The sequence below is a fragment of the Eulemur rufifrons genome, chromosome 9 (assembly GCF_041146395.1).
Source record: "Eulemur rufifrons isolate Redbay chromosome 9, OSU_ERuf_1, whole genome shotgun sequence".
Taxonomy (NCBI): domain Eukaryota; kingdom Metazoa; phylum Chordata; class Mammalia; order Primates; family Lemuridae; genus Eulemur; species Eulemur rufifrons.
In genome coordinates this window covers 18,036,890-18,094,332 of record NC_090991.1, presented here as the reverse complement: position 1 = coordinate 18,094,332, position 57,443 = coordinate 18,036,890, and the positions used below count along the sequence as shown (strand labels likewise).

Genomic DNA, 57,443 nt, shown 5'->3' with positions numbered 1-57,443 from the left:
AGCACTCCCCCTTCAGATCCATAGTTCTGATTAATTTGTCCAGGTGGTGGGAAGTCAGGAGAGGGGCCCTGAACCAAGAAAGGGTGGGTCTCCAGCAGCCTAGAATAGGAGCAGCGCTCTCCTCTCCCAGCTCACTTAGCAGTTAGCCAATGGCCTGAAGGGCCCTCAAGAGGCTGCCCCTTCCAAGGGAGGAGGTTGTCAGCTAACATGAGAAGAACTGGGGACCAGGCCTGGCAGGAGAGGTGGAAAACATGGCCTCCTACCTCATCCTTCTGAAGGTACCTCCTGCTGAGATGATGGGTGTGTGCCCAGGAGGGGCCAGGGTGTGGGGCAGCAGGAGCCAGGCCCCAGTCTCTGCATAGGGCCTGCACCTGGGCTGGCCTGGAGGGCAGTGGAAGGGTAGGGTCCCTGAGCTAAACTCCCTTCCCGAGGGAGAACTCCCTGCGTAAGAGGAGAGGGCAGGGGATCCCCTTCTGATGTGTTCAGTCCTAGGAGGGGAAGGATGGGCTACAGGAGCCAGAGGGGGGGGTCTTGTAAGTTCTGGACCTAGATTAGGAGTGGTCTACATTGGTGACAATGGCCGAGGCATAGATGAGGTCAGACAGGCTGCCCAATGAGGTCTGGGGAGTAGCTTGCTCCAAGAAAGGGTGGACCCCTAAAGCCTCAGCTGGTCCCCATGGGGCTGTAACTTTAGCCACCACCCAGCCTTGCCCTGGATCCAAGCTAGGAGCGGGACAAGAAGCATGTTGACACACTGAGGCAGGCTGAGATGTGCCAGGGGAGGGTGGCAGCTGCCCCAGCACTCGGGGCTCCCAGGGCTGCTGGAGGGTGTCTGGAAGAGAACAGGAGGCCTGAGGGGGTTCGGGTCTGGGGCTTAGACCTCCTGGCTTCCTGTTCTTGATTCTCTTGGCACGGCGGTTCTGGAACCACACCTGCTAGGGAAGAAGGGGTCCGTTCTGGTTCCAGCACCCCCTCCACCCTGGGGCAGGGAAAATAGAACCTAAAAACAGGTTACCCAGAGAGAAGGAGCTGTCACACCCAGAAGCCGGCTGTCTGAGGGTACCCCTACCCAGAGAGGGGTGTTACAGCTCACCTGTATCTTGGCCTCAGGAAGGCAGGTGACCTGGGCCAGGCGCTCACGGGTGCTGATGTCGGGGTAGGGCCGTGCTGCAAACGCCCGCTCCAGCTCCAGCAGCTGCCCTCTGCTGAAAGTGGTCCGCTTTCTCCGGTGGGGACCCAACCCACTGGCTCGGCCTGCAGGCCAGGGTGGGGGTCAAGCCAGGACTCCCTGCAACAGCTTCCCCCCAGCCTCAAAGCCCTCCACCAACCATGAAGCCCCTACTCCCAGACCTCTTCCACCTTCCCCACCCACCTGCCCCACATCCTCACCCCGCCCACCCTTTGCCCATCAGGTCACCTGCTGGGGACGCATCCACAGGGCTGGCCATGGAGCTGGCAGAGGGTGAGGAGCCAGAGGGCCATGCCAAGGCTGTGCCCACACCAGACCTCTCCATGTGGGGTTTATCCTGCTCAGGGTGTCTGGCCCTGCCTCAGAAGGGGAGAGGTTTAGAGTCCAGCTCAAGAAGGGTAGAGAAGTCCCGAGGGAAGGAGGGGAGGCCAGGGGGAGGCTTGGGGCTTGTGGAGGTATGGGCAGGGCGAGTTTTGTGGCCCCTGCCCCTCCAGGGCTTCACGAAAGAAGCTGATCCCAGCCTCCCTCCTCAAACCTCAAACTCTGGCAGTCTGTACCTGAAATCCTGCGCGTCATGAAAATCTCCCCAGGGCTCCTTCCAGGAAGCCAAAGAGAACCATGTCCCCAATGCTCCCAGGGTGTCAGCTGCCCCTCCTGGAGCCCTTAGTGCCCTGGTCCTGGCTGTCTTCAGGAGAAAGTGGGTGGCGTCCTATCCCACAGCTGAGGACTGGGCTAGTGAAGCTGGGCAGGACGAGGAGGATAGGGTGACAGTGGGAGGAGCGGGAGCCACCTGCTCTCAGCAGGGCTGGGAACATATGTCACCACCAGATCACCCTGGGGTCTGCTTTAGAGCTGTGTCTGTGTCTAACCCCCTCTCTCTCTGGACCCTTGAGAGCCCAGCTGGGCTTCCTGGAGTCCAGAAGCCAGGAACCAGAGAAGGTATCACAGGTGCAATTGAAGGATTTTAAGAAAAATGTTTATTTTTACAATATTTTCTTTCTTGGACATCTTCCAGGCCACTTTTCTAAGAAAAGGGGATATATTTGAATTTCCTTTCAGTTCCTGCCCTTCCCTATGTCTTCTGATCTCACTGTCCCCCACCCCAGACCCTAGGCAGAGGCCTCAAAGAAAGGCCCACCCTAGAGGTGGGTTGCGGGGGCACGGTCACCAGTTCCCTGGGTGCTCAGGAGCCTGAGCTAACTGGATTTCAGACTCAGGATGGGCAAAAAGCTGGGATAGGACCCACCACCTCTTTCTCTACCCTTCAGGACCCTAGTCAACTCCAAGGGGCAAAGCAAGCTGCACTCAGGGAGGTAACTTCTGTCATCGTCGGAGGGGCTCAAATGCTTGCTTAGCTGCTGGTGGGTTGTTGGGGGCTACTTGGATCAGGAGGAAGGGCAGCTCTCATGAGGTCCTCCTGGCCCATGGGACCCTGACCCGACACGGGCTGAGTACAGTGAGGCTCTCCTGTGCCACACTGACCTATCCGGGCAGCCCAGCTCCCCCTGCTCCACCCACGCAGGAATCTGTCCACCCCAATCAGGACAGTAGTCTTTTTTTTTTTTTTTTTCTTTTTCTTTTTCACATCAGATGGGTAATGAGCCAATGTCCTAACAAGGCTAGAGGGAGGCACATCTCACACATGAGCGTGAAAACCCAATCATCACCCTTACGAACTACAAAAAGATCAGGACAGTAGTCTTCAACTATGGGCCAAGGGACCTTTATTGTGCTGGGAGAAAGAAGTTGAAGGGGAAGCTATGGAGGGCCCAACTGGGTGGGCTCGACTCCTACACGTGGCCAGGAGCTGGGCAGCCCAGCCAGTAGTGGGCGATGGAGCGTGGGTAGGGAGGCTTCACAGTGTCCACTCGCCGGGTGCGAAGGTTGACTCGGTAGTACTTGTCTGGAAGAGAGGACAGGAGAAGGTGTGTAAGACCCAGCCTGGCCATGCCCACTCTTGCCTGAAGGAAAAACACCTGGGTCTCGCCCAGAAGGAAAAGTGAACATCCACGACACAGCTATGGGCTCCTGGCCTGGCCTTCTGGAGTCACCAGACGCAGGCTGTGTTTAGCCTGTGGGGACCAGGGACAGCAGAGAAGTCCCAGGCTAGACCAACTTCAGGCTGGCAGGGGCTCCCACCTCCGGAGAAGAAAAAGACGCTCTGGATGGGCTCACAGGTGGCGGGCACGAGCCAGTCCATCTCGTAGTCGTCATAGTAGGAGGTGCCCAGCCCGGTCTCCTCACTGGAGAACCAGGACATCAGGGCTGAACGGGACGCCCGACGGGAGTTCTGGCCGCGGCCACGACTGCGGCTACGGCTGCGGTGTGAACCGTAGCGTTTGCGGCTGCGACGCCGAGCCTTTTGTTTCTTGGCCCAGGAGGAGCGGGGTGCTGAGCCTGAGATATAGATGTGGCCAGCCATGGCTGCGTCCACTCGCCCAGGCACGCCGTGCCAGTCTCGGCTGATGAACTGGGGTTGTCGGGTACCACCTGTGACAGGGAAGGGGTTAACAGAGGGCCTTGAGGGCCCACACCCTGGCCCCTCCAGCGGGGCCTTTAGAGTTCATCGATTGCACCCAGCACCCAGGCCTCTGACTCCCTGTCCAGTGCTCTTTCCCCTGCGCTCCCTCCACCATATCCCTGGTGTCCCCACCCCACCCCCCAGGCCTCCCCTGACCCTTCAGCCACTGTCCCTCCCTCTGCTGGCTGTACCCTTGGCTGTGCTAGACAAAGTCCAGGGTGTGGGCTCCAGGTGGAGCCCAGCCTCCCCCAAAGGTCAACAGAAGCAAAGTCTGGCCTGAGCAAACAGCACTTGATCGATATCGCCACAATCACAGCCCCCTCCAGCCAGCCCAGGCCTACCCCTACCGGGGGCATTCCAGCCCGCTTGCCCTCCCTCCATACCCAAGGGTCTGCCCCAGAAGAGAAGCTCAAAGATGTCCTCCCAGCTGTCCCTCTGCAGCAGGGCAAAGTGCTGAAACACGGCCGACAGGGAGCTGCCTTCACACTCCTCCTGGCTGGGCTGGTGCTGGAACTGGTACTCCCAGTACTGGTTCCCTGGGGAGCAGGGCGGTAGGCATCAGGAGGAGCAAGGCTGGAGAGCCCAGAGGCTGTCAGGGTGAGGAGCTCCCTGGCATGGGGGTGGACACACACTGGGCCCTGTCCCCAGCGAGGTGTGGAAGGAAACCAAGACTGCCCATCCTCCCGCCTACCCCCCGAGTACCCTTGAAGAAGTAGACCCGCTCCCGGCCACTGTAGCTATGCGCAGGGAGGGCCAGGGCTGCATCTACGTTGTCCGGGATGCCACTGAAGCCTTCAGAAATGTTTCGGGGAAAATCAGGGTCCAGGACACCATCCTCGAAGCGCCAGTACTGACTACCCTAAGAGGCAGGGAAGGTGAAAAGGGGCATGGAGACAGCTGGCTGGGCACAGAGGCAGAGTCCCCAGCCAGGTACTGCAAGGCCCCGGCTGCAGCTTTCATGTCCACCCTGGCCCTGGGAACAACAGCCTCAAACCTTCCCTCGATGCCCCCCTGCCCTGCCCCACAGCCCCTGGGCCTGGCACCTTGAAGAGGTAGGTCTTCCCCTGGCAGTTGATGCGGGTGAAGGCGGCATCGATAGGGCCCTCGATGCCCCAGACGTCTCGGATGAGCTTGGGATACCCAGGTCTCACCGCCGTTTCATTGAGCTCATAGCAGTACTGCCCTAGAGTGGGGGAGGCTGTGTGAGAGAGGGGACGCACCTAGGGCAGACCTCCACCCTCAAGACCTGCCCCTGCAGTCACCTCGGAAGGCAAACAGGGAACCATTCTTGAGGTCAGTGAAGGCGTCAAAGGGCTTCCCACTGCACACCTCCTCCTCTCCTGGGGACTCAGAGGTCCCTGGATCAAGAGTCTCAGGCCTTGAGGTCTCCTCCTCAGGCCTGGGGGCCTCTTCTTCAGGGTTCAGAACAGGTGTCTGCTCAGGGGTCCCCTCAGGCTGTGCCTGGCTGCTGGAGTTGTCTTTGGTCTCAGCGTACTCATAGTCCCGGTACTCATCTTCCGGCAGAGTGAACACATCCCCGCGAGTCACTGCAGACAGACGGGTGGTGGTGAGTCTCCAGCTGCAAAGGGACCCCAGGGCCACCCACCTGGGCTCTGAACATACCTTGGGGCTTGCACTCGGCCACATAGTCGGGGCAGCAGCTCTGGTAGTAAGAGCAGAGCTCGTCACACTGACACTTCTTGTCGGAGTTGAAGCCCTCAGTGCAGCGGCCCTTGCATGACTCTATGAGAAAGGGGTGTCAGTTGGCACAGCCAAGCCCGGGCCACCCTCACTCACTCTACAGTGTCCCCGATGGCCACCAACACCCTCCCGCACCTTGGTCAGCCAGAACAACCCATCCCAGCAGGGCCACCATGAGAAGGGGCCCGGGAGGTGCCATGGTGGGTCCTCTAGCTGAGTGCCTGGCAAGCTGGGCTCTGCGCTCCCTGAGGTCTCTCCTCTGCTGCCTGAGGCATCAAGGGAGGGAGGGGCAGAGGCAGGGAGGGAACTAGAGAAGAGGAGGTGCCTTTTCTGCTGCTGTATTTGCTCAATCCCCAGCCCATCCCCCAGTTCCAGCACTCCACAGGCTGCTGCTGCAAAGGGTTACATTCCTGGAACACGGGGCCTTCTGAGAGCTGGCAGATAGGACCCTTGCCAAGCTCAGGTCATCAGGTCATCAGAAGGGTGAACACCGTGGTGGGTCTGGAGGGCAGAAAGAAGGCCCACTCTGTCACTCACTCACAGCAGCTCTGCCTCTCTGAGCCTTAGTTTTCTTTTCAGTAAAATGGAACTAAGAAAACTTTGCCTCATGGCGTGTTAGGCGATTACATGAGCTGGAACAGACAAAATGCCCAGTAGCTGGAGCAGCCCCAAATTCATTCTCCCAAAATGGTTATCGATCCATGATTTGTTTGATCACACACATCCCTGGCCAGGTACCCATCCACCCGTTGTTTTTCTAGGGCAGCAAAAGGCAGCGGGAGGAGAGACGGTGATCACTCTGGGAAATTTTCTTTTTTATCCTAAAATAACAAAGTTTCATTTCTGGGTTCTCTGGTGCATCCATTTCCCGAAGCTGGTCTTGGCAGACAGGAAACTGTGACTAACCCACCAGACTGGATTTGATTTGTGAGTTTTTCACTAATTCACAGATCCTGGGCAGACCACTCTGTCCCCATCCTCAGTCTCCCCATCTATAGAGTGGGCTTGTTGGGCACACTTTTAGACTCTCAGGAGAAATATCATCCCTCTACCCAGAAAATGCCCACGGGCACAGACGCCTGATTTTGTGCCCAATTTCAGGCATCCACAGACTTTCTGAAATAACCAGCCCCTCCCCCCGCCCCCGCCACCTGAAGGAAGGGATCCTGAGTTTTCAGCTGACTTTTTCTGTCCTGTAATCAGAGGGGAGTGTGACTGTGGCTTCAGTCAGCTATAGAAGGAGCCTGGCCCATAGGCATGTTGGGAGGCTTAGCTGAGATACAGGCATAAAAGGGCCTTAAGAGCTGTACAGAAGCGTTATGATAGCTTTAGTCACTGGTAGGGTGGTAGGGGAGGGGGCACACAGCGGTGTAGCGTCCGCGCACCAGTGTCACGGGGGGGGCGGGGCGGGAACGGAGGCCGTCCTCTGGCTCTCCATCCCCTCCCCCAACATCCAGCGAGGGGGGTGGGGACCGACAAGGGGAGGAGTCGGGGCCAGGGTGTGGGCGTGGCTGGGAAAGGCTTGGGGGTGGGGCTGTGCGGGCGGCCGGGGCGGGGCCCCGCGGGGCCCACAGGCGGGGCGGCGGCTGGCGGAGCGGTGCCGCTCAGGGGCGTGGCTGCCACCGAGCATCCTGTGGTGAGCAGAGCCGGAGCTGCAACCGGGCTTTGTTCCGGCCGCTGCCTCCTCTGCCCTCAGGCGTCCGGATCCCTCTCTCGCCTCCCTGTCCCCTCCTCCTGCCCACTTCCTGAATCTGGGCCCGCAACCCCTTCCCCAATCTCTGAGCCCACATCCTTCCCTCACTCCTCCCCCAAACTTCTGGCCGGTGCCCTTGCCTGGTCTCCTTCTCTGCATTCCTCCTCCTGCATCTTCTTCCCTCTGGTCCCCTCGCGGGTCTCCCTTTTCCCAAGGTCCAGGTCTCTCCGCCCAGCTCCGCTCCTCCAGGCCGGGGATGTCCCCCGCAGGTCCGCGCCCATGGTCCTGACGCTGCTCCTCTCCGCCCACCAGCTGTGTCGCTTCTTCGCCATGTCCGGGCCACGGCCGGGCGCCGAGCGGCTAGCGGTGCCAGGGTCGGATGGGGGCGGTGGCGCGGGCCCGTGGTGGGCTGCAGGCGGCCGCGGGCCCCGCGAAGTGTCGCCTGGGGTGGGCAGCGAGGTGCAGGGCGCGCTGGAGCGCGCGCTGCCGGAATTGCAGCAGGCGCTGTCGGCGCTGAAGCAGGCGGGCGGCGCGCGGGCCGTGGGCGCCAGCCTGGCCGAGGTCTTCCAGCTGGTGGAGGAAGCCTGGCTGCTGCCGGCCGTGGGCCGCGAGGTGGCCCAGGGTCTGTGCGACGCCATCCGTCTGGACGGTGGCCTCGACCTGCTGTTGCGGCTGCTGCAGGCGCCGGAGCTGGAGACTCGCGTGCAGGCCGCGCGTCTGCTGGAGCAGATCCTGGTGGCTGAGAACCGGTGAGGGCGCCCGGCCGGGTTGGGAAGGGCGCCGGATGATGGGGGCGGCAAGGGCGGTTGAGTACTTGGGTCTCCCGTGTGACTTGCACTGTGCCCGCCTCACCTCGCTGCCTCCCTGCACTACGCTTCTGTTAGGGATCACTGTGTCCGTTTTACAAATGAGGAAGGTGAGGCTCGGAGAAGTTTAATGGCATGCCCAGCGCTACACAGTGAACTAATGGTGCAGCCAGGATTCACTCTCAGGACAAGTGGGGTGAGGAATGGAGACAGGGAGGGGAGAAATGGAGTAGCAGAACAAGATCCTGTCCCTGGTTCTATAGATGGAGATGGCATCCTCTTGCCAATGCCCGCCTAAACCCACAGCCCTCCTCACCATAGGCCTGGGTGCCCTTCTGTGACACCTTCTCTCCCCGTCATCCCCTCCCGCCCCCCACCCCCCACGGGGGGAGGAAGGGAACAAGAGGGAGGGAGACCTCTCTTTCCCTCCTCCGCAGGCTGAAATGAGTGCTGGCCTGAAACTGCTCACTCCCTCCATGCTGCCCCAGCCCACCTCCTGCTTCATCCTCCCTTCTGGTCCGAGTAACGGACCAGACATGATCTCATTCTGCAGCTGCTGACAGGGAACAGAAAGTTTTCTGCTGGGCTGAATGGGTGGGGCAAGAGGACACTGAGGTGCAGAGCTAAGCCAGGCCAGACACAATGTGTTCTCTCCCCACTCCCCATGGTACCAAGACACAGTGAGTGGTGTCAAACCGAGGCCTGGCTGCCACTCTTTTGCTGCCTCTTGGGATCTCCTCTGGAGTAAGAAGACCCCTGAGGACTCACTTTACCTCCCCTTGATGTCAGAGCAGACCAAGCTGTCACACTCCAGTCTCATGCTGGGGTCTCAGGCTCCTCAAACTTGGAAGAGTTTTGTAAGAGTCACTTTCAGCTCATGCAGCTCTCACAAGTGTGATACCATTTTCAAAAAGAAAAAAAACCACCTTGTGATTGGCAGAAATGATACAGTTGTCAAAAACATGTGAATGAATGAAACGATTTAGATTGGAAGACCCCCATAGGGTTGTGCTTATTCAGCAAGTCTTTACCCTCCCATCTGACATCAGGTGCCCCGATGAGGGCAGTCCATGAGTCTGGAGAGCTAGCAAATGGAGTGCGTGGTCACTGGGTGTGGTGGGGCTGAGATTGGCAGGTGTACCCTGTAGGCTTGATAAGTGGGGGTGAGGCAGCTCCAACTAGAGCCCCTGGAGAGTGGATGCAGCACCCTAGAAAGAGGAAGGCTGCAAGATGCAAACAGTACTGATATTTCTTAAGGTTAAAAATGACGATCCTCAGCCAGGTTTGGTGGCTCATGCCTGTAATCCTAGCACGGCGGGAGGATCACTTGAGGCCAGGAGTTCGTTGAAGACCAACCTGAGCAAGAACAAGACCCCATCTCTACAAAAATAGAAAAAACTAGCCGGCTGTGGTAGCGCATGCCTGTGTTCCCAGCTACTTGGGAAGCTAAGGCAGGAGGATCACTTGAGCCCAGGACTTTGAGATTGCAGTGAGCTATGATGATGGCACTGCACTCTGGCCAGGTGACAGAGCAAGTACCTGTCTCATTAAAAAAAAAAAAAAAATGAGGATCCTCACCTGGTTCAGAGTTACTGAGAGAGAGTCACTAACTGGTATCCCTGGTCCCAAGAAACATCATGCTGATGCCAATATCGCTTCAGGACCAAGAACAGAGCACAGTGTTCCTGGTGGATCAAAATACTTCCAAAGAAAGGCAGGGTCTCTCCACCCCTATAGACTGGGAGACAAGGGGGCTGGAAGGGAAAAAGAGAGACACACTGAGAATTTTTGTTTGTGAAACCTTTTCCTCCTTCACCAGTCAAGGCCCCACTGCCCCTGATTAAAGAAGGCTCTTCCATCAGTGTGCCCACCCCTTTTTGCCATTTCCCATCTTGCTCTCTGTTTTCCAGGGTGCTACTGCTCCCACTGCCCAGGAGCCTACGTCACAGTTTCCCTCACCCCCAGCTACCAAGACAAGTCAGGGTAGGGTTCGTCGAACCTGGGCCCACAAAACCCAGTGAAGGCCCCATCTGACTGCTAGCCCTCTAAATTCACAGCCCAGGCCCCTCAGGAAACCCTAATAAATGTATCCTCAGAGAGTGTAAGTGGCTTTCCCAAGAATATGCAATGGATGAATGGAGGAGACAGGTTTTTAAAAAACAAAAAGCTATCGCACATACATTCAAAAAATGCAAAGGTACAAGAAAAGGCATACAGTTAAAAGTTCTTCCCAAACAGAACCTTCCCTGGAGGCAAATCACTGTAACGAGTTTCTTGTATGTCTTTCCTGAGTCTATGCGTATATAAGCATTTGCATATATTCACATGTAGTATATATACATGCTCATTATATATATATGTATATATATATGTGTATATATACATATACACGTATATATGTAGTTTTCCCCTCCTTTGGAGCTGGGATTTGAGCCCAGACCTGTGTGACTCCAAAGTATGTGCCCATTTCACCAGACCCACAGCCTCTCAGACCACAGAAGAATTGGGAGCTGAGGTAATAGTTCTTACAACAGCACGGAGTTCAACTCTGTGAAGGTGCCAGGAGCATAGAGAAAGGCAAGGGCTGGGGAAGCAAGAGACTCGGAATAAAGTCTTAGCTCTGAATTGATACTTCTAACAAGCCCTTCCCTGCACTAGGCCTTAGATTAGTCCTCTGAAAATGAAGGATTAGATGATTTCTTAAGCACATCTTGGCTCTGATATTCTAGAAGTTTATGTAGTCAGATGTCTGGAAGCACAAAGTGAAGATGAAGGACCTTAAACTCTGGAGACAAATAGACCTGGGTTCAAATCCTGGCTGTGCCTGTCAGAAGCTGTATGATCCTTGGCATTTCATGTAATCTCTCTGAGCTTTGGTTTTCTCATTGGTAAAAGGAACAACTGCAGTTCCAACTGCCCTAGTGGATGATCGGGACCTATCTGTTCCTTTAAAGATGGGCTGCAGAGAAGCTGAGCGGTCAGCTCAGCAAAGCAGTGCTTCCAGACATCTAACTACATAAACTTCTAGAATATCAGAGCCAAGATGTCCTTAAGAAATCATCTAATGTTCTGGACTCAGCTGGACCCTGCAGGGGACACAAAGTCGCATGCACTCTGGTCACTGTGGTGTCCACAGGGCAAGGACTCCATGGCTGGCTGGGCCTTTTTGTCTTTGGGGGTAACACTGCCTGTGAAGGACATCATTTGTGGAGGTCAGCAAGGCAGGAAGTCTGCACCTCTGCCTGGAGTGTGACAACATTTCTGCCTGCTCAGCTGGCCTCCAGGCACTCTCTCTCTTGGACCCGTCCTCCCCACAGCAGCCAGCGTGAGTTTCCTAAAACCCACACATGAACAGTTCACTCTCCTTCCTAAAGCTTCTCAGAGGCTTCCATTTGACATCAAAATAAAGTACAAATGCCTTGAGATGGCTCAAAAGGCCCCCAGGATTGATCTTTGAATATTTATTAATATATTCTATATGTGAATCTTCTGTTGATTTTATATTTTTCCTTGTTGGTGTTAGACATTGCAATGTGTCTGACCTCCTTTCGATTCCTTGCGCATGCCAGCTCGCCAGCCCTCAGGCCTTCGTCCTTGCGCTTCTCTCGGCCTGTTATGCTCCGTTCCCAGATATTTGCAGGCTGGGGGTTCTCGACATCCAGTTGTCAGATATAACCTCCTCTGACATGTCTCTCCACCAGTCACACGCCATCACATCACCCAGGCTTGCCAGCATCACAGCCATGGCATGACAATCTTGTTCACTCAGTGTTTGACTTGCTTACTGTCTGCCCCCACAGTAGCTGAGGATGACTCGCTTAGTCTCAGTTTAACCTCTGCCCCAGCACAGGGACTGAGAGACAGTACGTCCTCAACGAACATCTATCTGTTCAATAAGTGAATACACCCCAGCTGTGGGGCATGGAGTAAGGACAAGTTCGAAGTCAAAGCTGGGAGTGGTGTGCTTCAAGTGACACTTCAAATGAGAATAAGTTAACATTTGTTGCATTTTTACCATGGGTCAGGCAGTCTGCCAAGCACTTTCTATGTATTACCTCATTAGTCCTGATAATAATCCTATGAGGTATGTATTCTTATTTTCCTATTTATGAGATGACAAAACGGAGGTGGAGAGATAAAGGAAGGTGTCCAAGGTCCTTAGAAAATAGCAGAGAAAATAGCAGAGTTAGAAAACAGAAAATAGAACATAGCAGAGAAGAACCCAGGACCCAGGGGATCTGTGTAGTAGTTCTTAGCCACTACGCATGCTGCATTTCAAGGGGGGCAGGGTGGGATGCGTGTGGCCAACATGGAGCACCTCTATAATCTGAGAAGTCTGGTTCTCCCAGGGCAAGAGGTGAATGTGGGAGGCAAAGAGGATAATGCTCCCCTCCATGTGACACTGACGAGGCCCAGAGAGGGTAGGCGACCAGGCCCCCAGCGGGCAGGCTAAGCTCCCCACGCTGGGGCAACTCCACCATCCCCTTCCACTCTCTCCCGGCAGGGACCGCGTGGCGCGCATCGGGCTGGGCGTGATCCTGAACCTGGCGAAGGAGCGCGAACCCCTGGAGCTGGCGCGGAGCGTGGCAGGCATCTTGGAACACATGTTCAAGCACTCGGAGGAGACGTGCCAACAGCTGGTGGCTGCCGGCGGCCTGGACGCGGTGCTGTACTGGTGCCGCCGCACAGACACGGCGCTGCTGCGACACTGTGCGCTGGCGCTGGCCAACTGCGCGCTGCACGGGGGCCAGGCGGTGCAGCGGCGCATGGTGGAGAAGCGCGCCGCCGAGTGGCTCTTCCCGCTCGCCTTCTCCAAGGAGGACGAGCTGCTGCGGCTGCACGCTTGCCTCGCGGTGGCGGTGTTGGCAACCAACAAGGAGGTGGAGCGCGAGGTGGAGCGTTCGGGCACGCTGGCGCTCGTGGAGCCGCTTGTGGCCTCGCTGGACCCCGGCCGCTTCGCCCGCTGCCTGGTGGACGCCAGCGACACAAGCCAGGGCCGCGGGCCAGACGACCTGCAGCGCCTCGTGCCGCTGCTCGACTCGTCGCGCTTGGAGGCGCAGTGCATCGGGGCTTTCTACCTCTGCGCTGAGGCTGCCATCAAGAGCCTGCAAGGCAAGACCAAGGTGGGTGCAGGGATGGGAGTAGGGGTTAGAGGGCATCTGGGAAGGCTTCCCAGAGGAAATGACATTCAACTGGGACTTGAGGTTCACATGAGAATTAGGTGAAGTAAGAGGAAGGATGAGGTGACAGTCATTCTGGCCTTGAAGGCAAGACCCAAAGTTTAGACTTGGTCTTTGGGGGCAAGAGGAAGGCAGTGAGAATTTTTTAAGCTGCAGACACTTGCGTTTTACAAAGATCACCCTGGCTGCTGTGTGGAGGGTGAGATTGGAGGCGAGGGGACCCAAGAGGAGGCTATGACTTGAGGGAGGGGCATCGAGGCAGTGGAGGCGGGAGTGGTAGCAGCAGCAGAGAGTGGCAGATTGAAGGGGTGTTTAAGAGATGGAATTAGGACTTGGTGGCAAGAAAGCGAGATCAGCGGGACATACAGAGTTCAAGGTGCCTGAGAGATGCCCAGCTGGGAGCTTCAGCGGGCAGTTTAGCATTTGAGTCTGGAGTCTGGGAAGATGCCAGCTGGAGGCCACAGTGGCTCACGCCTGTAATCCTAGCACTCTGGGAGGCCAAGGCGGAAGGATTGCTTGAGGCCAGGAGTTCAAGGTCAGCCTGAGCAACATAGCAAGAAAAAATAGAAAAATTACCAGAGTGTGGCAGTTCATGCCCATAGTCCCAGCTACTCAGGAGGCTGAGGCAGGAGGATTGCTTGAGCCCAGAAGTTTGAGGTTATAGTGAGCTATGATGATACCACTGTACTCTAGCCCAGGCAACAGAGAGAGACTGTTTCAAAAAAAAAAAAAAAAAAAGGCCGGGCGTGGTGGCTCATGCCTGTAACCCTAGCACTCTGGGGGGCCAAGGCAGGTGGATTGTTTGAGCTCAGGAGTTCGAGACCAGCCTGAGCAAGAGCAAGACCCCGTCTCTACTAAAAATAGAAAGAAATTACATGGACAGCTAAAAAATATATGTAGAAAAATTAGCCGGGCATGGTGGCACATGCCTGTAGTCCCAGCTACTCAGGAGGCTGAGGCCAGAGGATCGCTTAAGCCCAGGAGTTTGAGGTTGCTGTGAGCTAGGCTGATGCCACGGCACTCTAGCTGAGGCAACAGAATGAGACTCTGTCTCAAAAAAAAAAAAACAACAAAACAAAATGGGCGCTGAAGAGAGAAGCTTGGGGCAGAACATCAGTGTGTCAGCCAGATAAACCTTGAGTCTCAAGGTGTCCCCATTCCCAAGGCCTTTGCCTGCTGTTTTAACTTGCTGTGTGACCTTGTGCACCTGGCTCCTCCTCTCTGGGCCTCATTTTTTTTTTTTTTTTTTTTTTAGACAGAGTCTTATTCTGTTGCCCTGAGTAGAGTGCAGTGGCATCAGCCTAGCTCACAGCAACCTCAAACTCCTGGGCTCAGGTGATCCTTCTGCCTCAGCCTCCTGGATAGCTGGGACTACAGGCGTGTGCTATAATGTCTGGCTAATTTTTCTAATTTTAGTAGAGACCAGATCTCACTCTTGCTCACGCTGGTTGAACTCCTGAACTCAAGCAATCCTCCCACCTTGGACTCCCAGAGTGTCTGGGCCTCATTTTTATCCTCTGGAAAATTGAAGGAGTTGAACCACAGCAGCAGGTCTTACCCTGGATGTGGGACTAATGATAGTTTTATTACCAAAAGTTTGTGGGTTTTCTTTTTTTAGATGGGGTCTCACTATGTTGCCCAGGCTGGCCTCCAACTCCTGGGCTTAAGTGGTCCTCCTGCCTCAGCTTTCCGAGTAGCTGGGATTACAGGTGTGCATCACCGTGCCCAGACGGGCTTTGTTTCTTAAATATTACAGATTCAAGATTGTCCCTATAATGTCACTCTCTCTCTTTTGCATTCCTCTGAGAAGACTTGGGGGTTGGTGACAGCTGGTGCACAGGGAGTGGTGCACACCCCATGGCCCACCCTGTCTGCACCACAGCTGTCATCTGGGAGTGCTTAGAGGAGTGTGTCTCACAGATGATAGCCACCCATCATGTGTGTCCCTGCAGATCAACAACAGCCTGCTATGTTAGGGGGTCTCTGAGGCCTCTTCCACTGTCCAGTGCTCTAGGAACTTCTGATTCTTCTCTCTGTGCCCCAGAGCTGAGCCATGGGAGGACTTGCCCTGTAAAGCTGGTCATTCTCCTTTGGGAGAAGGGACTTGAAGGGAAGTAGGGAGTGCCCAAAGATTGGATCTGGGCAGCAGGCATGATCACCAGCCCTGTCACTCCTTTCCCATCAAGGCCAAGCAAGTCCAGTTCAACAAAGACATATTGAGCCCCCACTTTGTGTCCTTTGTCATGCCAGATGCGGAGCTCCAGTGGTGACTAAGACATGTCCTCAGTTTATACTCCAGTAGAAGTTGCATTATCTTTTTTTTTTCTCACTTTAAATCAAAAGCTGTCCTGTTGTGTTTTGTTTTTTGAAGTTGCATTATCAACTAGGAACAGTGACAGTGGCTTTTGCACTGTGGTATAAGTCCTGCTTGGAGGTGCAGGCCAAGCTGTGGGGGAATCCCAGCAGGCACCATGGAGGAGGTACTAATCAATTTGGATCCCCACTAGCAGGCTGGACGAACTAAGAGTTTGGGAACACAGCAGGCCCACCCAGAGGTGGGAGAGCCTTGGTGGGTGGGTGTGGGGGTGGGTGTCAGGCAAGTGTGGGTTGGTGCAAGGCGAGGTGAGCTGGGAGTGGTGGGCAGGGGCTGTGCCGTGCCCTGCCTGGAGGCCATACCGAGAGCCCAGACTTTATCCCAGGGCTGATGGAAGCTGTAGAAGGGACACAGGAGGTGACCTGGTCAAGAGTTGAGAGAACTTCAGGAGAGGGAATCCACAGGAATGGGTAACTTAGTGGCTGAAGGCAGGGCCGGGGCAGATGGTGGGACTTTCAGAGGTAAGAAGTGGTGAGGGGAGGGACTGGGCACATTTGGGGACAGCTTGCTAGCTGGTGGACCCTAGACGCCCTCTCTCCACCCCCTCCCAAGGTGTTCTGCGAGATCGGCGCCATCCAGAGCCTAAAACGCCTCGTTTCCTACTCCACTAATGGCACCAAGTCGGCGCTGGCCAAGCGCGCGCTGCGCCTGCTGGGCGAGGAGGTGCCGCGGCCCATCCTGCCCTGCGTGGCCAGCTGGAAGGAGGCCGAGGTCCAGACGTGGCTGCAGCAGATCGGCTTCTCCCAGTACTGCGACAGCTTCCGGGTAGAGCCGCGGGGCCGGAGTCAGAGCGTCCAGAGTCGGAGCGGGTCCCCTGGGCACAGGCGACCGAGTCCCCTCCCAGCCCGCATGCTTGCGCGTCAGGGTGGCCTTTTGGGGATGGGGAGCCTGTACTCAGCCACCCTCGAAGTCACTCAGCTCTAATCTGGTCCCATCTGCCACCTCCGCCATCTCCAGTTCCCTCCCCTTGCATCTTGTGCGTGAGCTCCAGGGGCTGAGGGGGGCGCCCTTCCTTACACCTAACCCCCTTCCCCCGCCCCAGGAGCAGCAGGTAGATGGCGACCTGCTCCTGCGGCTCACGGAGGAGGAACTCCAGAACGACCTGGGCATGAAGTCGGGCATCACTCGTAAGAGGTACGGAGCCTCCTGCCCGCCCTACCCGCGCCAGGTCTAATGAACCGCCCCATCCGCCCCCAGCCCATCCGGAGTCGGGACCTCAGCATCCTCTCCTCCTTGGGGTGCAGGTTCTTTAGGGAGCTCACGGAGCTCAAGACCTTCGCCAACTATGCGATGTGCGACCGCAGCAACCTGGCCGACTGGCTGGGCAGCCTGGACCCGCGCTTCCGCCAGTACACCTACGGCCTGGTCAGCTGTGGCCTGGACCGCTCCCTGCTGCACCGCGTGTCGGAGCAGCAGCTCCTGGAGGACTGTGGCATCCGCCTGGGCGTGCACCGCGCCCGCATCATCACGGCCGCCAGAGGTCAGCCCACCCACCTGGGACCCCAGCCCGGCCCAGCCCCAGCCTGGAAGGGGTAGGGGAGACTCGGGGTGGATCCCAGAGCCTCTCTGTGTATTGATTGAGCATATACGCTGTCAGACTGGGCTCCCAGGGTGTAAAGATAAAGATATTGCACTTTGCCCTCAAGAAGTTCCCAGGCTCAGGTGGCTGGGAGGGTGGGAGGAAGGGTAGCTATATAAACAGGCAGGTGGTCCCAGCAGGAAGCATGCCCAGGACTCCAGTGGGAGCCCAGAGGAAGCACAGCCTACCCTGTTCACCAGGTCTAGACTTCAGAGAGGAGGGAAGGCCTGACTGTGTCTTGAGGGATGTATTAGGGGGGCGATATGCAGAGCAGCCCAGGCAGAGGGGGAGGGGTCAGCATTTGCAAGTGTGGGGGTAGGACAGAGTGCAGAGGGGTATGGGTGGGAACACAGGGTTGGGGGGGCAGGGGGGAATGTGGCTTATCCTTTTAGCCAACAGCTTACAAAGTATGGGTCTGGAGGTGCTTTAGAGTGAATTCCAGGGCTCTAGCAACCCTCTTTATTTACGGATTTATTTTTATTTACTAATTCGCTATTTAGCTAATATTTACCATCAATTACTGTATACCAGGTACTGTATTACGCTTTTAAGATATCTCATTAATCTCTGCATCAGGTCTATGCAGCGGGCGTTCAATTATTTTTAAATTAACTTTTAAAACTTTTTAAAGACTATAAAGAGGCATAGGTAAACTTAAAAATGTCCAGTTTGAGGAGTTTTGAGAAACATCTGTGTAACTTCCATTATAATCAAAGATATAGAACATTACCATCGTGAGTGTTAATTTTAAAGATAATGAAATGAAGATTTAAAGAATTTAAATACATTTCCCAAGGTTATAAAAGCCATTAGATGGTAGAACTGGGATTCAAGCCCTTGGCTTTTTGCTTTGTAAACAGACAAATGTTGTTTGTGGGTACTAAGTCTGAATATTATAGGAAGAAGAATTCTTTTCATTTTAACCATTCACTCAGCGAGTACGTATTAAGCACCCACAAGGAACAAGGGACTAAGCCTTTGGCTCCATTCTTATGCTTCAACCAAAGCAGATCAGCTTTTATCATTTTTATGTTGCAGCTCCCAATAAAACTCCAAGATTTCATTTTTGCACAGTAGGGAAGGCCTAGGACAAAAATAGCTATCAAAAAAAAAAAAAAATCACTTCTCTAGGGAATAGGGAGCCATGCACAGTTTTTAAGTGAGGGGCAATGACATGTTTATATTTGGATTTTAGAAAGATCCTCTGGTAGCTGTGGCAAATGGACTTGACGGGGCAGTCCTAGCTGGGCTGGGGGAAGCCACTGAAAAGGCTGGACAGCGGAGGGCCCTGGGGCTGCAGTCCAGGATGTTTAGTAGGTAGAATCCTCAGAACACGGTGCCTGGCTCTGAGCACTGAGCCTCAGGTCCACGAGGACAGAGTGTTGACTGTTTTGTTCACTGTGTATTCCAAACACTGACGATAGCGCCTGGCACAGGGTAAGTGCTTGCTAAATATTTGTTGAATAAAATGGGAGATAGGAGTTGAAGCTGATGCCCAGCTTTCTGGCTTTGATGGGAAATGAGGTAGAAGGAGCGAGGGGAGGCTTTGGTATGTGTTGGGCGTGGAGCGCCCGTGGGCAGCTGGCTGTGCAGGTCTGGAGTTCCAGAGAGAGGGCAGGGCTGAAAGTGCATATCAATGTCCCTAAACACAATCCTGCCTCCCAGGAGGAACTCACCAATAGTTAGACTTTCCTTCTGTAGGCCCCGTCTCTCACCTCAGTGACCCTTTTTGGAGCAAGCCACCCTGGCTGGGCTGGGCTGAGAGGGCCGGGTGGACAGGGGACTGAGTCCCCAAGGGATGATGCACCTACGGTGAGTGATGGAGAGCTACTCTCGCATGCTGTCTCATCTGCCTCAGAAATGCTACACTCCCCGCTGCCCTGCACTAGCTGCAAGCCCAGTGGGGACACCCCGGATGTCTTCATCAGCTACCGCCGGAACTCGGGCTCTCAGCTAGCCAGGTGAGGAGAGGCAGGCAGGCAGCTGGGGACCTTGGTGCAAGACCACGGCCGTGACATAAGATCTCTTTGCAGCCTCCTGAAGGTGCACCTACAGCTGCATGGCTTCAGTGTCTTCATTGATGTGGAGAAGCTAGAAGCAGGCAAGTTCGAGGACAAGCTCATCCAGAGCGTCATGGGTGCCCGCAACTTTGTGCTGGTGCTGTCAGCTGGGGCACTGGACAAGTGCATAGGGGACCATGACTGCAAGGACTGGGTGCACAAGGTAGGTGCTGGCCTGCACGTCTGCAGTCCCAGCATTAGCCCGTGGCCCAGAAGACAGGGTCCCCCTTCCATCCCTTCTGGTCCATGTTTCCCAACAACACGTAGTCCTGAAGCACCTCCACGGCTGAGCTGGAAGTCAGGAGCCACAGCTCTGACTAATAGGACTTTGGCAAGCCACTTAGGCTTTCTGAGCCTCAGTTTTCTTATCTACAAAATGGGGATAACTTACCCATCCTACTCACCTTGTGGGATTGTTGTGAGGGTCAGAGAGGGATGAAATACTTTGAAAAATAACTTCTGTGAAGGACAGGAGAGCATAGTGACAGGCAGAGTGGAATCTTTGTTGAGAGCACAAAACTGAGCATTTGAATTCTGGCTCTGCCTTTGGGTAAGTTATTTAACCCTGATTAGTTTCATATTTATTACTGGAAAGTGAGGATAATAACGGGGATAAAAATAGTACTTCAGGCTAGGTGCGGTGGCTCTCGCCTGTAATCCTGGCACTCTGGGAGGCCAAGGCAGGAGGATCACTTGAGCTCAGGAGTTCAAGACCAGCCTGAGCAAAAGCAAGACCCCGTCTCTCCTAAAAATAGAAAAATTAGCCAGGTATGGTGGCGCATGCCTGTAGTCCCAGCTATTTGGGAGGCTGAAGCAGAAGAATCGCTTGAGCCCAGGACTTTGAGGTTACTGCGAGCTACACTTGATGCCATGGCACTCTAGCCCAGGTGACAGAGTGAGACTCCATCTCAAAAAAAAAAAAAAAAAAAATAGTACTTCACTCCCTAGGATATTGTTATAAGGATTAAAAGAGCTAAAATTTGTGAAGTGCTTAGTAGAATGCCTGGCCCATAATAACTGCTCAATAATAGTAGCAATTATTATTAATATAATTATTATGACTACCACATCTGATATATTTATCATCGTATCTTCAGTACCCAACACATTGTAGGAACTTATGGAATACTTACAAGATGGATGGATGAATGGATGGATCCAAATCACATCTTCAGTTTATTAATCATTAATCAGTGGGAATAGGGGTCGGGGCTGAGGGATGCAGTAGGCGTATGGTATAGGGCCCTTTTCCTCAAGCAGCTGAGGAGACAAGAGTACACCCACGATGACTAGATCATGCACAAGTTGGTGTAAATGCTAAGCCAGGCAGGTGAACCTCTTACTTGCTGCAGGAGTATGGGGAGGGGAGAGGGCATCAAGGACTGGAATAATCAGGGAAGGCATCGTGGAGGAAGTGTGATTTCAGAAGAGTCTTGGGAATTTAGGTGAGTGGAAGAGAAGGCATCCCGGGCAGAGGGAACAACATGAGCAAAGCAATACAGGCAGGGATGAGAAAGGTGCCAAAAGCCAGTGTGCGTCATGGTATTACCGTCTCCATCTCGCAGATGAACAGATTGAGGCTCAGAAAAGCAGAATAATTTCCCCATGGCCACATTACTAGCACAGCAATCAGAAAAGTTTGGCTTCAGACTTTATCTGATTCCAAGGCCCGTGCTGTTTCCCAGGACCCTGTATTCCCTGGCCCAGATCTGAGGGGGTAGGAGGGATGGGGAGGGGACAGGGTTGGATTCAGCTGACACCAGAGATGATTGTCTGCATCTCATCTCAACTCTACATTGAGAAGCTGCTGGCAGCTTGAAACCAAGGAAATTGGCAACCACAACCAATCAGGGTTTTGTTTGTTTGGTTGGTTGGTTGGTTGAATTCACCCCCCCACCCCCGGCCTCCCACATTGTTATAAGTTTACCAGTGTACCCCTGGCTGGATAAGAACTATGGAACCAGTTTATGGAGTGTCTAAAGGCAGGGAGAAGACCTTTGCTTGAAGCACTGGGAAACAGGGGACCCATTATGGGGGAGATACCGGGGCATTGGGTTTTAGGAAGGAGGCTCTGATACTAGCATGTAGTCCTGATTGACAGTGAGGAGAGGGTCAAGCCCCAGAGGCCACAGAGGAGGAGCTGAGTCCTGGGTCTGGTCTGGGGAGGGGCACTGGGCCTGTGCACACCTGGAGGAATATGGCTGATGACCCAGGGCAGGTGGCAGGCAGTGTTCTGAGAGAAAGAGAGGAGTGTCTGTGAGCTCCACGGGAGTTCAGACTTTGCCTTGTTCATGCTGTATTCCTGGTGCTGAACCTGTGCATAGTCCAGAGGAGGCCCTGCAGTTTATAGAATAATTGAATCAATGATTAAGCAGATGAGTGGTTCTGATGAAGCAGACTGGCAGAGCCATACATATCTACTAGGGTTACCAGGTCAGAGGACTTGACTGCAATCAAGTGTTCATTCTTAACCAGCTGAGTGATCTTGAATAAGCCATTATCCCTTTTTTGGCCGCCCTATGAAGGTGCTATGAACAATTTGTACTGTCTTTTGTTCCGTGTAATTCTGGATGAAACAAATACTACTCCATAATAAGTTGCTGCAGGGTCAGAATTTATCCAAATGCTCAGCAGAGAGGCATCAGGGCTCTGAATGCTTGAGTCCCAGGCCTGGGCCCCCTTGGGCTGGGCACATGTGTGACTCTGGAGGAAGTCCCTTCCCCTCTCTGGGCTTCCTTCTCTTCATCTGTAAAAGGGAGCGGCTCCCCAGAAGCCAGCCAGGGTTGCAGTAATGCATGTTCTTTCCCCAGGAAGGCTCCACTCCATAAGGGCCTTGGCACCCATTGTTGTCCTAGCAGATGGTGGGGAGGGAGGAGGCAGGCGGGGTGGCAGGAGCCTTTGCCTTGGCCCAGTCCCAAAGGCTCCGTCATCCCTCTTTGGTTGTTAGTGCTTAATTGCTTCTGGTTTTAAAACTCCTTTCCCCGAAGCCACATTTAGTGGGTAATCGATATGGAAAACCACAAGTGAACTGCACTCAAGAAAGTCCAATCCCTGTGGTTCCCCCTTGAAAGGAAAAAAACCATTCAATAAGCACTTACCAGAGCACCATTAATAGTAAGTTACATCCTCAGAACAGCCTTGTGAGGTAGGTTTTATTATTCCCACTTTATAGAGGAGGAAATGATAATAACACCTATTATTTATTAAGTGCTATTCTAATCACTTGCCATGGAATGTTGCATTTATTCCATGCAACAATCCTACAAGATACGTATTAGCTATCATTAAACCTTTTTATATATTATTAAGAGAAAACAGATACCTTCTCGCGATGTACCATCTTCCCAGCACTTAGAGGTGTTCACCAACCTGGAAGCTCTTCAAACTCCATGTTTTGGGGTTTTTATGGAGGCTTCATTACATAGGCATGTTTGATTCAATCATTGGCTGTTGGCGATTGAACTCAATCTCTAGCCCCTCTCCAGAGGCCATGGGGTGGGGCTGAAGGTTCCAACCCTCTAATCATGCCTTGGTCTTTCTGGTGACCAGCCCTTCCTGAAGCTCTCTAGGCTGTCCCCACCCGCAGCTAGTCGGCATCTCATTAGCATACAAGACACTCATACATAACTCAGGAGCTTCCAAAGGTTTTAGGAGCTCTGTGCCTGGAACGCTGGACAAAGACCAAATATTTATTTTTTTATTATACTACAGGGGGGAAGAGAGAAGTGAGGTGGACTTCAGGACCAGTGTCTCACCCTGGGCCCAGCCTCAGGCTAGTGGCCCTCCCAGTGCCTGCCTGGCCACAGGGTCCCTGGATAGGGACAGGGCTATCTTCCTCATTAACGCTCTTCTTTCTCCAGGAGATTGTGACTGCTTTAAGCTGTGGCAAGAACATTGTGCCAGTCATTGATGGCTTCGAGTGGCCTGAGCCCCAGGTCCTGCCTGAGGACATGCAGGCAGTGCTTACCTTCAATGGCATCAAGTGAGCCCCAGGGCCCTGGGACTGAGGGGGGCTGGTGCAAATCACCCTAACAGGCAGCCTGTGGGCTAGCAGCTCCCTCTGCCCAGCCCTCTGACCCACGTGGCCTCTGTGCCCACAGGTGGTCCCACGAGTACCAGGAGGCCACCATTGAGAAGATCATCCGCTTCCTGCAGGGCCGCTCCTCCCGAGACTCATCTGCAGGCTCCGACACCAGTTTGGAGGGTGCTGCACCCATGGGCCCGACCTAACCAGTCCCCAGCTCCCAAGCCCTGCTGTGACGCCCATTCCCATCATCCTCTCTGAGGGAGCAGCTCCTCCAACCGGCCTCCCGGGGCTGAGACCGCCTGGGCTCTTCTCAGGAAATGGCTCTCCCTGTCTCCACCCCATGGCCCACCTGAAACCCACTTTCCTCAGGGTCTGGGAAGGGCAGGGCAGGGGCGTGGGGAGCGTTACACCTCCAAGGCCCTGTCCTCAGTCCCTCTGTCTCAGGCATGGGGAGGGTCCCTGCTCGGTTCTGGAGACACGGCAGCCAGCTTGAGGAGGGGAAGGCAGGCAGCCTTCAGCAGGAGCCAGGGCAGTGCCCGGCCCTCGCAGCCTGGGCCCGGGAGCCAGCCAGGGATGGGGGTCCGACATGGCTGTCTACCCAGACTGTGCCTGGCCCCTGGGCTCAGCACCTCCTGCCGCTCTGTGGCCTTGTCCCGCAACCACCTAGTGCCCCTAGCCATCCTGGCTAGGTCTCGGGTCCCCACCCAGCCTTCCTTTGATGTGGCCTCCTTTGCCACATCCAAAGCCAGGGGTGGGCCAAACTGGCCCTTGCTCTGACTGGTCTGTAACTGCAGCAGCTTTGCTGCACTTGCTGGTGCACAAGAGCCTCCTACTTGGGCCTGGGCCTGGGCACGGAGAGGCCATGTCTCAAAGCCCACCCTACCCCAGGCCTTGGTGCCGTGCCTCAGGCTCCTGCCTGGTCTGGCCCAGCCGGCTCCCCCAGACCCCCTACCCAGGCTGCCCAGTCACTCACTCAGGGACCTGGTGGCCCCCATGACAGCAATGCTCTGAACAGCAAGTGTGTAAAACATGAGTCCCTTGCAAATCTTTGCCATTTCCCAAGCACTCCACTCCATGGTCTCTGCAGTCACCAGGGCAACCCTGGTGGTACTACCGTCCCCATTCCACAGATAAGACACTGAGGCTCAGAAAGGCTGAGTGATAAGCCTAGTTTCCCAAGTCATTAGTGGCAGCCCCAGATCCAGACTGAGGCCTCCTGGCACCTGGTCCACTGCCGGGGGACTGCTCTCCCGAGAAGCACTCTGGGGGCTGCACCCTGGGCAGGGCTGTTACTTCTCCCTGCCCCAAAGAATCTAGCAGTGGGGGATAGGATTTTGCAAGCAAAGGCTGACCAAGGACCATACAGAAATAACTGAGCAGGAATGTCCCTCTGCCCCTCCTTCCACTGGGGTCAGAGGGCAAGAATGTACCCTCCCTGTGATAAGCCCAGACTGCAGCCAGTGGAGCAGCTGGAACCTGCCCCGCCTCTTCCCACCGAGGGCTGTGCACTGTGGGTTCACACGTCAAGGCCGGCTCAGCTCCCAGCCCCTCTCTGCCATGCTGGCCAGGTCACTCCTAGCTCTCTGGGCACATCGTCAGAGCCAAGGCCTCACCCCAGCTTTGAGACTCCTTCCTTCTGCTCCACTCCCTGCTAAAGATACTGTCCTCAGCCAGTCCCCACCCCGACTCTTTGGCTACACTTGATCCTCCCTTTCTCACGCAGCACGAGGGCTCACCGGTGCCAGTTCCAGGGCTGGGTCGTGGATGCAATGAATGGGGCAGGCCGGACACTGCCCTCGCAGTCAGTAACAATACAGTGTATGAGTATCTCCAGGGGCACTTTGTCTTTCTGTCTCCCATCAGTCCCACTCATCCTGAGGTCCCCGGGGGCAGTTCCGAGAGGTTTCCTGGTTTCTGTTCTGTTTGGTACAGCTCCCACTGCTGCCCACCCCCAGTCTAGCCTTCTGCTTGACCTCTGCTCCCTCCTGTCTGGGCAATCAGTGCCCAGCCTCCAGCCCCATCCCAAGCAGCTGATGAGCGTCTCCCAAACCAGGCCAGTGTGTTCAGGGGTGACAGACACTGTTGACTGCCGGGTAAAGCACGTAGGCCCTCCCCTTTCTCCTAGGTCTACTCAGGTCTGATCCTGAGACAGAGGGCTCAGAAGTGGCCTTTCCTCCAAAGCCTGCCCTGCCACAGGTCTGCAGGGTCAGGGTTTTCTGCTTTGCTGGGCTGCAGCTGCAGTCCCAGGTTGGGACACAGCCAGCTAGGTCCTCCCCCGACTTCTCTGCAGGGGCCAAGAACTGCTCAGGGCCGTTCAAAGGTGAAAAGTCCAGCCACAGTTGATTTATCCTTCCCGCCACACCCCTTACCCCAACCCCCACCCCTGCCCCAGCCTACCCAGGCCCATGAAGACAGGCATCCTATTCTAGAATGTACACGGCTGGAGGATCTCAGAACATCAGCTAATTGTTTCTTAACTTGTCCAACTAGATGTGATCTCCACAATCACACAATCTGGGGCATCGCTGACCCAGTCCTTCCCAGAGGGGCTTGCTCAAGGTCACACGGCCAGTCAGAGGTAGTGTCCAAAGACCCAAGCTTGAGGCCAGCCCAGAGCCTCGTGAAGGCTGAGTCCGTGAGGGCCCTCTCCTTGCTTAGGTCTCCCAAGCACAGAGCACACAGTGAGGCAGAGGTCTGGAGACAGGGGCCCAGGCTGCCCCCATTTCACCTGCACGATTTCCAGCTGGGAAACTGGCTGGCAGGACAGGTGAGAGGGCATGGGGGTGGAAATGGCAGCAGGGCCAAGCCCTATGGCAACTCTGGTTGGAAGAGTCAAGACCCGGCTTAGGTCTGCTTGGGAGAACTGTGGCCCTCATCAAGGCAAGCGTCTTACCATTAAATAAGAGTCGGCTTTCCACCTCGGGCGTAGACCTTCCTAAAGCCCTGGAAACGGGCCCCTCATTCTCCGGGAAGCTGGGGCCCTGGATTCTACAGGAAATTGGGTCTCGCTCCCAGGTTCCCGTTGACTGACAGAGGCAACGAGGGATCGGTCTCAGCACGTGGCTCTGCTGACCTGCCCAGCAATGGGAGGTGGAGGAGTGACGAGTGGGAACAAAACCTCATTCTGCCGGGGCTCGTGCAGCCCAGAGGACCAGGTGCCTTCAGGGGGTGGACCTGCCCGACTCTCAGGAATGTACAGCCAGGGCTCTGCCCCGAGCTTACTCACTGGCCCCATGCAAGCCCGGCAGCCTTTCACCTCCCAGCAGCCCCAGAAAAGAGAACATGGAACCAATCCCGTGGGAGCTCAGCCCAGCCCAGCAGCTCTGTTGCCTGATCTACGGCAGGCAGAGGGTCCCGAAGCCCCAATGCCTTGCGGACCAGAAGGTTCATTTCAGTCTTATTAAACTGATTTATTATGATGACTGGCACTCTTCAGGCTGGGGGTGGACAGAGCAGAGCCAAGGATTGATTCGCCAACCACAGTGACAGCAGCACTCTCCCCTCAGAGGGCACCAAGCCCTCCCACGGGCCCCCCCCCCCCCAGGCTGGCACTAACCAGCACCACAGGCATCGGTAAGGAGTGCCTGCTACCTGCTGCACGCGAGAGGGACCTAGTACTGGGGCTGTGCAGTTTGGGCTGGAAGCAGAGACGCCAGCCCTCATGCTTTCCCTGGCCCCTGAAGTGTCAACCCCATCAGGACCTCTCCTCTGCCCTGGAGGGTTCTAAGTGCTGGACGGAATAAAGGGTGAACAGGCTCCATCTCAAGTGGCCCCCCACTGCCTGCCCTGGAGTAGGCCTGTCTGGTTTATGATTCTAGATCGCAGTCAGGGCTGGCTCAGCTGTGGATGAGGCAGTGCCTTGGTCTAGCCTGACCACCCTGACCAAGGTGAGCACTGCTCTTCGAGAACTGCTGGTGGTGCCGTTGGTTGGGCTCCCAGACACAGAATTCCGGCTCATGTTCACTCTGCTCTTCTTGCCCTCTGTCCTCTGGTCTAGCCAGATCAGGGGCTCTCAGGAAACTGCTGGAATTCTAGGTGAGGGTCAATCTTTTCTAGCGTCCTGTGAAAGACCAGAGAGAGGATTCAGGTTTGACACGGGGGAACCCTCAACTCCTGTCTGGAGAAGTGACACAGGGTTTACCTGGGTGGGCTGGTCCAGGTATCTCCCTCCTGAACCCCTCCCTCCCCAAGCTGAGAGGTAAAGGACAATGTCCAGAGACAGATGGCTCTGGAAGGTAACTCATACTACTACGGAGGAAGAAGTCAGTGGGTCAGGCTAGCCTGTGGCCCAGCCACAACCAGCTGAGGAAGCTCTCTGGGCCTCCCTTCGACACAGTTCTGCTGCCATAGTTCCATCGGCAAAATGGGAACGGAGGGAGAGAACTCAGCCTTGCCGAGTAGCAATGTCGGCCTGATCCCTCCCTGGCCTGCCTCTCCACCTTGCCCTTGGAAAATGGCTCCCAGAGGACTGGGCAGCCATCTGCAAGGGGAGAGTGAGCCTGGAATGAGATACCCAGAGGGGAACTGTCCCAGAAATGAGGATGCCATTACTGGTCGGGAGGAGGACAAATAGGAAACCTTTAGTATAAAAGGCTCCATTATGAGCACGGGTTCAGGGCCCTGCATTACCCAATCAGAATGGCCGGGATGAAGAGGAGGCCAGCTCCCAGGAGGAAGGGGAACCCCTTCATGAAGTTCAGAGTAGCTGGGTAGAGTGAGTTGAAGATGCCAGAGGCCACCAGCATGCCCAAGCTATTCACACAGGCCACCGCAGAAAACAGAGCCCCTGTGAGGAAATAAATACCATATTCTGGAGTTTGAAAAACCCAGGTTCAAATCCTGGCACCACTACCTCACAGCTGTGTGACCTAGGGCAAGTCTCTTAACCTCTCTGAGTCTCGCCTTCCTACCACATCACGTGTTACGATAAGGATTCAGTAACATCATGCATGGAAAGCACCTGGCACAGAGGGACTGCTACACACATGGCTCCTATTAAATCCACATTAACAGCACATGTGACATTGCCTAATGAAAGCCTGATGGCAATGCCTTTTTTTTCTGTTTAACCTCTTTGGAATCACCTGTGTGGGATTAACTGCTGGTTTGATTTCCAGTTCCGAAACGTACAGCCCTGTGATTACTGAACAGTTGCTTTTCCTGCTGGGTTTGTGTTCCTCCTTCTGTTGAATAAGGATAGGACCTATTTCATAGATTGTCGGCAACATTAAGTTCACATGTCAATCACCTAGCACAGGGTCTGCCCCTGGAGGTAGCTACTTAGTAAGACCTGTTCTTTTCTCCCGTTCCTCTGGACATCTCTGGGCACAGTGAAAGTGCTAGAGAAAAGCTTACTGAGTGAATGAATGAAGGCCCAAGAGTTCTGGGGACACCAGAGCATGATGGGCTATGTATGGCACCAGGGTCTCTGTCATCATCAGATCCTTCTTCCAGGGCAGATGAAGAAAACTCAATGAGCCAGGTGTTTCCAGAATAGGACATAGAGGCCCCAAGGCCTGAGATGCTGTTCTTTATAAACATGCCAGCAGAACCCAGTCTGCAAAATGAGCAACAACCCAACAGAAGCTGACATTAAACTGTGCCAGACTGTAGGGCTAGAAGGGCCCGTAGATGTCACCAACAGCAAACCACTCATCTTACAGATGAGGAAACTGAGGTCCGTGACAGAGCCGAGACAAAAGCCCCGAGCCTGAGACCAGCTGCTTTTTAAAACAGACCTGGGTTTGCATCCTAGATCCACCATTTACTGAGTGACCTTGGGTGAGTCAACTTAACCTTCTGGACCTCTGCTTCTTTATCTGTCAATTAGGGACAATGAAACTATGTCACAAGGTTGTTCATGCCCTCTGGGATTGTGCACTCTGACCTCAGTGAAGCAGGGAACTGGCATCATCACACCCACTTTACAGATGGACAAGCTGAGGTCTGGAGAGAGTACATCCTCTGCTCTGATTATCAAGAAAGAAATAGTCATGCTCTGCTGACAGCAAATTTCAGCTCTGTGGTTTGAAAATCCAAGGTATCATGGTGTCTGCCAGCCCCAGGCAATTTGACAGAAGTGCATTCGTCTTGGTCATTTCTTCTTCAGGGTGGGAGGGAGGGAGGAAGGTAAGTTGTCCCCCAGCCATGGCTGCCCATCTGCCCAGTTCAGGCAACGCTGGGTATAAACAACCAGACACAGGATGATGCTGACACTCACCCAGCTCTGACTTGCTCACCAGCTTGGACAGTTTGGCCCGGATGATGGGAGTGATGACTAAAGACAGGAAGAGCAACCCATACCCTGTGGAGAAATAAAGACTCATTAGGAAAATGGGGCTGAGAGCAGGTGCCCAAGTGAGAGGCAGCAGAACTCCTATACATAGCCCATGTGGGACTTAGGTTAGACCCAGGGAGAACTTCCTTGATGGCGAGGGTAGGGAGACAACCACCAAGGAGGAATGGAGACTGCCCTTCTCCAGGCTTGGCCTGCCTGCTGTCTCTTTCATGCAGGAATGCTGATCCCTACCTATTGCTTTCTCGTCAGATGCCTCTGTGGGCACAAGAGGCATCACCCACCCACTTAGCACTTAGTGGGGAGATGGCAGGCACAGAAAACAAGCATGGGCTTTGGGGTCAGCCCCAAGTTCAAAACCTAAAGCCATCAATTACCACTATTTTTTTTTGGAGACAAGGTCTCACTCTGTTGCCCAGACTGGAATCCAGTGGCATGATAACAGCTCAATGCAGCCTTGAACTCCTGGGCTCAAGTGATCCTCCTGCCTCAGTCTCCCAAGTAGCTGCAATTACAGGTGTGTGCCACCATGCCTGGTTATTTTTTTGTTTTAGTGACAGGGTCTCACTATGTTGCCCAGGCTGGTCTCGAACTCCTGGCCTCAAGCAATCCTTCCACCTCTGCCTCCCAAAGTACTGGGATCAGAGGCCTGAGCCACCCTGCCAGGCCCTATCACTTACCATTTATTTGTGTGACCTTGGGTACTTAACCTCCCTGAGCCTGCCTCCCTGTCTGTAAAAGGAGGAGAATAAGGTCCTCAGCACAGGGTGGTTCTGAAGCATAGAAGGCCGAATAATGGCACCCAAAGATATCAGGTTCATATCCCTGGAACCTGTAAATGTTGCCTTATTTGGAAGATAGGTCTTTGCAGATGTGACTAAGTTAAGGATGTTGAGATGAGGAGGTTATCCTGGATTATCAGGTTGGGCCCTAAATGCAATTACCCTTATAAGAGGAAAGCAGAGAGATCTGATACAGACAAAACGGGGACGGCACAAAGAGAAGAAGGCAATGTGACCACAGAGAGACGGGTGATGCAGCCAAGCCAAGGGAACGCCGGCAGCCACCAGAGCTGGAAGAAGTGAGAAACAGATTCTCTCCTAGAAACTTCAGAGGAGCACTGCCCTGTCGACTCCTTGGGCTCAGCCCGGTGATACTGATTTTGGATTTCTGGCCTCCAGAACTGTAAGAGAATAAACTTCTGTTGTTTTAAGCCACTGATTTTGTGGTACTTTGTTACGGCAATGCATGAGGAAAAGAGGTAACATCTATGAAGAGCACAGCACAGTAAGGACATAGTAAGGTGAGTTCCTTTTCCTTTTGCATTCAGTTACTTACAGGCTTACACTGTTTTCTCCATAACCATTTCTCTCCCTTATGAGACTGCCGTCTCCTCAGCAAAACTGCAAACTCCTAGAGGACAGTGGATTCTCCAAAGTGGATATATGATGAGGCCCTCCCCAGGGCCCCTTCAGGTGTCAGGCCGCCCAAGTTCCACCCTGCTGAGTCTCCCCAGGCCAACAGCATCATCTCTGCACCCCCCTGGGCCGTCGGCAAGAGGGCAGGGTACTTGGTCCCCTTGGCCTTCACTGTCAGACAAGCAGCTGAGTTAAGAAATCTGTGATTATTGAATGGCTTTGTACACAGCACGTTTTGGAGCTCTATCAAAATAAATTTGTCCCTTTAAAAGAGTTAACTTCCTCATGCCCTGGCCAGCTACCCCTCTCCCACCAAAAAAATGAAGAGGAGGAGGTGGGGAGAGGAAGGGGAAGGAAAAGGAGGAGAACTAAAGCAAGTAGGAATTTCATATCTGTGGCCTGAGAAGACTGGCTTTTTTAAAAACCAAGCTGACAGACGACATTTGAGGTAGGTGCTGTGATTCTTATCAGAGAAGTGTGTATCAAGGCTTTAACGGTATGGACTTTGTTTAAAAACATCATGCATACGCCCTGGGAGGTCAAGGGGTGAAGCAATTAGTGTATGAGCCATACTTTTGTCTTTTGCTCTATGTTACTAACAATATTTATGGTTGATAATGTGGATTAATTACTTTGGCCTTAATTCAAGGTCTGTATTTTCCAGATCCCAAAGGTGGCGTTTTTCTGGGGTTTCTTAGTTGTCTGTCCCCCAGTGCAGGCTAGGGGCATAACTCTGTTTCCAAAGACACAAGCATGAACCACATTTGGGGGCAGTGAGTGGTTGGCCCCCAGTTCTCACCCTGTGCCTTCGGAACAAGCTGTCCCTGATCCCACACACTTTACCTGTGAACATGAGGGGTGTGATGGTAGCAAACGCAAAGACCACCATCCCCAGGATGTTGAAGGCCAGGCCGATCTCGGCCACCCAGGCATCGGCCAGGCAGTACTGCAGGAGCCGCAGCCCCAGCAGGCTGGTGAGGTAGGGGAGATGCTGAGCTGCAGAACCGTAGCCGATTAGCTTGGAGTCCCAGCAGAGTGGTGAACTCATCTCATAGATGGTCAGGATGTCCTGGGCCCCAAAGTGCACAGTGACCACCACAAAGATGGCCAATGAGTACAAGGCTAAATGCTTCCTGGACTTCTCTGGGGCTGGAGCCACATAGAGCTGGACGATGGCTCGGTGGTGACAGAGTGTGAAGAGCCGGGTGGACTTTGGCTCCTTCACAGTCTCTCCAAAGCAGAAAGCTGCATAGAGAGTCATGACTATCAGCAAGGCCAAGGCCAGCCAGAAGGGGTTGGCATAACCCTGGGCCCGGAGCCAGTGGCCCCCGAGGAGGCTGGCCAGCGTCCCGGCCACACCGATGCAGGCTTCCAGCAGAGCCATTCGGAAAGTGCGGCTGTGGCTGGAGCTGACGTCTGCCACGGACGCAAAGCTAGCAGCCAGGAGGCCATTGAAGTCACCGAGGAGGGCACAAAGGATGCGGCCCAGCACGAAGTAGCCCACGTGAAGCTCCAGCTGCACCACAAAGGTGGACACCAGGGCCTGGACTAGCAGGCCGAGCGAGGCCAGCACTAGCAGCGGGCGGCGGCCCACACGGTCACTCCAGGCTCCCAGCAGGGTGGACGTGAAGAGCCCCACCAGGAAGCCGCCCACGTTCATGTAGAGGGTCCAGTGGGAGGTGAGGGTCTCCACTTCCTGTGGGGGCATAATTACCAGAGTGCTGTTCCTCACTCTGCGTTGCCCACCCCCCAAAACATCGCCATCCTGAGAACCACGGGGACGGGACGAGGAGTTTGTTTGGAGCCCTGAACCTCAGAGAATCTTAGTGACAACTCTCGAAACCTGACACTGGAGGTGGGACGGCAAAGAGACCAAGGCTTCATTCCCTTACCCTTCCCCCTTTCGTCAACCCTCCAGACTCTCTGTATCTAGATCAGCTTTCTGCATCCCTGACGCAGCAGTTCTCGGTCAGTCCCCTCCGCTCCGGCCCCGCCCGCCACCCAAAATGCTCACTCCTCCGAGGCCCCGCCCCTCAGCCCAGGGCCCGCCCCCGCCACGCGCCCCGCCGCCCCCGCTACCTGCATGGTGGGGTCCACGCTGTGGTTGCTGCAGCTCTCCCTGTCGCGGGTGCCGTTGTAGCCAAGGTCGGCGCTGAAGCGGTGCCACAGGTACTGCGTGGTGAGGGGGCCCTGCAGGACCAAGGCAAAGTTACCCAGGAAAACGAGCGGCTCCACTGGGCCGCGGCACAGCACGGCCACTGCGGGGCGGGCGCGGGGCTTGCCCGGGGGCGTCGCGTCCTCCTCCATGTGCGTGCGCGTAGGGGCCGGCGCCCGGTGGCCGGTGGTGCTGGGGCGCGGTTCGCTGCACGGGACCAGCGGCGCGAGGCGCGGGACTGCGGTGCCTGCGCCTGCGCCCAGCGTCCCTCCTTAAATGACCGGAGGGGCGGGGCTTGGGACCTCAGGCCTCCAAACTCTTACCTCGCGTGCTCTGCGCTGGGTGTGGGCGGGCAAGGGGCCCCGCGGCCCCGAAAGGTGACCTCATTTGTAAAGTGTGCAGAGATCCCGCCCTGCCACCCTCCCTCCTGGGCCCAGAAACACTCCTAACAATAACAGGAGTATCAATAATTAACATTTATTGAGCGCTTACTATGTGCTGGGGAAGGTATTAAGCCGTTTTTGTGCATAAGTCTCCCGACAACGGCATGGGCTAGCGGCTAGCCACTGTTAACAATACCAATTTGCAGATGAACAATCCAGCTCATCGGGCAGAGCTAGGACACATGACCACAGATACCTGCACTGATGTAACCGAGGCAACTCGGAATGGGTAAGAGTACAGGCTGAACCCAGCTGCCTGGGTTGGAACAGCTAGGCTCTGCCACTATCTTGGGCATGCCACTAACTTCACTGTGCCTGTTTCTTCGTCTGGAAAATGGGGTTGCTAACAGAACTTGCCTCACAGAGTTGAGGAAAAACTGTGAGGCCAGGTGCGGTGGCTCATGGGTAATCCCAGCACTTTGGGAGGCCTAGAGGGAGGATCGCTTAAGGCCAGGAGTTCCAGACCAGCCTGGGCAACATACCGAGTCTAGTCTCTACAAGAAAATAGAAAAATTAGCGGGGAGTGGTGCCATGCACCTGTAGTCCCAGCTACTTGGAAGGCTGAGGCAGGAGGATGATTTGAGCCCAGGAGTTTCAGGCTGCAGTGAGCTATGATCAGTCCACTGCACTCCAGCCTGGGGGACAAAGTGAGACCTTTCCGCCTCTCCAAAGAAAAAGAAAAACTGTCTGGTACAGAGTACTATTATTGTTACTAACCGGCTGCCACTTGCCCCACTTCTGCCCTAAATGACTTCCCTGGAAAACTAGTCTTGTTTCTGGGGCCAGAGTCTGACTCTGCAGTTCCCTCAGAGAGCAGACAGGGAGGAAAAGATGGTGCAGGGCCTGGGAGGCCCTTGGGTGTGCCCTATGCTCTTGGGTGCTCCCACCATAGGAATTAGGCCAGAAGGCAGTCAACCTGCTCTGCTGCCGGGAAGCTCACACCTCTGGTCTGGACCTGTTTTATAGCCTGTAAAAGGAACCTGCCTTACTCCCCTATCATTCATTCATTCATTCATTCAGCACATGTATTGAGTACCCCATGTATGCCAGGCACTTTGCAGAGGGGCTCTCAGACCACAACAGTGAAGGAAATAGACAAAGGCCTCACCAAACCTAGTTGTTTCTAGAATGATAGGGGAGAGATAAGCAAAGAATCCTACTAATCTATGTAAAGTTCCAACTGTGGAAAATGCTTTAAAGGAGAGGATCATAGGGTTCCAAGTGTGCTAGTTCAGGGGCCTGGCCTGATGGGGGGCGGGGTGGGGAGGCAGAATTGGGAAAGGCTGCCCTCACTGAGAACAGGGCCGCAGAGTGCATTTCTGCACGCAGACCCTGAGTCGGGACCCACAGGCTTGACTCTAGGGGTGGTGAGTGGCTCCATTTCTGGCCACAATGACTGTGCCTGGGCTTGTTGGGACTTACTGGCTGTTCCCCACCTCCCCTGAGCCAGAAAGACTTTGAGACTCAGAATAGGTAGGTGCTGGCTAGATATTAGTGGTTGAATGATGCTCCCCTCCCCCAGCCACCCACTCCTTGGTCTTCCTAGAAATAGGAAATTCCACATTAAACATTCATTCGCACTCCCTCCCCTCCCCTCCCCTCCACCTACACAAAAGCTTGGCCCAGTTAGGTCAGCCGCAGTGAGGAAGGGGTGCCCAGCTAAAACCTAGGGATTATTTTGTAGATAAAGAACTAAGGTTAGGAGAGGCCAAGGTCCCTAGGTGAGGAGTGGGACAGGGTGTGGCTCATCCCAGAACCAGAGTCTGCAGTGCCCACTAGACTAGAGGCCTCTTCCAATTTTTTTTTTTTTAATTTTTAAATTTTTTTTTTTTTGAGACACAGTCTTGCTCTGTCACCTGGCCTAGAGTGCCATGGTGTCAGCCTCCAACAACCTCCAACTCCGGGGCTCAAGCGATCCTCCCACCTCAGCCTCCCAGAGTGCTAGGATTACAGGCATGAGCCACAATCAGGTCACTGCTCTGCTTGAAACCCTCCAGTGGTTTCCATTTCACTCCGTGAAAGCCAAGTCACTATGAGGACCCCAAGGCCACCTGCCCCTTCTCTGCCCCTCTGCCCTGCTCCATCTCCCTTTGCTCCAGCCACGCTGGCCTCCTTGGTCCCCTTCCAATTTTTCCAGCAGCCTCCTGCCTCAGGGTCTTTGCACATGCTGTTCCCTCTACCCGAAATGCTCTTCTTGTAAATATCTACCTGACTGGCTCTCCACTTCCTTCAGGTCTCAGCTAAAATGTCACCTGACCCTCCTATATGTAATAGCAACTCCCCTCCCCCATCTCCTGTCCCTCCCTAACCTTTTATCCTGTTTTGTGTTTTTCCATATTTATCACCTTCTGAATTGTTATAACTTTTTGGTTTCTTTGTTGTTTGTCTCCCTTTACTAGAGGTCATGATGGCAAGGGCTTTGTTTTCCTCCCTATTGTATCCCTAGAACCTAGAATTGTGCCTGGCACATGGCAGATGCTCAGGAGATGTTAGCTGAATGAATAAATGAACTCCTATCAGTGTCAAGGAGAAGAGATTCCCCAGCTGGAGCCCCGGAGCATGTGGAGAGGGTTGCCAGTGTTGAGCTGCACTGTGGAGTCCAAAGTCCAAGAATCTACACCTAGAAGGAAGCTGAGAAATCACATCTCTGCCTATGCAACCATTTAAATCTGAGGTCCTCAACTGCCCAGCCCAGGACGGGTACTGTCTGTGGCTTGTTAGGGACCAGGCCACAGAGCTCTGCTGCACCCCGACTCCTCCCCATCCCTGCCCCAGTCTGTAGAAAATTGTCTTCCATGAAACTTGGGGGGGGGGGGAACACAGCAGGAGGTGAGCGCAGGCAGGCAGCGAAGCTTCACCTTTACAGCTGCTCCCCTCCCCATAGCCCACATCACCACCTGAGCTCCGCCTACCCCCACCGCATCCATGGAAAAATTGTTTTCCATGAAACCAGCCCCTGGTGCCAAAAAAGTTGGGGACCGCTGAAAAAGACAGGGAAACCGAGGTCCAGAGGGAAGGATGACTTACACTGAGCGAGTTAACAGGGCCTGCCCTTTGAAGTTCCCAGAGGAAAGAAGCAGCAATCACAAAAGAAAAGATCTGTAGATTTAATTCCATCAGAAATTAAAAGGCAGACAACAAAGTATAACAAAATATTCCTTTCTGAAATGTGACAAAGCGTTAATATTTTAACTATACTTGATAACAACCTGAAGATCTCTCCCCATCAAACAACTGGATCAAAACCAAGCACTCGGCCGGGCGCGGTGGCTCACGCCTGTAATCCTAGCACTCTGGGAGGCCGAGGCGGGCAGATCGTTTGAGCTCAGGAGTTCAAGACCAGCCTGAGCAAGAGCGAGACCCCATCTCTACTAAAAATAGAAAGAAATTATATGGACAGCTAAACATATATATAGAAAAAATTAGCCGGGCATGGTGGTGCATGCCTGTAGTCCCAGCTACTCGGGAGGCTGAGGCAGGAGGATCGCTTAAGCCCAGGAATTTGAGGTTGCTGTGAGCTAGGCTGACGCCACGGCACTCACTCTAGCCTGGGCAACAGAGTGAGACTCTTGTCTCAAAAAAAAAACAAAAAACCAGGCACTGAGACGTTATAACACAGAACCACGTATGTGAGCCGCACACAGGAGCTCTTCTCCAGCTTCTAGATAATGAAGGGAACCCTGTGCCTTTGCTTTTGTTCTTTGCAGCCAATACAGTACAAAGGTTTCATTTTAAATGACAATGCCCGAAGCTGATAAGGCCACAGTGAAGCAAACGGGGCTGAAAGAGTGTAAATAAACCTTTCAGGAAGCAATTTGGTAGCCTTGCATCAAGAGCCTTAAACTTCCTTTTCTTTTCTTCTCCTTTTATTTATTTATTTATTTTTTTGAGACAGAGTCTCACTCTGTTGCTTGGGCTAGAGTGCCATGGCGTCAGCCTAGCTCACAGCAACCTCAAACTCCTGAGCTTAAGCGATCCTACTGCCTCAGCCTCCCGAGTAGCTGGGACTATAGGCATGTGCCACCATGCCCGGCTAATTTTTTCTATATACTTTTAGTTGTCCAGATAATTTCTTTCTATTTTTTTAGTAGAGACGGGGGTCTTGCTCTTGCTCAGGCTGGTCTTGAACTCCTGACCTGGAGCGATCCTCCCACCTCGGCCTCCCAGAATGCTAGGATTACAGGCGTGAGCCACCGCACCCGGCCTCTTCTCTTTTTTTGAGATAGGATCTCTGCTGCCCAGACTGGAATGCAGTGGTGTCATCATAGCTCACTGCAGCCTTAAACTTCTGGGCTCAAGTGATCCTCCCACCTCAGCCTCCCAAAGTGCCAAGATTACAGGCGTGAGCCATTGTGCCTGGCCAAGACCCTTACATTTTCTAATTCCACATTTGAGTCTCTTTCCAAAGGAAATAATGAAGCTAAGAAAAAAGCCTTACATGTCAAGATATTCTCCATAACATTATTGACAATAGTGAAAAAAAATTATTGACAACCTATTTGTCCAACATCAGTGAAATGGTTGAGTAAATTATAATATATCCATTCAATGAATATGAGTCATTAAAAGGATATTTAATATAGTCAAAGAGATTATAATAATACAGAAAATTGCTCATGTAATAATTTGTATGCAAAAAAAACAGAGAACAGGTATGGAAAATAATTGCACTGAATAAAGACTGAAAGCCACGACCCCAAAATATTAACTGAGGTTCTCCCTGGGTGTGGGGTGAGGTAAGATTTTCTTTTCTGGTTGGTACGATGGCTCACGCCTGTAATCCCAGCACTTTGAGAGGCAGGAGGATCACTTGAGCCCAGGAGTTTGAGCCCAGCCTGGGCAACATAGCAAGACCCCATTGCTACAACAAATAAAAAAATTAGCCAGCTATGGTGGTGCACACCTGTAGTCCCAGCTACTTAGTGGGCTGAGGCAGGAGGATCACTTGAGTCCAGGAGTTTGAGGTTGCAGTGAGCTATGATTATATAACTGCCCTCCAGCCTGGGGGACAGAGACTGTCTCCAAAATAAATAAATAAATATTTAATAAAATATACTATAGAAACCTGTCTTGGCAAGTCTTCATTTTTCATTTGTCTGGATCCTCAAATAAGGGCTTCTTGACCTCTGGGAGACCCTGCAGGAGCTCCTCATAACTGAAACAGTTTGGGGGTGACACTTAGGGTAATGTCTGAGGGTTACAGTTGGTCTCAGGAAGGATATCTCCTGACCAGGACCTGCCTCCAGTCCCAGGCTCAGAACCCCAGCTACAAAGGCCTGGAGCTCCTGGATTTCCCTAGTGCACCAGAGAACGAAACTCGAGCAAGACTGGAGTGCAAGTCAGAAGGCTGTTTTCTAACACAGGGTGTCTGTTCACAGACTGTAACGGCCACATTCTTCGCCTAGAGCTGCCCATCCCCAGTACCAGGGACATGGGAAATGGAAGTACTGATTAGAAAGGTGCTAGATGAGCCAGGACTCAGAGCCAAAGGATGGTTTGGGGGCCGTTTCCTCCAGGCACAAGGGAAGCCACCACCGAGAATTGCTCCCTGGGGACAAAAGTGCTTGTGGCGGCACTGTGAGCCAGGCTTGCGCTCTCCTTCCTTGGTGCTGGTTCTGTAGCCTGTTTTCCTGTGCTGCCCACGTAAACATTCTTTTTATAGATGTGTCGACAATGCTGATTAAGTAATAATCAGATGCCAGTTAGGGAACTGCTGTGTGCCAGCCACTTTATGTATACAATCTCTTATCCCATCATAATTCAGTGAGCTAAATGTTATTATCTCTGTTTTATAGATGAGGAAATCAGAAAGGTTATGTGACTTGCCCATAGACACACAGCTAAAGAGTAGCAGAGCCGGCATTTCAGCCCCTGTCTGTCTCCAAAACCCCCACGCTTTCTACTCTCTGTAGTTCACAGATATGTAGCCTGTGGGTTTGATGTGGCCCACAGATGTGTTTTGTTCCAGTCACACCTTGTTTTTTAAAAATTAATTGGCTCACATTTTACAACTTGAATTAGTTGCCAACATCTACCAATTGGGAGATTCGTGTGAAAAATCCAGATTTTTGGATTCTCTTGAAAACTCAGAAATGGTGGCAACACTTACACAGGCAATACCTGGCTGAAGGTGGAAGGGACTGTCCCCTCCTTTTAGGTGGGGACGTGTGTTCTCCACTTCACCACTGCCCCACCGCCCGCCCCCACTCGTGCAGAGAACGCCTGGCCCTGTGGGCTGTGGGGCCTGTGGCCCAGTGCTGTGCTGTGTGGTTGCCTGGGAGTGGGATCCCAGGGTTGCTTGGAGGGCATGGGCCAAGCTTTCGTAAAGCAGGTGGAATCACTGACACTGTGCCAGGCTGCTACTCCAAGGGTCTGAAAAATATTCTGTTTTCTCCCATCTTAGGTTGATCTAATTAGCTGGAAGGAACACCTTAGCAAGCAGCCCACCGCAATCTGGCATTGCTGTACCGCAAGGGAGCAGGGACAGAGTGTGAGGCTGAGAATTCGAGAAGTCGGCAGGGGCCAGGTGATGTCCCTAAGGAGTTCAGCTTGGATCTTACTGTGTCCCAGGAGCCTGTGTGGCATCCTGGTGGAGGGGGATCCACAGGGCAGCTGTACCCAGAGCTCATGAGGAAGGACATCTGCACAGGCGTGATAGAGACATGGGAGGGGACAGTCCATGTCGTGAGGGGATGCAACAAGTGACAAGGAGCAGGGCAGAGGTCAGTGAGGAGCACAATCACTTCCGGATGGACGGAGGCAGGAGGAGCAGACAGAGAGGGAGGAGGAGGAGATGCAGAAGAGAGTGTGAAGCCAAAAGAGAATTTGCTGACGAGAGTGGTGACACCCCGGGCACTACAGAGGGGTCTAGGGAAACGTTGGCAATTAGGGGTCAACAGAGGGCACTCCAGAAGTTTCGGCAGGTGAGATGAGGGAAGAGAAAGATGGGAATAGGATCACAGTGGGTTAAGTAAGGATCAACTGTACACTTAATACTGAGGAATGAAGCAAAGGTGCCTCTTGGTAAGGTCGCCCTTGGAGAATCCAGCAAGCAAGATGCGACACAGTCTGAGGTAAGGTGAGCTGGTCTCTCAAAGGAGGGACTGAGGTGCATTAGGGACAGGCAGGCCTAATCTTGGTGGCCCGTGCGATCTCAGGGAAGCATATCTGAGGCTGAAACCCAGTCAGGGGTAGCGAGAAGGCCAAAGATGCAGCCTGCCCTCCCCTAGCCGGTTAGGTGCGCGGCTGCGGGGGATGGTTCTGCAGGCGTCAGCCTGTCCGGGGGCCAGCTGCTCTCTGTGGTCCCGGAACTGAGCCTTTCCTGCTTTAACGCTAACTAGTCCCTTCTCGGAGGCTGAACTGGGACACCTTCACAGCCCTGCAGAACCCACACATCAGGCTGTCCTGCGATGCCGTCTCCACGTTTAGCTTTTCTATGCAGGTATTTTGACATTTGGCTGACATCTGCCCTTATTTCATAAGACCGAGTGGAAAACTAGTGCTGATATACTTCAGAGAAAGATGGGAAATCACCAGGCCCCTGAAGGCCAGGGGTTTGGGCCACAGGCAAGTGCTCGCTGCACTGAGGGTAGTGACGGGTGTTCAGTGGTGAAGGGCAAGGGCAAACTTAGGAAACACGTAGGAAATGATGGGACGGCACTTGTGTATCCAAGAGTGTGTCTAAAATATGAAGCCTACAGCTGCATCTGTAGTCCCAGCTACTTGGGAGGCTGAGGCAGGAGGATCGTTTGAGCCAATAGTCACTGCACTCCAGCCTAGGCACCACAGCAAGGCCCTGTCTCTAAAATAAATGAATAAATAAAATACAAAGAAATGGGAGGTCTCTAAAATGATGGATTAAGAATCAAAAATGTCTACCAGGAACACAGGACAAATCCCCTCGGGACTGCTGGTATGAACTGAAACACAGAGAAGTGAATGCTGGCGTCGGATTCTCAGTGCATTACTAATTCTTGACCTTGTTTGCAGTTGTAGCTTGTCCCTGCCAGTGTTTGGCCCTCCTTTCCCTGTCTTGCACCTTGCCCCTCTCCCTCTGGGGTGGGACACCCACCCCACGAAACCGTGTCTTTTTTTTTTTTTTTTGAGAGAGAATCTCACTTTGTCACCCAGGCTGGGGTGCAGTGGCCTGATCATAGCTCACTGCAGCCTCAAACTCCTGGGCTCAAGCGATCCTCCTGCCTCAGCCTCCAAAGTAGTTGGGACATGCTTCACCATGCCTGGCTAATTTTTCTTACTTTTTGTAGAGACAGGGTCTCACTATGTTGCCCAGGCTAGTCTCGAACTCCTGGACTCAAGCGATCCTGTCACCTTGGCCTCCAAAGTGCTGGGATTACAGGTGTGAGCCACCTCGCCCGGGCTACAGTGTCTAATTTAGAGCCTAAGGAAGTATAAATGTGTGGATTATACATCCTCACAGAGTAGAATGAGCATCTCATAATCAAAGGCACCTTATGTCAGAAGTTCTAAAAATTAACAACACTGAACAAATACTGTCACGCCTTTTCTTTTTTAATGTGTATCTGCATCTCCTTTCAAATATATACTTTCCCTGTTTGCTATAATGCCCCTTGTTTTCAAGATGTCTATTTGAATATCTTTTTTTTTTATTTTTTTTTTTTTGAGGCAGAGTCCCACTCTGTCACCCTGGCTAGAGTGCCATGGCATCAGCCTAGCTCACAGGAACCTCAAACTCCTGGGCTCAAGCAATCCTACTGCCTCAGCTTCCCGAGTAGCTGGGACTACAGGCATGCACCACCATGCCCAGCTAATTTTTTCTGTATATTATTAGTTGTCCAGATAATTTCTTTCTATTTTCTAGTAGAGACGGGGGTCTCGCTCTTGCTCAGGCTGGTCTTGAACTCCCGGCCTGGATCAATCCTCCCACCTGAGCCTCCCAGAGTGCTAGGATTATAGGCATGAGCCACCACACCCGGCCTCCACAGTGATCTTCTAAAATGCAAATCTCATTTTATTCATTCCCCTACTTAAAAACCTTACGTGGCTCCGGTGGGATGACATCTGAGGCTGCTTCCCATCTGGTGCCAGCTCCCTCCCACTCTGCCCCCACTCCACACCACTGTGCCCCTCCCCATACAGTCCTGGCACCTGTGCCGCCCCTGCCAGCAGGCCCTTCACCCGTGCCCACCCCATGTGCCTCTGTGCTGGAGTAACTCATCCCTACTCGCCTTCTAGGCTCACCTCAGACACCCCCTGCTGCAGGAAGCCCATTCCCCCGTGGAGCGGGCACTGCCACCGAGCCCTGTCTTCCCCACCGCAGTGCTGGGCTCTTAGTTCCCCACCGGAAACCCTGTCTCATCTCATCTAGCAGTGCCTGGCATGCCGTGAATAATTATTGGATGATTGCAAAAGTGATCTTTTAAGACAGCATGCCTTCTCTGCTGCAGGCTGAACAACTCTCTCCTTCAACTACCCCTCCGTTGATGGAATTTCCGTATTCCTCCTCATCACGGCCTTTCCTGCAGGATGCAGCTTGTCCAGGTTTGGTGTCCCCACTGATGAAGCCATAACTAGGGCAGGAGAGCACCCTCCCTGCCTTGCTGGCACCACTTGTATCATTCCGGGAACCCCCAGCTCTCGCCTCACTCTGCTCCTGAGTTCACTTCACCATCGGACCCATGTGCAGGTGGTTTGGGATCCATTTTCAGACCCACATGAGTATTCCTTGCATGTGATGTCACCATCTTAGATCCATTCTTTAGTTGCAAGGAACAGAAACAAATTCTGACTGTAGTTTTCAAAAGGCATTTGAAGGTTCTAGAAGGGTAACTCTCAGAATACAAAGAATGCTGAGCAACCAGGACTCAAGTAGGACAGGAAGCAAGGGCAGTTCTGGGAACCCAGGTGGCAGGAACCACCCAACGCACTTTACAAGACCGTGCTACCAGGAGAGATCAACTGTGATCCTATTTCATCACCGTGCTCAAGATTCTGGTTCCTAGGAAATAGAGACGCTGGCCTGACTGAGTCGCATGCCTGGCCCTTGGCAAGGAGGGAGGCGTGTTGACGGACAGCTCTCCCAGCGCTGCACCCCGTGGGGCAGGCAAAGCAAGATGCTGTTATCAGAAGGCGAGTTAGGGGAAAACATTGAAATGCATTGTTCTTTTTTCATACCCTGGGCAAATTCTGGAGATTAAGGAAGCCAGGATGAGGAAGACTCAGTGCAATGCGCAGAGAGTAACCTCGGGTCAGGCTCCAGCGGGTCCATTCGTGGCTCTGTTCTGAGCAGCGGAGCCCTGTGCCACGTGGCCCTCAAGGCAGCTGTGCACCTAGAGTGTGTTCAGAGCGGACCCCACTGAGGACAAGCTAGGACTTACGGAGTGTACTCAGGCTCAGTGCTCGCCACCCACAGATAATGCCAGGGACCGGGCTCCAGCAAGACTATTTCCAACCTCCGTAGCTTGGGAGGCTTCCCTGCTGTCTGCTGACCCGGAGCCTCAGGTGCCTCCTTCCTTCTGTCCTTAGGTCTTGCTCCTCGCCAGACCGGGCCCAAGCTGCTCTTGCTTGCCCCCTTGTGGCCATGTCTGGTATCACATAGCTCTCAGTCTCAACCTGCGACAAGGACCCAGCTACATACTAATATCTTGAAAGCAAGCCAGTGGATGAAGCAAGCATATTTTCCAAAGGCTTGCCAAAGCAGATTTTTTTTTGATGGATTGACTTATGTAATGACGAGTCCTGTAAAAGTGTGAATGAACAGTTAAATCTGGCAAGCCACGTTCTAAATCATCTACGTTGAAAAGGGTAGAAGCGCAGACACCAGGACTGTCCCAGAATGCAAGGGTCAGACCGTGGTGGCAGTGTCCCTCTAGGAGACCAGACCTCTCAGCTCTGTGAGGCTTCACAATGGGGAGAAAGGTACACACTGTTGAAATGTTAGCCTGTCAACCCTTCACACGCCCTCCCACCAGGAACTTCCTTCCCAGCACACACACCCTTGGCCCGGGCTTCCCTGATCACGCAAGACCTCTCACCCTCTCCAGGCTTGGCTGCCAGCACCTTCTCCCCCACCCAGCCAGCCAGCCACCACCTGCCAATCTCAACGCCCGTGTATTGGGCATCCCCAGAAGATAGGCTGCACCTCATTCTCCAAAAAAAAAGGAAGAAGGGAGAAGTCATGGTATCGAACACTTAAGAATGGTTATCTCACTGAGACCTGTGGACAAGTCCATCTTACAGGTGAGGCAGGCCGAGAAGCCCACACCTAGCCAGAGGCAGCAACAGCATTAATAAGTGGGGGTGCAGGGGCTGTGGGCAGCTTCCTGACCAAACGGCTGCACCTACTGACTAGCTAGCTTAGTGCCTGAAATCTCACCATGAGAGTCATTCCTCTGAGACTTTAAAGCTTTTGGGTTGGGAAGAAAATGGCGATTAATTAAGAAAGAGTTAATTGGCCAGAACGTTTTATCAATGGAATCCTCTGTGTGTGTGTGTGTGTGTGTGTGTGTGTGTGTAGAAGGATATTAACAAAGTCCCTAAATGATTTTTGCTTTTCATCATCATGCAAACTCTTGCAATCAGAAGGATTTAATTTTCTAATTAAACTTTTATATGAATATAATTCTAGATTCACATATAGTTGTAAGAAATAATACAGGGATCTCATGTACTCTTAATTTCTCCCAGTGGTAACATCTTGAAAAACTACAGTACAGGCCAGGTGCGGTGGCTCACGCTTGTAATCCTAGCACTCTGGGAGGCCAAGGCAGGTGGATCGTTTGAGCTCAGGAGTTCGAGACCAGCCTGAGCAAGAGAGAGACCCTGTCTCTACTAAAAATAGAAAGAAATTGTCTGGACAGCTAAAAGTATATGTAGAAAAATTAGCCGGGCATGGTGGCGCATGCCTGTAGTCCCAGCTACTTGGGAGGCTGAGGCAGAAGGATTGCTTAAGTCCAGGAGTTTGAGGTTGCTGTGAGCTAGGCTGATGCCATGGCACTCACTCTAGCCCGGGCAACAGAGTGAGACTCTGTCTCAAACAAACAAATAAAAAAAAACTACAGTACCAGAGCATAGCCAGGATATTGACAGGGACACAGTTCAGGTACAGAGCTTTCCATCACTGCAAGAGTTGCCTGTTTATAGCCACACCTGCTACCCTCCCAGCCTTTACTCCACTCATTTAGCCCCAGCAATCATTAATCTGTTCTCTGTTCCTAAAATTTTGTCACTTCAAGAATGTTATGAGGTACCTGGGCTGGGTCTCTGCGTAGGAAAAAAAAAGAATGTTATACTAGGCTCCAGGAGCGCTAGTCAGGGGCGGTCAGCAGAGGTTTCTCCCCACCCAGTGATGGGCCTGAGCCCCGCTGGCCCCCAGCCGCCAGTCCCCTCTGCAGCCTCTGTGGGGTTCTGTGTCCGCTTGGCCCCATAGGCGCCCAGTGTATACATCCTGGTCGGCAGGTCCCCTTGAGTGCACAGGTCCAGGTTGCTAGAGGCTTTGTGTCCTGATCCCTGCAGCTGACGGCTGTGAGGGACTGACAGCAGAATATTCCTTTAGAAAAGGAATATTTACAAAAGAGTTGCACAATTGAGAAAGCACTTGCCGATGCTAAAGCTCTTGTGGAAAGGTTGACAGATCACGACGAAGCAGCAGGATCTCCAACTGAGAAAACCACCTCTCTCAACAAGCGGGTAGAAGCCATGAAGCAGATTCAGGAAGAAATTTAAGAACTTAACACAGTCGCAACACATCAGCCAAGGTCCACAGTAGCTATGGGAACCCAGCAAGAAAACAGACAAACGGGAGAATTGTGTGCGTCCTTGGAAGAACATCAGTCTGCCTTGGAATGTATCATGAGCAAGCATCGAGCACAAATATTCAGATCGCTAATGCCTAGCAGGAAAGATGATCCGGGTATAATAATGAAGTTAAAAGAGCAGCACTCCGAAACTAACACGGTATATCATAATGACTTGGGAGGAATCTTCCTTGATGCATCACGTGCTTGAAGCACCTGAGCATGGACTGGCGGGGAGGCACCGGAGGCAAATCAGACTGAAGTAGAAGCACCTGTGGACCAGGTGCCTGCACTGGCAGCAGGAATGAGGAAAGCTGTGGAAACTGAGGAGCAACAGGGTTGCAAGGAACAGGAATGGAGACTTCAACTTGAACAAGAAAACAAAGGCTTGAGAGAGATCCTTCAAATACTTGGAGAACCATTTTTTGACACTTAGGAGAGACAATGCATTGGAAAGTACTTGCCCGCTTTAGTGCTCCAAAGTGACCGAAGTCTAAGGACGAGCTGAAGAGCTTCCAAGTCTGTGAGCTTCTTACCTGGCTACAAATGGTCACCAGGGCTGACCCATAAGTGAATGAATGAATGAACAGAACACTCAGTCTCAACCCTTTGTTTATTTATTTATTTAATGAGATGGTGTCTTGCACTGTCGCCTGGGCTAGCGTGCAGTGGTGTCATCATAGCTCACCGCAGCCTCAAATTCCTGGCCTCAAGCAATCCTCCCACCTTGGCCTCCCAAAGCATTGGGACTACAGGTGTGAGCCACCACACCTGGCCTGGTTGATCTTTAAGGATATTACATAATTCATTTAGCTAACAGGGCTGAAATGTTTGATATAGCAAGATAGGTAGGGTCATTTCAAAGTAAATTTGTAGTTCCTCTGGCTCATAGAAATTTTTTAAAAATTAATTACTCTTGAGATACAGAAAAAGTAAATTAAAGTTTTAAAAAAAATCTTCTGGATTTATTTTTAAGCTCCATCTCGTCCGCATAACCTGTGAAACTTTTCTTATGACCTTTTTGTTGAGAGAGGGAGAAAAATCTATGGATTTAGGAGTATTTGTTTTCTTTTGTTTTATAAAAAATATTAAATATACAGTATATAAATTTTTTAAAAGCCAACAGGTGCGGCCGGGCGTGGTGGCTCACGCCTGTAATCCTAGCACTCTGGGAGGCCGAGGCAGGAGGATCGCTCGAGGTCAGGAGTTCGAGACCAGCCTGAGCAAGAGTGAGACCCCCCCCCCATCTCTACTAAAAATAGAAAGAAATTGTTTGGACAGCTAAAGATATATATAGAAAAAAATTAGCCGGGCATGGTGGTACATGCCTGTAGTCCCAGCTACTCAGGAGGCTGAGGCAGAAGGATTCCTTAAGCCCAGGAGTTTGAGATTGCTGTGAGCTAGGCTGACGCCACGGCACTCTAGCCCAGGCAACAGAGTGAGACTCTGTCTCAAAATAAAGAAATAAATAATATTTTAATAAAGAAAAAAAAAGCCAACAGGTGCAGAAATGTGCTTTAACATCAACTGAAACCTAAATTTTTCTTATGTTGTGATGATTATAGAGTAAAAGGGTAAAAGAAGAGTGTCACACATGACTGAATATAGTATACACATTTATATTAAATGCATATTAAAATGGGCACAAATAGAAAATTCGTTTCGGGTTGCTGAACACACAGAGGTGTGGGTAGGGTGGTGCGCCCAGAGAAGGCATGAAGTTCCACACCTGCCTCTCCTGCCTGTACTTTGCCCCACCCATCTCTTCATCTAGCTGTTCATCTGTATCCTTTGTAATATCCTTACCATGAAAGCTTAAAAAAAACAAACAAAAAAAAGGGCTGGGCACATTGGCTCACGCCTATGATCCCAGCACTTTGGAAGACCAAGGTGGGAGGGTCACTTGAGGCCAGGAGTTTGAAACCAGCCTGGGGTAGCTACCTCAACTGTACAAAAAATATTTTTAAAGAGAAAATTCTACTTCTGAGTATATAATTTGTTAAAGCAATATTACTTCGCATGGCAATTTTTATGCACGATTTCATATATTGGTAAAATTCAAAACTGCTTTTCATTTCAGAATTTTTCTATCTTAACTTCGGGGTGAGTGGGATGGATGGGGCTGAGTGAATAGAAAAAGACTAATGGCCCAAACATTAAATAGAGTTCTTTTTTCATTTGGAGGCCTTAATTGATATTTTATAAATGAATGACAGTTTTTTGGGGTTTGGGGTTTTTTTTTTTTGAGACACAGTCTTGCTCTGTCACCCAGCCTAGAGTGCATGGGTGTCATCTTAGCTCAACGCAACCTCAAACTCCCAGGCTCAAGCGATCCTTCTGCCTCAGCCTCCCGAGTAGCTGGGACTACAGGCATGAGACACCATGCCCAGCTAATTTTTTCTATATATTGTTAGTTGTCCGGTTAATTTCTTTCTATTTTTTAGTAGAGACGGGGTCTCGCTCTTGCTCAGGCTGGTCTCAAACTCCTGCTGAGCAATCCTCCTGTCTCCGCCTCTCAGAGTGCTAGGATTGTAGCCATGAGCCACCATACCTGGGTGACATTTTTCTTTTTAAAATTTTCTATTGGTTTTCGGGAACATTTCCCTTAATTTAATGACACATTCATTTGAATAGTTTTTATCCCAGGTAAGAATTAAAGAAAATAAGCTACACAGTTGAGATTAAGTTTTAGTCAATTCATTGAGGCAGTTCTATTATAAAACAATACTTGATAAATAATTACTTGTGAAAACAAATAAATTGAGTTAATTTATTCATGGTCTTTTTGCTTGGATATAATTGTAAGGTCTTGGTGTTTAAAGACATTTACTTTGTTTTGCATCTCATACTTTTTTTGTTGTTAAACAGAACCTTAAATTTATGTCTGAGAGTATGTACTGCTTGGGGCCTATTTTATAAATAAAGATGAGTGATTAGGCCGGGCGTGGTGGCTCACGCCTGTAATCCTAGCACTCTGGGAGGCCGAGGTGGGCGGATCGTTTGAGCTCGGAAGTTCGAGACCAGCCTGAGCAAGAGCGAGACCCCATCTCTACTAAAAATAGAAAGAAATTATATAGACAGCTAAAAATATATATAGAAAAAAAAATTAGCCAGGCATGGTGGTGCATGCCTGTAGTCCCAGCTACTAGGGAGGCTGAGACAGGAGGATCACTTGAGCTCAGGAGTTTGAGGTTGCTGTGAGCAAGGCTGACGCCACGGCACTCACTCTAGCCTGGGCAACAGAGTGAGACTCTGTCTCAAAAAAAAAAAAAAAAGATGAGTGATTAAAATAAAAAAAAAAAAAGAATGTTGTATTAGCCAGGTGCGGTGGCATGTGCCTGTAGTCCCTGGTATTTGGGAGACTGAGGAGGGAAAATTGCTTGAGCCCAGGAGATCAAGTTCAGCCTTCGCAACAGCAAGACCCTGTCTTCCCCCCACCAAAAGAATGTTATTTAAATGTAATCATATAATATGTAACCTTTTCTTTCTTTCTTTTTTAGAGACAGGATCTTGCTCTGTCACCCAGGCTGGAGTGCAGTGGTATGATCATAGCTCACTGCAGCCTCAAACCCTTGGGCTGAAGCGATCCTCCAGCTTTAGCCTCCTGAGTGGTTAGGACTACAGACATGAGCCACCATGGCTACAATATGGGACCTTTTGAGGTTGACTTTTTAAAATTCACCATAATTCTCTGGAAATTTATCCAAGTTGTTTAGTGTATGGATAGATCAATAGTTATTTTTATTGCTGAGTATTCCATAGTATATAGATGTATCACAGTTTGTTTAAACGGTTTCATCTGTTGAAGGACATCTGGGTGGTTTCCAGTTTTTGGTTATTACAAATAGAGCTGCTATGAACATTCACAAACAAGTTTTAATTTTTTGTGGATATATACCCAAGGAGAGCAATTGCTACGTTGTGTGATAATTGTATGTAGTTTAAAAATTATTATTTTTTGCTTTTTTTTGTTGTTGTTGTTGAGACAGAGTCTTGCTCTGTTGCCTGGGCTAGAGCGCCATGGCATCAGCCTAGCTCACAGCAACCTCAAACTCCTGGGCTCAAGCGATCCTTCTGCCTCAGCCTCCCGAGTAGCTGGGACTACAGGCATGCGCCACCATGCCTGGCTAATTTTTTTCTATATATATCTTTAGCTGTCCAAATAATTTCTTTCTATTTTTAGTTGAGACGGGGTCTCGTTCTTGCTCAGGCTGGTCTCGAACTCCTGACCCTGAGCGATCCTCCTGCCTCCGCCTCTCAGAGTGCTAGGATTACAGGCATGAGCCACTGCGCCCGGCCTGCTTTTGTTTTTGTATGTAGTTTTTAAGAAATTGCCAAGCTGTTTTCCAGAGTGGTTATACCATTTCACACTCCCACTATAAATGTATAAATGATCCAGTTCCTCTATATCCTCATTTGGTGTTGTCACTAGTTTTTAATTTAGCCATGCTGGTAGGTGTGTAGTGATATCTAATAGCTGCTGAAACAACTTCCTGCAACTCTAAGAATAGTTCTACCCATGGCCATCCCTTACCAAGCAAAACTGGCCAGCTCCCCAAAGCCTTATTAGTGCCAGTGAACTTTCTCAAACAGCAAGACATTACATTTCTCTCTCTCTCTTTTTTAAAACTTCTAACATTCTCTTTGTTCTTCAGACATACCAAAGACCACCCAGTCTGCATTTATGCCCTGAATTGCAATTCTTTCTTCTCAAATAAAACATTTTGATTTCAGAGATTTCTCTCTCTCTCTCTCTCTCTCTCTCTATATATATATATTTTTTTAGTCTCGCTCTGTTGCCCAGGCTAGAGTGCCGTGGCATCAGCCTAGCTCACAGCAACCTCAAACTCCTGGGCTCAAGCAATATCCTTCTGCCTCAGCCTCCCGAGTAGCTGGGACTACAGGCATGCGCCACCATGCCCAGCTAATTTTTTTATATATATGTATTTTTAGTTGTCCAGCTAATTTCTTTCTATTTTTAGTAGAGACAGGGTCTCACTCTTGCTCAGGCTGGTCTCGAACTCCTGAGCTCAAACGATCCACCTGCCTCAGCCTTCCAGAGTGCTAGGATTACAGGCGTGAGCCACTGCGCCTGGCTTTGTCTCTATATTTTATTTGCCTTTGACAATGGTACTGTTACTGTATTAATGGATACCATAAGTTTAGGTCATCTGTTTACAAGAAGAATCATCTATCTGAAATGACAGGCAACTGCAGCTGCAGACCTCAATCTGTAGTACATATCAAGCAATTCTATTTTTTTCTCATCCTGTCATGACTTTTCTCTGCTTCCTGGGAGCACTTTCAGCATTACTAATAGCACTTTGTGTGGGTCCCGTGGTGTTATTAAAGGCTTATGGTATTGCAGTAAATACGATGAAAAATACTTGAGAACAACAAGAGATCACTTTTTACTGCCATACACAATTTACTGGAGAAATGAACTGCTCATGTGGAGATAATTAGTATCACACAATGTTTTAAGCAGATACTTGCAACATTTGAGCTCACCATAGTAACAACAGGAGGTGGCTATAAAGTGATAGTAGTACAGTTTGTACTATAATTAATTTTATGCAGTTATGATTAAATACTGAATCTTTACATTTGTTACATTTTTCTTGACTGCCAGTGGTGCCATATATGGTCTATAAATGTTTAAGTTTTGATAAATTATAACTTTTAAAATAGATTTGTGTATATTTAATGGCGGTAAATTATTAGAGCAATATCTACATATATTTTATGCATTCATAGCATACTTAATGTTTTCTTACTTTTTTCAATATTTCTAGGCTACACAGTTCATCTGTGAGTTTTTCAAGTTGTCGCAAACCTCCAAAAAATTTTCCAATATATATATTTTTTTAAATCCACATAGGCCGGGCACAGTGGCTCACGCCTGTAATCCTAGTACTCTGGGAGGCCGAGGCAGGTGGATCGTTTGAGCTCAGGAATTCAAGACCAGCCTGAGCAAGAGCAAGACCCCGTCTCTACTAAAAATAGAAAGAAATTATATGGACAACTAAAAATATATACAGAAAATATTAGCCGGGCATGGTGGCACATGCCTGTAATCCCAGCTACTCGGGAGGCTGAGGCAGGAGGATCGCTTGAGCCCAGGAGTTTGAGGTTCCTGTGAGCTAGGCTGACGCCAAGGCACTCTAGCCCAGGCAACAGAGTGAGACTCTGTCTCAAAAAAAACCAAAAACAAAACATTATTTCTGGATGTGTCTGTAATGGTGTTTCTAGAAGAGATTAGCATTTGAATCAGTAGACTGAGTAAAGATCTGCCTTCACTAATGTGGGTGGGTGTCATACGATCCATTGAAGGCCCAAATACCACAAAAGGCAGAGGCAGAGTGCAATGAAAAAACCTAAACTGTACTGTTCCTGTTCTCTACTCTCACTGAATATAATTCTGACACCAGTTGTGTGAGGGTATTTCCCCACACGTCAAGCAATCAATTCTCCAGCAGACACCAACTGAGTGTCCTATAATTCAATTCACTTCCGACACTATCTGCCTGGAAACAGCATCAGATCGGCAAGGGCTCAGCCCCACAAGACCGCCCCCCACCTGCAAATTGCAAGTATAGGTTGTCACCTATACTTCTTTTTTTTTTTTTTTCTGAGAGCCCAAGCTAGAGTGCCATGGTGTCAGCCGAGCTCACAGCAACCTCCAACTCCTGGGCTCAAGCGATCCTCCTGCCTCAGCCTCCCAGTGTGCTGGGGTTACAGGCGTGAGCCACCACACCCGTCCTGTCACCTATACTTCTGACTCATCTAATACCCTCCTTATGTTCAATTAATCTGCTAGAACAGCTCACAGAACTCAGGGGAAAACCCTACTTATGTTTATCCATTTATTTCATTATTTTATGTTTTTAGTGGTCATCATCACTGGATAGCCATTTATTATAAAGGATATTGCTAAGGATACAGAGGCAGGAGATGCATAGGGCAGGGCATGTGGGAAGGGGCACAGAGCTTCCATGCCTTCCCTGGGTGCACCAGCCTCTAGGAACCTCTGCATGTTCAGCTGTCTGGAAGCTCTCCAAACCCAGTCTTTTTTTTTTTTTTTTTTTTTTTTTTTGTTGTTGTTGTTGAGACAGAGTCTCACTCTGTTGCCCAGGCTAGAGTGAGTGCCGTGGCGTCAGCCTAGCTCACAGCAACCTCAAACACCCGGGCTTAAGCGATCCTACTGCCTCAGCCTCCCGAGTAGCTGGGACTACAGGCATGCGCCACTATGCCCGGCTAATTTTTTCTATATAGATTTTTAGTTGTCCATATAATGTCTTTCTATTTTTAGTAGAGACGGGGTCTCACTCTTGCTCAGGCTGGTCTCGAACTCCTGACCTCGAGAGATCCACCCGCCTCGGCCTCCCAGAGTGCTAGGATTACAGGCGTGAGCCACCGCGCCTGGCCCAAACCCAGTCTTTTGTGTTTACATGGAAACGTCTTCCTTACGTGGGCATAACTGATTGCATCATTGGCCATTTGTGATCAATCCATCTCCCCTCCCTGGAGAGTGGGGAGGGGTGGGGCTGAAAGTCCCAATCCTCCCATCCTGCACTTGGTGACCTGCACACATCCTGAAACTATCTAGGAATCACCAGACACTTCATTAGCATGCAAAAGATACTCCTGTCACACTGGAAATTCCAGGGGTTTTAGAAGCTGTGAGTCAGGAAACAGGGACAAAGACCAAATATATATATTTCATCACATCACAAAGGGCAAATTATCTTTCTCTCTCTCTCTCTCTCTCTCTCTGTGTGTGTGTGTCTCTCCTTGAGCTGGGACATTCATCTTCTCCTGTCCTGGGACATTAGAGTTCCTGGTTCTGGGTCCTGCCAGACTCTGGGACTTACACCAGCACACCACCCTTCTCAGGCCTTCCTACTCAGACTGGGGGTGACACCATCAGCTCTCCTGGCTCCCAAGCCTTCAGGCTCAGACTGGATTACACCATCAGTTTTCCTGGTTCTTTAGCTTGCAGACAGTAGGTGGTGGGACCGCCCAGCCTCCATAATTGCATGAGCCAATTCCCATCATAAATCTCTGTACATATGTACATCTGTGTATACATGTGTGTATACTGATATGCGTGTGCTTAGATATGTGTATGTATGTATACATACATATATTCTGTTTCTCTGGATAATCCTGACTAATGTAGTTTCTCAGGGGTAGCCATAAAGGAGATTCTGGTACCTAACGCTCAGTGTTATTTGTGTAGACTATGATGTCTGAGCCCAGAAATGGTAGCAGTGGAGTCTTTGCTAGGGAAGCTTTGTGGTCTGGTTTAAGTATTGTTAACGGTAGTAGAACATCTAAGCCTCAACTCTCTGGCTTTCCCAGGGAATATTCAAAAGCCTTAATTAATTATTTTCTGCTAAAACTAGCTAAAATGAGATCTGTTAATTGCAATTAAGAACTTTAACTGATACACACTCAGAGTTTTTGAGGTTTTTTTGTTTTTTTTTTTTTTTGTTGAGACAGAGTCTCACTTTGTTGCCCAGGCTAGGGTGAGTGCCGTGGCGTCAGCTTAGCTCACAGCAACCTCAGACTCCTCGGCTTAAGCGATCCTACTGCCTCAGCCTCCCGAGTAGCTGGGACTACAGGCATGCGCCACTATGCCCGGCTAATTTTTTCTATATAGATTTTTAGTTGTCCATATAATGTCTTTCTATTTTTAGTAGAGACGGGGTCTCGCTCTTGCTCAGGCTGGTCTCGAACTCCTGACCTCGAGCGATCCACCCGCCTCGGCCTCCCAGAGTGCTAGGATTACAGGCGTGAGCCACCGCGCCCGGCCTGTTTTTTTTTTTTTTTTTTTTTTGAGACAGAGTGCTCTGTTGCTCTGTTGCCTGGGCTAGAATGCCGTGGCATCAGCCTAGCTCACAGCAACCTCCAGCTCCTGGGCTCAAGCAATCTTACTCAGCCTTGTGAGTAGCTGGGACTACAGGAGAGCACCATCACACCTGGCTAATTTCTTTCTATTTTTAGTAGAGATGGGGGGTCTCGCTCTTGCTCAGTCTGGTCTCGAACTCCTCGCCTCAAGTGATCCTCCCTCCTCAGCCTCCCAGAGTGCTAGGATTACAGGCGTGAGCCACCCTGCCCGGCCTCATTCAGAGGTTTTGTTGTTGTTCTTTATAATTTACAAAAATAGTATCATTTTTGCTTTGTTCATTTAACAGCATATTGTGAAGATTTTTCTAGGCCCATTCATATAGGCCATTCTTTTCAATGGCTGCCTGGTATTTCATTGTATGGATACTTCATAATTTATATATGTAATCATTAACTATTTTTTTCTTTTTGTTTATGTTGATAGATTTAGGGAGTACAATGTAATCAAAATGAAGTTTGAAATGAATATCCTTGTACAAAAAATGTTTGGACATTTGAATCAGTGTGCAGGATAGTTTTCCTAGAAGAAAAATTTCTGAATCAAAGGGATTTGCATTTAAAATTGGGATAGTTACTGCTAAATTGCTTCCAGAAAAGTTGTACAAATTTATACTTCCACTCAAAAGTTAGCCCATTTTCCCCTACCCTCACCAATTCTTTAAGACTTTTCCAATCTGCCAGACGCAATGGCTCACGTCTGTAGTCCCAGCCCTTTGGGAGGCTGAGGTGGGAGGACTGCTTGAGCCCAGGAGTTTGAGATCAGCCTGGACAACACAGTGAGACCTCATCTCTACAAAAAATATAAAAATTAATTGGACGTGGTACCACACTCCTATAGTCCCAGCTACTTGGGAGGCTGAGGCAGGAGGATGGCTTGAACCCAGGAGTTGGAGGTTGCTGTGAGCTATGACTGCTCCAGTACACTCCAGCTTGGATGACAGAGCGAGACCCTGTCTCTACAAAAATTTTTTAAAAAATATATTTTTTTCCCCGATCTGATAGGCAAATAATGCTTTATTTGACTATTGCTGAAATTCAGTAGTTTTCTGTGCTTATTGGTCATTCGATTTCTTCTGCAGATTGCTTGTTCAAATCCTTTTTTTGTTTGTTTGTTTTTTTTGTTTTTGAGACAGAGTCTCACTCTGTTGCCCTGGCTAGAGTGCCATGGCGTCAGCCTAGCTCACAGCAACCTCAAACTCCTGGGCTCAAGCAATCCTACTGCCTCAGACTCCTGAGTAGCTGGGACTGCAGGCATGCACCACCATGCCCGGCTAATTTTTTCTATATATTTTGGGTTGCCCAGCTAATTTCTTTCTATTTTTCATAGAGACGGAGTCTTGCTCTTGCGCAGGCTGGTCTCAAACTCCTGAGCTCAAACGATCCGCCCGCCTCGGCCTCCCAGAGTGCTAGGATTACAGGCGTGAGCCACCGCACCCGGCCCAAATCCTTTTTTTTCTATTAGACTTGTAGCCATTTGCTTAGTGATTTGTAGGAATTGTTATTATTTTACATATAGCAATCTGTGTCTGTTATAGTTTCCATATATTTTTCTCCCCAGCCATTGTCTCAACTTTGTTTATAGAGTCTTATTAGAGAAGTTTTAAATATTTCTTATGTACAGAGTTTGCATTTCAGTTTGTTTACTTCTTTGTTTCAAAAAGGACTTGGAGGGCTTATGAGAATGTATGTCATAGGCTAAAAATCGAGAATAAGATCAGACAAAGGCAGATTAAAGGTGGAATATAAAGATGTGGCCTGCGCAGCACGGTGGCTCACACCTGTAATCCCAGCACTTCGGGAGGCCGAAGTGGGAGGACAGCTTGAGGACAGGAGTTGAAGTTTCCAGTGAGCTATGATTTCACCACCGCACTCCAGCCTGGGCAGCAAAGCGATGTGACCCCCAAGATAACTTAGTGGCCGCAAACGCCTCTAGTCGAGGCAGCAAAGGTGCGTGCGTGATCAGGAGATACTGACGCCTTGGTTCAGGGAGCCCTGGTTAGGGCCGGCATGTCTCGAGTCCGAGGTACTCTCTGGCGGGTTAGGTGGAGAAGTTGCCCTGGCTGAACTGCCTTCACCCCCTGTGCCACATCCACACCCCACCCAACTGCTGCACCTGGGTGGGGAATCCTGTGATGTCACTATCTTATCTCCTGACCCACCCTGTTTCACCACAGCAGGCTCTGGCACACAGCCCGGCCATGTGTTGGAAGGCCACGTGTTGGAAGGCCACGTGTTGGAAGGCCACGTGTTGGAAGAAAACACAACAGGAGGGCTCGGTCCTGGAGGGAATGAGCACTGAGGGCCCGCCCAGCCCAG

General features: G+C 51.4%; 4 protein-coding genes, 1 non-coding gene and 1 pseudogene across 6 annotated transcripts; 2 read left to right on the top strand and 4 right to left on the bottom strand.

Moving 5' to 3' along the window:
• Nucleotides 1–437: 437 nt before the first annotated feature.
• Nucleotides 438–1,794, bottom strand: SEBOX (SEBOX homeobox). Its single transcript, XM_069480989.1, has 4 exons — nucleotides 1,747–1,794; nucleotides 1,418–1,545; nucleotides 1,094–1,254; nucleotides 438–932 (listed from the first exon to the last, which is right to left on the bottom strand). The coding sequence occupies exons 2-4, from the start codon at nucleotides 1,512–1,514 to the stop codon at nucleotides 552–554; spliced, it is 639 nt and encodes a 212-aa protein (XP_069337090.1). The 5' UTR covers nucleotides 1,515–1,545; nucleotides 1,747–1,794; the 3' UTR covers nucleotides 438–551.
• Nucleotides 1,795–2,773: 979 nt separating this feature from the next.
• LOC138392790 (small nucleolar RNA U13) lies at nucleotides 2,774–2,877 on the bottom strand. Its single transcript, XR_011235061.1, has one exon. It is a non-coding gene; the product is annotated as a small nucleolar RNA U13 (small nucleolar RNA).
• A 19-nt stretch (nucleotides 2,878–2,896) lies between these two features.
• VTN (vitronectin) lies at nucleotides 2,897–5,695 on the bottom strand. The gene is made up of 8 exons (XM_069482240.1): nucleotides 5,547–5,695; nucleotides 5,334–5,453; nucleotides 4,973–5,257; nucleotides 4,754–4,893; nucleotides 4,413–4,569; nucleotides 4,094–4,246; nucleotides 3,329–3,679; nucleotides 2,897–3,092 (listed from the first exon to the last, which is right to left on the bottom strand). Exons 1-8 carry the CDS (start codon nucleotides 5,608–5,610, stop codon nucleotides 2,980–2,982), a joined length of 1,383 nt encoding a protein of 460 aa, XP_069338341.1. The 5' UTR covers nucleotides 5,611–5,695; the 3' UTR covers nucleotides 2,897–2,979.
• Nucleotides 5,696–7,115: 1,420 nt separating this feature from the next.
• SARM1 (sterile alpha and TIR motif containing 1) lies at nucleotides 7,116–25,204 on the top strand. Its single transcript, XM_069482241.1, has 9 exons — nucleotides 7,116–7,853; nucleotides 12,415–13,033; nucleotides 16,017–16,229; nucleotides 16,507–16,598; nucleotides 16,709–16,944; nucleotides 18,902–19,004; nucleotides 19,077–19,266; nucleotides 22,964–23,085; nucleotides 23,204–25,204. The coding sequence occupies exons 1-9, from the start codon at nucleotides 7,384–7,386 to the stop codon at nucleotides 23,331–23,333; spliced, it is 2,175 nt and encodes a 724-aa protein (XP_069338342.1). The 5' UTR covers nucleotides 7,116–7,383; the 3' UTR covers nucleotides 23,334–25,204.
• A 1,316-nt stretch (nucleotides 25,205–26,520) lies between these two features.
• On the bottom strand, nucleotides 26,521–33,244 carry SLC46A1 (solute carrier family 46 member 1). Of its 2 annotated transcripts, XM_069482237.1 has the most exons (5): nucleotides 32,923–33,244; nucleotides 31,687–32,539; nucleotides 29,351–29,434; nucleotides 27,760–27,916; nucleotides 26,521–27,190 (listed from the first exon to the last, which is right to left on the bottom strand). In XM_069482237.1, exons 1-5 carry the CDS (start codon nucleotides 33,148–33,150, stop codon nucleotides 27,133–27,135), a joined length of 1,380 nt encoding a protein of 459 aa, XP_069338338.1. In that variant the 5' UTR covers nucleotides 33,151–33,244; the 3' UTR covers nucleotides 26,521–27,132. The 2 variants fall into 2 exon arrangements, with proteins under 2 accessions (XP_069338338.1, XP_069338339.1); XM_069482238.1 differs by lacking the exon at nucleotides 29,351–29,434.
• A 7,253-nt stretch (nucleotides 33,245–40,497) lies between these two features.
• Nucleotides 40,498–46,650, top strand: LOC138392345 (FGFR1 oncogene partner 2 pseudogene; annotated as a pseudogene).
• Nucleotides 46,651–57,443: the final 10,793 nt, after the last annotated feature.

What these genes read in the sequence shown, in the direction of transcription:
- SEBOX (XM_069480989.1), bottom strand. Translation starts at nt 1,514, where the DNA reads ATGGAGAGGTCTGGTGTGGGCACAGCCTTGGCATGGCCCTCTGGCTCC. An exon ending in TGTGGATGCGTCCCCAGCAG is followed by an intron (nt 1,255 to 1,417) that starts GTGACCTGATGG and finishes CCTGGCCTGCAG; the next exon opens with GCCGAGCCAGTGGGTTGGGT. An exon ending in TTCCTGAGGCCAAGATACAG is followed by an intron (nt 933 to 1,093) that starts GTGAGCTGTAAC and finishes CTTCCCTAGCAG; the next exon opens with GTGTGGTTCCAGAACCGCCG.
- VTN (XM_069482240.1), bottom strand. Translation starts at nt 5,610, where the DNA reads ATGGCACCTCCCGGGCCCCTTCTCATGGTGGCCCTGCTGGGATGGGTT. An exon ending in GGAAGACCTACCTCTTCAAG is followed by an intron (nt 4,570 to 4,753) that starts GTGCCAGGCCCA and finishes CCTGCCTCTTAG; the next exon opens with GGTAGTCAGTACTGGCGCTT. An exon ending in GCGGGTCTACTTCTTCAAGG is followed by an intron (nt 4,247 to 4,412) that starts GTACTCGGGGGG and finishes CCTGCTCCCCAG; the next exon opens with GGAACCAGTACTGGGAGTAC.
- SARM1 (XM_069482241.1), top strand. Translation starts at nt 7,384, where the DNA reads ATGGTCCTGACGCTGCTCCTCTCCGCCCACCAGCTGTGTCGCTTCTTC. An exon ending in ATCCTGGTGGCTGAGAACCG is followed by an intron (nt 7,854 to 12,414) that starts GTGAGGGCGCCC and finishes CTCTCCCGGCAG; the next exon opens with GGACCGCGTGGCGCGCATCG. An exon ending in TCGGGCATCACTCGTAAGAG is followed by an intron (nt 16,599 to 16,708) that starts GTACGGAGCCTC and finishes CTTGGGGTGCAG; the next exon opens with GTTCTTTAGGGAGCTCACGG.
- SLC46A1 (XM_069482237.1), bottom strand. Translation starts at nt 33,150, where the DNA reads ATGGAGGAGGACGCGACGCCCCCGGGCAAGCCCCGCGCCCGCCCCGCA. An exon ending in CACACCCCTCATGTTCACAG is followed by an intron (nt 29,435 to 31,686) that starts GTAAAGTGTGTG and finishes ATTTCTCCACAG; the next exon opens with GGTATGGGTTGCTCTTCCTG. An exon ending in ATCCCGGCCATTCTGATTGG is followed by an intron (nt 27,191 to 27,759) that starts GTAATGCAGGGC and finishes GGTCTTTCACAG; the next exon opens with GACGCTAGAAAAGATTGACC.